The following is a 72,089-nucleotide window of genomic DNA, read 5'->3' as shown; positions in this document are numbered from 1 at the left end:
GTAGGATTCAAGCCCACAGGGAACAAACACTTTTCCACCACCCCCTTGACGCTGCAGCTGAACAGAACAGGCAGTGGAATGGTTTCTTTAGTCTTCCGAACACTTATCTTTGCTAAATCAACTTAAACCATGTGACCCCATTAACACAAAGAGCAAATGGAAGTGAGTGTTTCAGAAAGATGGAGAGATATATAACCTGTGGTAAATGTTTAACATGCCACACACAGAGATCCAGCCATATTTCATCGGCAGCTGTCTTTTTTTTTTTTTTTTTGGACTTCAAGTTTCCAGGGAGGAACCCACCCCTACACTCTCTGTGCCTTCATTCCAGCCCCTGACTCGGCAGGAGGTCCTGGAAAGCATCCATGTCATAAAGAGAGATGGTGACAAAGAGTAATGATTATAATAGCTACCATGATTGAATGCCTCCTCTGTGCACAGTTTAGACTCAATACTGTGTGTAGTTTATCCCAGTTAGTCATTAAAATAACTGTGAGCAGGTAATATTAACTCTATCTTGAAGACTGGGTGGTACAGAACTGCTGTAGGGATTCAGCAATGTCCTCAGGGTACCAGCCTCCTTCACGTTCCTGCTCTGTCCTCAGCGATAGGAATTACTCCCCCAATCTGTGTCTGTGTTCAAGCAGGAAGAAGCAGCAGAAGAGGCAGTACCAGCAAACTTACCTTGTATTGGCCAGAACTAGTGTTTCATTCAGGGATCATGTCGATTAGAGCCAACAGAGTCCACTTTAGCTGGTTTAAACACAAGGAGTTCCTTAAGATATACAGAGAGTTCTTAAATCATTGGGGAGGGCTGAAAAGACTTTAGTTGAACTCAGAATGCCACCGTAGAATTGAGTCATCAAGGGAGCTGCTGCCTCTTCCATAATCAGGCAGTTGCTGAATTAAGAGGCCGTCTTCTCCTACAGGAAACCAGTGCCACTGTCATCGGCTCCAAGGCATCTGCCACAACCTGGAAGCAAGTCAATCAAAAAACACCCCCCACAGCACTAGCTCCCAGACTAGGCCAGTTCTGCCGAGACCCAGGCCAGCAACAGAGATGCTCATAACCCTTCTCTGGCTCCCCACTGAACTCAGTTCCCAAACAAACGCTCGTGGTCCTCTCTCCTTGTGACTCAGTTCCAACTCAAGGATAAAGGATCAATAAAACTTAAATCATGTGTGGAGGCCCAGCTGCCGTGGCAGTTGAGGACTCTGCAAATTGACTATTTTGGTTTTCCAATCTCTGTAGCAGAGGCAAGCGAGAGAGAAAAGCGTTGGCACAGAGGTTGAGTGCACCAAGCCATTGTATTAGCCACAATTTTTCTGGAAAGTTGGAAAAGCTGGTGTATGGACAGTCATCCTTCCCTTTGTCCATCCTAGGCATCCCGGCCACACATATCATCTCATTTAATCCTCACCTCAACCTCTCAATGACATATTGCTATCCCCACTTTATTGATGAGGAAACTGAGGCTTATAAAGTTTAAATAATAATGTTCAATATCCTTTCATAACCTCAGTGGAATATAATCTGCAAAAAAGAATGACTGGATCACTATGTTATACCCCTGAAACTAATGCAATACTGTAAATCAACTAACTGAAATAAATAAAAAATTAAAAGGTAATAATGTTCTAGAAGGTAGCAGAATCAAGATTTGAACTAAAGTCCATGTTCCACTAGCCTCATGTGGTAAAATTAATATGTTTGCTTTGCTGAAACTAAACACCAACAATAATGGATTCTCTCTATTCTTAATTCCCTTGCTTCTAAATATGAATCACTGGCTTTCAAAGAACACTCGTAGGTGCTCTCCCATCTCGAAACCTTTGCTCCAGCAATTTTCTTAATTGCCTGTGTTGCTTGATCCCATGGACCACCTGAGAAGCTTGATGATGTATGTGTCAGGACTGTATGAGGTGAGAAAGGAGGAAACATCCATCAGCTCACATCCTCCATTGCCCAAAGAATCACCCCATGAGGCATTATTGCCCTTTTTCTCCCATATCCGACTACTCATATCCAGCCACCCTTTCAGGCCCAGATCAAGCACCTTTCCACAGATACTTCTCCAGTCTCCCTGCCAAAATGTAGTCCTTCGTTTTCCAAATTTCCTACATGTTTTCTTTGTACCTCCCTTCAAACATTTCCCACATTCAACATATATAGTCACGCCTTTCACTTCCTTGAAGACAAGAATGATGACATTTATCTCTATTGTCCTTTAAAGCTTCTGGCACAATGCAAGAGTGTAGAAAGGGTTCACCAGATGAATAATAAACAAATGAATAAATTTCCCTAGGGAGGTGCTCTCTGCTTTAATGTACTGGATAATCTGTATCTGGGTAATTTAAATCAATTGCTCTAGTTTTCTAATTTTTGTTTGTTTGTTTTGCGGTACGCGGGCCTCTCACTGCCGCGGCCTCTCCCGTTGCGGAGCACAGGCCCTGGACGCGCAGGCCCAGCGGCCATGGCTCACGGGCCCAGCCGCTCCGCGGCATGTGGGATCTTCCCGGACCGGGGCACGAACCCGCGTCCCCCGCATCGGCAGGCAGACTCCCAACCACTGCACCACCAGGGAAGCCCTCTAACGTTTTTAAGTAGAAAAACTTTTCTCCATCACCATCATTCACCTGATTTCTTCCATAGTGAGCCGTCATCAATTAATGTAATAGAATGTTTTTTACATATTTATTTGATTTTAACATTTTTATAAAAGGAACTAAAAAAGAGAGAACAAGACAACACCTTTGTTTTTTGTTGTTGTTGAAGTATAGTTGATTTACAATGTTGTATTAGTTTCTGGTGTAGAGCAAAGTGATTCAATTATACACACACACACACACACACACACACACATGTTCTTTTTCATATTCTTTTCCATTATATGTTATTACAAGATATTGGGTACAGCTCCCTGTGTTATACAGTAGGACCTTGTTCTTCATCTGTTTTACATATAGTAGTTTGTATCTGCTAATCACAAACTCCTAATTTATCCCTCCTCCTCCCCCTTCCCCTTTGGTAACCATAGTTGTATGATGCTATCTGGGGGGGGGGGGGTTGCGGGATCTTAGTTTCCCAACCAAGGATCGAACCCGCGCCCCTTGCATTGGAAGCGTGGAGTCTTAATCACTGGACCACCAGGGAAATCCCTGGTAACCATAAGTTTATTTTCTGTGTGCGTGAGTCTGTTTCTGTTTTGTAAATAAGTTCATTTGTATCATATTTTAGTGCTGGCTTTGGCAGCACATATACTAAAATTGTATCATATTTTAGATTCCACAGATAAGTGATATCATATGATCTTTGTCTTTCTCTGTCTGACTTACTTCACATAGTGTAATAAACTCTAGGACTACAACTTTGGAGTTGAAATGAGTTCACTTTCTCTCTGGAACAACCACAATAGGACAATTTTTATACTAGTTCAGGCATTTGCCATAAGTAACAATTCATTGGGCCAAAATGAGTGGAACAAATCATGATAGTGAAAGCATCAAGGAGTCTCCATGCTCTACACTTAATTCATTCAATTTCCTGCTAAAGTAGAATTTCTTGCATTACTGTTAGCCCTTCAGGTCAGCATAGAGCAGCAGTCTCCTTCATTTCTTCTGGAAACTTTCCACTTTGGAACCCCCAAAAGGGTAGCCAGCAGTCACCAAGGTGGGTTGTCTTCCACTGTGTGGTTCATGAAACCGGTAGGTGGGCAGCTTCCTTCTGGTTGCCATGGAAATGACCAGGGTCACTGGCCCTCTGAAAACGGAAAAGAACAGCAAGTGCAAGAACAGGCATTCCATCCGTCCTGCCTTGCAGATTATACCAGCTGTCAAGCCAGAGCGAAGCATCAGGCAGAGGTCTGGGAGTGGCGGAGCCAGCCTTGCAGTGGAGCTTGAGATGTAAGTAATTTCTCTGTTCTTTTTTGAAAAGCATGTCTAGCTTAACAGTTTTTAATAGCTTCACAATTTCTGCTGCATGGCAGGAAAGTTCTGTGATGGTTTGAAGAACCACCATCGGCACCACCTTCTTCTTGTAGCGTTTGCATTTCCTGAATATAACGCATACTTATAAGTCACTTTCACCGTGAAACACTCCTTTAAGATTCCAGGCATATGAATTGCTCTTTACTGAGATTCTGCCTTTAAAAGGAAATGTTTTCAGTACATTAAGCAAAGAATGAAATGGTCTTCTCAGTCCCTAAATAGATAAACTCACTTAGGTTAATATTATATAACAAATATCGCTGTGGAATCTGAGCTTCCTGTTTCTATTTTTAAATCTGGCTAAAAATAAAATAAAAGAAGAAAACAAAAAAATCTGGCTATATTTTCCTGGTCTTTAATGCTAAATAACAATTAAATGAAAGAGATTTGTGTCATATCTCTTTTCCCTACCGTGATCACCAGCAAAACTAGGAACTCTCAAAACATTGGCTTTTATTGTTTCTTCACTCTGATTTTATCTAATGGTATTATATTTACTGTTTATTTACACACTATTCATAAGAAAACATAGGAAGACAAGAAGAAACCAAATTTAGATGAGCATCAACATTTGGATTGGTTAACTTTTTAAAAAATTGGTCCTTGTATTCAAAAGTGAAACAAACACGATAAGTACTGTAGTAAAACAGTGATGGGGATATTTTAATCAAAACCAGTAATCCTTACACAGTTCTGCATATATTCATTGTTTAATAAATATGTTTTGGGGAAGTTTTTTAGCAATAAGTGTGTTGGTGTATACTGAGGAAAGGAAATGTTTCAAAAGAATTGTGCATAATATTTATAAAAACCTGTCCTTAAAAACTACCAAAAATATCAGACCTCATTTGCTTGAAATGTTTTTTAATGAAAAGGGTGATATTTCACAAGTTTTTTACTTTTATTTTTATACCAAACAATTCAATGTAATGCATTATTTAAACATAATGTTTGAAAGGAAAAAAAGATTTCTCATCATGTTGTTTGACAGAAATTGGGCATTTTCTGAAAATAACAGATTCAATACAGTATCTATGGAAATGAATACTTTTTAACAGTTGACATAGCACTCCCAATTTTCTTTTTTGCATCAATATTTTTATTGCTTGAACCTAGTATATGATCCACTTTTAAAATTCAGGGTCTATGGAATTCCCTGGCAGTCCAGTGGTTAGGACTTGGCACGCTCACTGTCAGGGCCCTGGGTTCTATCCTTGGTCAGGGAACTAAGATCTATAAGCCACGCAGCGCAGCCAAAAAAAAAAAGAAAAAAAGAGGGCTTCCCTGGTGGCGCAGTGGTTGAGAGTCCGCCTGCCGATGCAGGGGACACAGGTTCGTGCCCTGGTCTGGGAAGATCCCACATGCCCCGGAGCGGCTAGGCCCGTGAGCCATGGCCGCTGAGCCTGCAGAGTCACTCCGCGGCATGCGGGATCCTCCCAGACCAGGGCACGAACCCGTGTCCCCTGCATCGGCAGGCGGACTCTCAACCACTGCACCACCAGGGCAGCCCCAACCATTTCTTTTTTTAAAAAAAAAAGTGTTCTGATGCTTGTGCATAATAGAACTCGCTTCATTCCTTTTATTTCCCGTTCATCTAGTGTGAGGTTTCTATGCACACTTGAGGTTAGAGGCCACGGAGTCTAGTAATAGAATCCGAGGCACAGAACATCATGTGAGTAGGAACTTGACCCTGGGGTGGGAAATGAAACTGTAATATCCACCATGACTCCTTAGAGTATATTTGGCTGTCTGGGTTCAAATCTCAGTTGTTTCCTTCTGGCTCTGTGACTTTGGCCATGCTATTTAACCTCTCTGTGTCTTCATTTTCTGATAAGAAAATGGGGCCATAATATCTACCTTTACGATTATTGTAAGGATTAAATGAAATAAAACATGTAAAATACTTCATACAGTACCTGGTACAAAAGAAGCACTTATTAAATATTATTAATCTTTGAAAAATATGTGTAGTTCCTAATTTCAGTTATTTTTCAACACGCATGGAACTCCCACATTTCTTATTTGAAGGTACATTGCCTCTTATCGACGACCGTTTTCTATATTTAGCTAGTTTCGCCCTGGGAACACAGGGCTGAGGGGCAATAAAGGGGTGTGTAGTAAAATGTTAATACAATAACATCTGTTCTCTATCTAGTAGTCTGAACTCTCTTGGGAGTCAAGAGTTGTATATTTGACAAGTTAAGTCTGAGGTGTCTGTTAGCTATTCAGGTAGAGCTATTCAAGTGAGATGCTGGATACATGAGCATGAAGCTCAGGGAAGGGTGTGGGAGCGGTTAGTCATCAGCATATAGATAATAGTGAAATCCAGGGGTTAGCATGCAATCACCAAGGGAGTGGATATACACAGAGAAGAGAGCCAGGCGCCAAGCCAGGGGCATGCAAGCCAGGAGCATGTGATGTCAAGGAAGAACAGAAAGGTCTTTGCTCAGGAAGGAGGGAGCTGGCAACCATGTTGAATGCTGGTGAGAAGTCAAGCAAAATGAGAAGAGGACATTAACCATTGGTTTCGGCACATTTGGGGGGTGGGAGTCACTGGGAATCTGATAACAATCATTCCAGTGGAATGACCCTAAGAACAGCCAGCTTAGAGTGGCTTAAAAAATCTAACATAAAACAGGCACTGGGCTCTCTGTATAATTATAAATTTGCTTGCAAAAGATTGGTTTTAAATTTATTTTATGGTTAACTGATGTGGACCTATAAGAGGTCTGAGGTAGGCAAGCACTGTCATCCATGAATCCAGCCTACTAAAGATCCATGAAAGATGTGAAGACAGTTTAAGAGATGAGGGGGGGACTTCCCTGGTGGCACAGTGGTTAAGAATCCGCCTGCCAATGCAGGGGACATGGGTTCGAGCCCTGGTCCGGGAAGATCCCACATTCTGCGGAGCAACTAAGCCCATGCACCACAACTACTGAGCCTGCGCTCAAGAGCCCACGAGCCACAACTACTGAACCCACATGCCACAACTACTGAAGCCTGTGCCCCTAGAGCCCGTGCTCCGCAACAAGAGAAGCCGCTGTGATGAGAAGCCTGTGCACCTCAATGAAGAGTAGCCTCCACTCGCCGCAACTACAGAAGGCCCCTGCGCAGCAGCGAAGACCCAAAACAGCCAAAAATAAATAAAATAAAATAAAATAAATTTTTAAAAAAGAGAGAGAGATGAGGGTGGTTTCTTAGCAGATGAGAAATAGAAAACACTCCTGACGCAGGGGGCAACATAAGTAGCATGAGGGAGGCATCACACACACACAAAAGAAGACAATACACACACACACACACACACACACACATCCATGAGGACTTGTTCTAACAATATTCCCTGATGCCTTTCCATTCCAGTTTTGATCCATTTCCCATAAAATGATCACTTCTCATTTGCATTTCTGAACTGCCTGGGCTCCAAGGTCATTAGGAAGCCAGGATCTTCTCTGTGTCCAGGAGCTTTATGGGATTCCTTTGGAGTCATGCCTAGTCACCATTTCATGGGTATTCAGTTTAGCCCAAATTGTGTTGACCATATTATCCACTAGAGTTCTGCTCTTGTCACAGAAATAACCTTCAGTGAGTCATCGATGAGGTCAGGAGGCATTCTTTTCAAATAAAATTCTTATGTTAGAATAGTTTTAGACTTACAGAAAAATTGTGAAGATAGCACAGAGAGTTCCCATATACCCTGCACCCAGTCTCCCCTATTATTAACATCTTACATTACTGTATTATACATTTGTCGCAATTAATGAACCAATATTGATACATTATTATTATCTTAACTAATATCTATATTTTATTCAGATTTTCTTAGATACCTAATGTCCTTTTTCTGTTCCAGGATCCCATATTACCTTTAGTTGTAGGCACGTAAAAACCCTAAAAAATCTTCCAAGAAAGCAACAAGTTTCAAATTACCTTTGGTTCCAATATTTGTAACTAAAACCACTAAAGGAAAAATTTAACTCTTACTTGTCTAAAATCTAATGGTTGAATACAGACGAAAGGAAAAAGCTTATGGCTTACATCTCAAGGAAAGAGTTTAAGGCATTTTATGGGCTGTAATAATGTACAACTGTAAGTGGAAGACCTGAATCCCTTTTTATTGTTCTGGAAGCAGATAATTAAAATATTAAAGGTCTGCCAGCATTTTTTGGTTTCTCATCTCCTAGCAAAGGGATTACTCAGACTTATTTTCCTTGGCAACCTCACACTCATATAATACAGGCCCAGTAATTTGAGCAAAGCTCTCCCTGAATTAGTTTCACAAGACTGGATGCTTAAATGTTAGATTGTGGGGAAGTTTGCAGCAGGGGTTATTATAATCCCTCAATGGAGAGCAATTAAGGCAATGGCTTCTGATGCCCACAAATACGTGTGAGATCAATATACACTAACTCAGCTCATGCCTCTCTTAAGCCTGGGGAAGCCATGTGGAGTGAGGGAGAAGGACAGTGATCTGGGGTCCTGACTCGGGGTTCATGGTCCCTATCCTAGGTGAGTGTGTTCCACCCTTTGTCCCCATCAGATTCACAGAAAAGTTCCAAGGCAATGCAAACTTAGTCGATGCTCACTGGTGAAGTCACAAGAGGTTGGGGATGCCTCATGGGTCTTTCGCCAGATGTCATTCGATGACCTTCAAGGAGACTCACAGGCAAGGCATAAGATATTGAGCATAAATTGCCACCCTCTCACCAGTACATAAAATCTCCTTATACTTCCTCTGTCATGGCTGAGCTACATGCTGAAATTCCCGCTAAAGAAGAAGATGGATTTTGCTTGCTAATTTGATATGATACACTCCACAATTCCAGGCGGTAAAAGGTAAAAGAGGAAGTAAAGGATCAATAACATGCCTCTCTGACTTAGCTAATATAGGGATTTATTTGGATAGTATAAATATTTATGGAGTGCCTCTATGAGTCAGGCACTAAGGACTGGGGAACCCATGGTCAACGTGAAGACCAGGGGTCTCTCACATCAGAAATCTGACTGACACAGCGTACCAGGGGCAATTGTTCCAGCATCCAATAGACAAACTCATGGGCGAAATCAACATTCAATTAAGCTGAATGCTTTCAAAACATAAAACGTCTGCTTTTCAGTTAGTTCTTTTAAAAAATAGCTTTATATATATATATATATATATATAAAAAGCTATTTTTTAAAAGTATTTATTTTCTTGGCTGCATCAGGTCTGAGTTGTGGCACGCCGGATCTTTGTTGCGGTGCTCGGGTTTCTCTTTAGTTGTGGCACACGAACTCAGTAGCTGTGGCACGAGGGCTTAGGTGCCCTGCAGCATGCGGGATCTTAGTTCCCCAACCAGGGATCGAACCTGCGTCCCCTGCATTGGAAGGCGGATTCTTTACCACTGGACCACCAGGGAAGTCCCCAGTTAGTTCTTAATTATCTTAGTCTAGACGCTTTTGAGCACTTTAGTTCATTTCTATCATTAACCACGTTTAATCTGAAAGCAGTAATCCAATTGATACTTGAAGAGATCCTGGCTTCACCAACCAGTGGGCACAAATAAGGTTTAATTAATACTAATCGCTTGTATCTAGTTGGTTTGTGCTCCCATCTACCTGATACAGGTCCTTGCCTCCTTCCCACCCCCATGTCTACACAATAGAGTCTCCTCTAATCATCTCTTGGGGTCCCCAGGCATGCCTCACCTGTATTCACAAACGGTCCTTTCATGTGCCTCTGTCCCCAGCCACCATTAGATGTTGACTGCCCCTCACATGCCACTGTCATGGGGCTCCCTGTTAACTTGTTGCCCGGAGAGCAGTGTCTGGGGACATCCCAGTCTGTCCTCCAGGAGAGGCCAAGTGATGCTATCTGCCCCTCATCCCTCGCTGTGCCAGAGCTGGGCTGCCCTCAGTGCAGAAGTGGGGAGAATGACTCTGTGCCCTGCTCAGTGTCACACTTTCTCACCTGGGCAGGGGCCACTGTGCCCCGCATCTCCGAGTTCTTGAGAGCCGTCCATGCAGTATCTGCCGACAACTCCACTGGACTCAGCCCAAGGCTTTAATTAGTCTGGGTTAAGAGGAGGCAAGTCGGGCTTCCCTGGTGGCGCAGTGGTTGGGAGTCCGCCTGCCGATGCAGGGGACGCGGGTCCGTGCCCCGGTCTGGGAGGATCCCACATGCCGCAGAGCGGCTGGGCCCGTGAGCCATGGCTGCTGAGCCTGAGTGTCCGGAATCTGTGCTCTGCAACGGGAGAGGCCACAGCAGTGAGAAGCCCGCGTATCGCAAAAAAAGAAAAAAAAGAAGAAGAGACAAGTGCTGTCCCGTCCCTTCACTCATTCCTGCCCCAGACCCTCACACATCATCTTTATTCTTCCTTCTTTTTTCTCAACAATTCTACATATACAAATAATCACCTGAATACGGTCACCCTGTGAACTCATGAGACGTGTCCAGAGGCACCTGTTCAGACTGGGCTGGGTCCAGTACAGGGTGGCTACTCTATGACAGCTCTGAGCTTGGAACTACAGAAGAATGGAAAGGAGTTTAGGACATTGTTACTCTAAGAGCTTATGATCCAGTCTAGTGAGAGTAATAAGACACATGACACAACTAGTGAATACTGCAGGGCTGTGGGTAAAGAGGAGCTAGTGTGTTTGATCCAAAAGTTGTTTGATTGGGTGGTTTTGTTTCCCCATAATTTCTGTATTCCTTTCCTATCACCATTCTAACAAATTCCCACGAACTTAGTGGCTTAAAACAACGCAAATTTGTTCTTTCACATTTCTGGAGGTCAGAAGTCCGAAATCAGTCTGACTCGGCTAAATTCAAGGTATTGGCAGGGCTAATCCTTCTGGAGACTCCAAGGGAGAATCCATTTCTTGCCTCTTCCAGCTTCTAGAGGCTGCTGGCATTCCTTGGCTTATGGCCACATCATTCCAATCTCTGCTTCTGTTGTCACTTTTTCTTCTCTCTCTCTTCCTGTATCCCTCTTAGAAGGACCTTTGTGATTACGTTGGGCCTACCCAGATAATCCAGGATAATTTCCCCATCTCAAGATCTTTAACTTAATGACGTATGTAAAATCCTCCTTGCTTTGTAAGGTAATATTCATAGGTTCTAAGGATAAGGACATGGATATCTTTAGGGGCCATTATTCAGCCCACCACCATATCCAGCAAGCACAGTAGAAGGTCAGAAAGAAAGTGTTTTGATCATATCCCATACTCTTGCTGTCTCTGTAAACATTTTACACACATTTAAGTGAGTAGAAATGGGAATTGGACAGTTATTTCCATTTGCCAGACTTGCTCACTAATAATTTCAAGGCCTCGTATTCCTCAGAATTTACAGGAGGACATTTGTAAATTAGGTTCAAGAAAAAATGATACAGAAAGATCTTTTTGTTTTATGCTGAGCCTGTTCTCTGTTCAAATTTTCAGTGTTTTTTTTTTTTTTTTTTTTTTTTTTTTGCGGTACACGGGCCTCTCACCGCTGTGGCCTCTCCCGTTGCAGAGCACAGGCTCCAGACGCGCAGGCTCAGCAGCCATGGCTCACGGGCCCAGCTGCTCCGCGGCATGTGGGATCCTCCCGGACCGGGGCACGAACCTGTGTCCCCTGCATCAGGAGGCAGACTCTCAACCACTGCGCCACCAGGGAAGCCCTCTGTTCAAATTTTCAATGCAAGCAGTGCATTAAATTAACCATTACTTTAGATTTTTGGGAAGGTGGCTTTTGGGATGTTCTAATATCCCAAATATATATATATTCCTATTATCACTATAATTCTGACATTACAAAATGCCATAGTTTATGAAGAGTACTATAGTACTCTGTGTATTGCTTATGAGTAGTAGTAATAATACTTATGAACAGCACTAATAGACTATATATTATGACATGCACCTTGCTTTACTCTTATTATAACCTTGTGTGGTAGGTATTATCATTCCCATGCCATATTGAGAAAAATGACTCAGAAAAGCTCTTTGGCCCAAAAATATTCCGTGAGTTTAACAATCACAAAAATTCTTTAAATTGTGTCCCCTGAAGACCTGAATTGCGTGCTTGAAGCTAATTTGGCCTAAATTCCAACTTATGGAGACATGAACTTGTATTTCCTCTTTTTCTAGATGAGGAAATCTATCCGATGATAGCCAATAGTGTAGGTCTTACTGTATAAATCAAATGAGAAATTGATCCCATCAGAATAACAGCGAACCCCGCTTCCTGCCTCTCACGACGGACCATGTGAACTTTGATGAAGGGGAAGTGATTTTTGTCAACAGAGACTTAACAAGGCGGTGACTTCAGAATCGCTTGGAAGGGTGTGTGAAAATTCAGTGGCTCGTACCAGGGACGGGGAGTGTGCCGTTGTGGAATGTGAAGAAGAAAGAAAAGACAACACTTCTCCTAGTAAGAAAACATGGGGGAGAAACCCAAATTAGCTTTCAACATTATAAGCTTTGAAATATTAAGCAATCAGAACGTTATTCCTCTTTCCAACATCATCTTACGTAGTGCTTCTCTCTAAACTGCCTCCTGCAGTGCACTTGTGAAGCAGGGCCAAGGAAAAGGAAGATGCTAAAAATCTTTTTGTTTCAAAAAATCATTCTCAAGGTCCTCCACCTAAAGCCTTCATCCAGCATCTCTGCGAGCGTCTCACCCACAGAACACAGAGTAGCCAACGTTTCCTCCCTGGCCTCCATGGGAAGGGTGATGGCACAGCCACAGACGAGTGGGAACTGGGCCTGAGAACAGGTGGCCACAAAATTCTGGGTCCTAGAAAGGAGTCTCAGCCCACACTTCTCCTGTATTTCTATTTAACCCTCGCTATCCCTCTAACAAGGGGCAAGGTAGGGATAAGGCTTAAAGCGCAACCCCCTTGGGCAAGAATGTGTTTACTTAAGTCTGTACTAAGGCTTAACCAAGTGATATTAGACCCCTGTATGAGTGGGGTTTTAGCACCAGGCATCTGAAAAGGGTGGATGAGGGGATGACCAAGGAATGAAGAGGAAGGCACAGCAAGGGGGCAGCAGGGCAGGAGCCTCGAGCTCATTCCCACCTCCTCAATCCCACTCTCTTGTGCTCTCTACCCCCTCAAGGATTCCAGAAAGTGAAATAAATTTATCTGGAGAGCCTGGAGTTTGAAGGAGTCAGCAAATGGAGAGAGATAAACCTTCAAAGAAAATACAAAATAAAAGCGTTTTCTCACTTAGAACTCACTGTTTTCTGGTCTCTGCCCTTCTAATTCCATCTCCACCTGGCACCTCCATGAACTTCCTTAAGCACAGATCTACACGGGTCTCCCCTGCTTACAAACCTTCAGCACCTCACTTTTGCCTCTTGCAGGGGCCTCCAAAGGGGGTGTGTACATCCAAGGGAGTACACGAGCCAGTGGGGTAGGGCTGACCATACTCAAACTTCCATTTTTATTTTTCATCTGAAGTATTTAAAATTCTACTCTTCGTGTATAGTATAATTATGGTATTTCTAATACCTTTATAAATTAAAAATTTTATCTACTGGGGAGGGGTTTTATTGGTGGGGTGAAGATCAGAAGCGTTTGGAGATCAAACCGCTTAGCTTGGCTGGCACAGTCCCGGCCTCATGGCCCCAAGACATGCCAAGTACTCTAGTCTGAGATTTTTGCTCAAGCAACTCCTCTATTTATGCAGCGCCTCAGCTTTCCTCACCCCATCCCCTCTCTTCTTAGTCCACACAGCACCATCTCTGGGAGTCTTTCCCATTTCTCCCTGCCCAACAGTCGGTCTGTGTCTTTAATAAGCACTCACCATGCACATCACCTTATAGTTAGTTGCCCAGTTGTTTGTTCCCAGAGTACATGAGATGTTCCTTGAGCAACCCATTAGACTCCAGCAGTGAGCGAGGCCATCTTAACTGCTGTCCACGTCAGCAGGCAGTGTGTGCCCTTTTGACAAAATACACTCCAAGAGCATGGGTACACGTCTCACTTTGTGGGATACACCTAAGATTCCAAATTGTCTCCTTTTCAGGAATTCCTCTCATTTTCACCACCTCCAAATCTTCAAGGATTTTTGCAGGGACACACTCTGGAGATTACATTTGGGAGAGACATCCTCACTTAGCTCCACAAGTCCTGCTTCAAAGTGGGTTTCTTGGGATGTCCAGACGTTGGATTTCTTCTCCCTTTCTTCCCCGTGCTGCGTTCAGATTTATATTTCAGACTGTCTGCTTCTTGCTGGAGCATCTCATCAGTGTCTGCTTCTCTTCTCCAGTTTCTTCAATGGAGTCTTTCCCTTAATTGTCTTTGCACTTAAAAAAAAATCACTTCTAATCTCCAATTCAACTTACATCTGAATTAAAATCTGAAATCACTCAATTTTTGATTGCTGTAAGGATTTGGAGAGTGTCACTCTATTTTCCCACAATCGTATGTCTTGTCTTTTGTGTTAAGACTATTGAATTCAAAGCATCATTCTTCATGACATTTCAAATCTGTTTCAGGCAAATGGTCCAAATGCGATCCTCCCGCTGACACAATATCTCCTTACTAGTAATACCTTCTTATAAACAAAAGTAGTCCAGTTTGAAACATTCCTTTTGGAGCCAAGTATAAACATTATCTACATTTTGGGTGTAATCCTAGATTGAGAAGGAATCTGTGTGGAATTTGTTTTGAAGTAACTGATGTCTGTATCTGCTCAATTCAGGAGTCTTTGCTTTCATGCAGCTAGCTGCTAGTATTAATTGCTCTCAGAATTTCTCCAACTGAGATTTAAAAGTAATATTTCAAATGAGTCTGAATAGGAGCTCTGGTTTCTAAACATGTTCAGTGATTCAATGATCAAAGATTTAACGGCCGTACATTGTTTTCAGCATCTTGCCTGAAAAGCTTAGGTGGACTGACACCACCTGAGCTTCTTTTGTCACGGTTGCATAAAGCTGTTCATTGTATCTCACAACCTAGGTATGTCAGAAACTTCTAGTGCCCACCAATACCCACATTCTCCTCTCCTCTCCTGGCCAAGTGCTGGGCTTCATTTCCAAGCTGCTTGCAGCCACGTGGTACCATGTGGCTGAGTTCTGGCCCATGAAATGTGGGCAGAAGATACTGTGGAGGGGACTCCCCTGCCGGTCCAGTGGTTAAGACTCCCCGCTTCCCCTGCAGAGTGCGCGGGTTCGATCCCTGGTCAGGAAACTAAGATCCCGCATGCCGCGCAGTGCGGCCCCAAAAAAAGAGAAAACAAAATACTGTGGAGGACCTGAGAGCCCTAGAAGTTGGTCTAAAGAAAGAAAGAAAGAAAGAAAGAAAGAAAGAAAGAAAGAAAGAAAGAAAGAAAGAAAGAAAGCCTGAGTCGCTGAATGACTGTGGAGCAGAGCACACCCTCCCTGCCTCCACCCCCTTTTAATAGAATTAGGCTGCATGTAAGGGAGAAATGAACCTTTACCCTAGTTTCACTGTGCCTTTGTTCATTCGTGGGCAGACTGCAGCATGGCATAAGCAGAATGGCCACAAAGAAAACCCACGCCCCCTGCCCCTCCCCTTGCCTCTGGCCCTCCCTATGCTCCAACCTTAGGGGTGTGGAGGGGGCTTATATCAGGACACAGTCTGCAAATCTCAGTGACGGAGCCCACAAAAAGCCGGGATGCTGAGAAATGATCTGTCAGAGGAAGTCAGAGGATTCCAGCCCCACAGAACCCCTCAACTGCCCCTTCCCACTGCCACCCCTGCCAACCTCCTATCCTGTCAATCCCTCTATCCTACTTTTGATTTTAAAAATTCTGGTCACTCTATGTTAATTACGTAGGTAATTTTCCTTTTATGTTTCTCACTCAAGAAATAGTTCTCAAATCAGATATCATGAACTTAACCACTCCCAGGCAGTCCTAGGTACAGACTTAGTATCCCATACAAATTGTTATTATAATTATGATCACATTACTCTGTGATCATTGGTTCCAGTGTGTCTTTGACTGGGGTATAACCCCTTGATGAGGCTCTTACTAGCTTGATTTTCTAGCACAGTGCCTAGCACAAAGCAAGCGCTCAACAAATGTTTACCAAGTGACTGAAAAAAGCATAGTGTACCAAATGTCAGTGTACCAAGATACTTTTTTTTTTTTTTTTTTTTTTTTTTTTGTGGTATGCGGGCCTCTCACTGCTGTGGCCTCTCCCGTTGCGGAGCACAGGCTCCGGACATGCAGGCTCAGCGGCCATGGCTCACAGGCCCAGCCACTCCGCGGCATGTGGGATCCTCCCGGACTGGGACACGAACCCACGTCCCCTGCATCGGCAGGTGGACTCTCAACCACTGCGCCACCAGGGAAGCCCCCAAGACACTTTTAATTGCTTCTTATAGATATCCCAGTTCAGATTGGCTTGAGTAGGGAAAAAAAACTTGGCTCATATATTTTTAAAAAATCAAGGAAGAATGTCAGGTGTGGCTTGATCTGGGTGCTGAGAAAAAGATTGTTAGGAATGTCTCTCTACTTCTTGTCTCTGTTTTCCTCTGTGTTGGCTTCATTCTCAAGCTCACCCATTCTGGACACAAGGCAGTTACCAATAGATTCGTATTTCCCTTCTACAAGATGAGCACCCCCCAGAGAAAAAAGTGTCTTTCCCAACAGTGCCCCCCCTACCATGGGCAGGAGCAGGTCAAGGGGCAGGGGCAATGTGATGTATCTGTGCTTACTCTGCTTATGTCAGGCTGGAAGTTGCCCACAGATGAATAGATACATAGTGAAAGTAGGGTGTTCATAATCCACGTTCAACAAACCTGAAGAAAGAAATCCATGGTAAAGCTGAAGGAGGTCCTTAAAAAACTAAAAATAGAGCTACTGTATGATCCAGAAATCCCACTCCTAGGCATATATCTGGAGAAAACCATAATTCGAAAAGATACATGCACCCCAGTGTTCACTGCAGCACTATTCTCAATAGCCAAGACATGAGAGCAACCTAAATGTCCATCAACAGAGAAATGGATAAAGAAGGTGTGGTACATATATACAATGGAATATTACTCAGCCATAAAAAAGAACAAAATAATGCCATTTGCAGGAACATGGATGGACCTAGAGATTGTCATACTGAGTGAAGTAAGTCAGACAAATACAAATATCATATGATATCGCTTATATGTGGAATCTAAAAAAAAGGGTACAAATGAACTTATTTACAAAACAGAAGTAGAGTCACAGATATAGAAAACAAACTTACGGTTACCAGGGGATAAGGGTGGGGGGGGATAAATTGAAAGTTTGGGATTGACATATACACACGACTATATATAAAATAGATAACTAATAAGAACCTACTGTATAGCACAGGGAGCTCTACTCAATACTCTGTAATGGTCTATATGGGAAAAGAATCTAAAAAAAGAGTGGATATATGTATATATATAGCTGATGCAGTTTGCTGTATACCTGAAACTAACACAACATTGTAAATCAACTATACTCTAATAAAAATTAAAAAAAAAAAACTGTAGGAGAAAAATGTCCAACTAGCCTCTCTGTGGAAACCCCATCAACTGGTTACCAGGGATACTTGTCCCCCTCTGTAACCCTTCATGAGGCTTCAGGCATCTGGCCTCCCTGTTCTGGCCTTCAAGTTCCCTGATGTCCGGAAGGCAGCACCCTTGCTGCTGAGGCCCAGCCAGGGCCTTGACTGCTAGGAAGTTGCTCACAAATCCCTTTGGGGATCTCCAGCTCCACTGGAGAGCTCCAAGAAATCCATATCTTTTTCCCTTCTTACCCCTTATCTTCTTCCATGCACGCCTCTGAATGGTAACAGCACCTAAAAGAATGAGGGAGACGCTTTTGTCACCAGGTTCCAGCTGATGTATAGATGCCCATTCCTCCCTTTCCCTCTAAGGCTGGGCTCAGAGCAGGCCATTGATACTGATGACAGACAGCATTCCTAGTTCTGGGATGATGGGGTTACTGGGACATGAAGTCCTAGAAACCTCCTGTGGAATCTGGGACAGGTGATCATCTAAAATTATCTGTATTTAATAAATTATGCACTGTTCCTGACTAAGTGGGGTGTTTGCCACCACATTCTAACACTATTTAAAACTGTTAAGCCTCTCGTTCAGGGAGAATTCTACATGTTTCTCAAAGCCCTTTCTTTTACTACAAAATGAACTAATGAATAAATCCTTTAAGAAAACCCTGTGCCATGGACCTAGAGATTGTCATACTGAGTGAAGTAAGTCAGACACAGAAAGACAAATATCATATGATATTGCTTATATGTGGAATCTAAAAAAATGGTACAAATGTACCCATTTACAAAACAGAAATAGAGTTACGGATGTAGAAAACAAACTTACAGTTACCAAGGGGAAAGGTGGGGGAGGGATAAACTGGGAGATTGGGGTTGACATATACACACTACTATATGTAAAACAGATAACTAATAAGAACCTACTGCATAGCGCAGGGAACTCTACTCAGTACTCTGTAATGACCTATATGGGAATAGAATCTTAAAAAGAGTGGATATATGCATATGTATAACTGATTCACTTTGCTGTACACCTGATACTAACACAACATTGTAAATCAACTATACTCCAATAAAAATTAATTTAAAAAACCATTTGAAAAATCCATTTTTAGAAAGAATAAAAACACTACTTATACTTAAAAAAAAAAGAAGAAGAAAACCCTGTGCCAACTTCAAAATAAACACAACACTATCAAACGCCTTATCCAGTCTCCTGAATGGATTTTAGCCTAACTCTCTCCTGTGATCCTATATTTGTGTGTACATTCAGGAGAGCTTTCTCGGTTCAGCCTTCCTTGTCTTCCTCTTTTGCAGATGAGCCCTTGGGGCAGGGTCCGGCTCTTGCTCATTTTTTTTTTTTTTTTTTTTTTTTTTTTGCGGTACGTGGGCCTCTTACCGTTGTGGCCTCTCCCGTTGTGGAGCACAGGCTCCTGACGCGCAGCCTCAGCGGCCATGGCTCACGGGCCCAGCCGCTCCGCAGCATGTGGGATCTTCCTGGACCGGGGCACGAACCCGTGTCCCCCGCATCAGCAGGCGGACTCTCAACCACTGTGCCACCACGGGAGCCCTCTTGCTCATTTTAGTTTCTTCTGCTTGGCCTTACCTGACTCCTGCCTTTGCCTCCTTCCCCTTCCCTACTCTCACAGACTCTGGTCCTCACACGTAGGCCTGACCCACCTTGGGCTCTGGAAGCAGAATCAAGTCCTTTAGAACATAAGCTCACTGTCTTATTCTGGGCTGTATCCCCTGGGCTAGCAAAGTGCCTGCCACCTAGTAAACTCCCAATGGGCATTTGTTGAACGAATGGATGTATTATGATTGCCGTGAACCAATGTCTCACCGTCCATTCAAGTTTACTTGGCTGAGCTGATTTTTAATCTCCCAGCACTCACTCCACCAACCTGCTGATGGACTTGTGCTGCCTGCCTGTGTACCTGACCCCAGCATTTTTTTTTTTTTTTTTTTTGCGGTACGCGGGCCTCTCACTGTTGTGGCCTCTCCCGTTGCGGAGCACAGGCTCCGGACGCGCAGGCTCAGCGGCCATGGCTCACGGGCCCAGCCGCTCCGTGGCATGTGGGATCCTCCCAGACCGGGGCACGAACCCGTGTCCCCCGCATCAGCAGGCGGACTCTCTCAACCACTGCGCCACCAGGGAAGCCCCTGACCCGAGCATTTTTAGCTCTGCCCCCCACCCTAGGTTCCACATGGACTTACTCTGCCATCTTGTAGCCTTATCTTGCTCCCTGAGGGATGCAGGTCTGCCCAGCTTCTTTCCTGCTGTCACCATCCTCTCTGGACACATGTTTAACTCCCTGGAGTGACCGTCCATCAATCCTTCCTTACCACGCTTCCTGCAGGGGGCCATCACTAGCTCTGGACTCTCCTATTCAGAGGTCTTATCCCCAGTATCTTGCCATGCCCACCACCATATGTATAGATGCACTGAACTGTATTGTTTGGTCTGTCTGTTCAGTCATCAGCTAACTCAGGAGAAATTTCCTTAGTTTTGCAAAACTGAAATCTGGTGCCCGATTTCATAATGTGAGTCTTATTCCAATCACACCATAAAAGAAGACCACACATCTATTATATGCCAGGCACTGTAGGGCATTTTCCCCCAAACTGGACGTCAGGGTTGCTCTTTAAATTAAACATGCATTCCTACCTTATTTAGGTCATTTAACAGTGCTTATATAGTGCTTTCTTTTGGAGCCCTATAGTAAGTTATTTAATAAAGTCAATTTATAAAATTTGTTCTGGGAAAGGAGTAGATAAATCAGGATCACTGTGATTAACTGGTGTGTGATTAATCTTTTCATTGTCAAGTAACACAGTTAAAGTGGATTCTAATACTGGACTAGGAGACCAGGAAGAGTATGAATGGTCCTACAAACGGATTAATATGATCGAGGGGAGCATGTTTGTCTAGTTAGAAATTGAAGTTTACCATTAACTAAATGTTTCACCGGTATTCATGCTGTGTTCACAGGTAGCACGTGGGTAGCTGATTCCGACAAGGAACTGTTTGTCTCCTGAATTCCAGGAAGTCAGATATTGAGGGGGGGTGGGGGGTGGGGATATGTGCCTGTTTAGAGAGTAGACAGGTATTCAGTACTGGCAACGGGCAGTTTGGAGGATGTGCGCACTCAAATCACTCCAAATCCCTGCCCACAGACAGGCTGCGGTAGGTCTCCTGTCCGGCATCTGCTCTTGCTTACTTGTTGGCATGTTAGTCTCACTACCAATAGACATCATGGGGAGTTTTACAGCTCAGGTGAGCAGAGTTCATGGGATTGGCTGAGGCCTCCCAGGAGGTTCTGAGAAAAGAGCATTGCCTGCACTTGGGCTCCTAGCATTGCCTGTCTTTGCTAGAAACTGCAAGAGAGAAGGTTTAAGACGGGTTATTCAGGGGGCTCCTTTTCCGGAAGCTGCTCATTTCTAATGAGAGGCTGAGATCACAGAGCTGCACATTTTCTTTCAGGTGAGTTCCAATGAATCGGCTCATGAAGGGGAAGCTCGCTGGCCCAGCCTGAGACAAGAATGGCACCACCCTCTGGGTGCAGCTTCCTTGTGATAGGTGCACTGGGCGTCTTTGCACTTGACTGCTTCGCGACAGCTCAGAAGAACAGCACGCTAATTTTCACGAAGGAAAACACCATTCGGAAGTGCAGCTGCTCTGCAGACATCCGGGACTGTGACTACAGTTTGGCCAACCTGATGTGCAGCTGTAAAACTGTCCTGCCTTTTGCAGTCGAGCAAACCAGCTACAATGACCATCTGACCATCTGGTTCACAGACACATCTGCCCTGGGACCCCTGTTGAACTTCATGCTGGTCCGGGACCTGAAGCTTTCTCTGTGCAGTGCCAACATTCTCCCCACTGAGTACCTGGCTATTTGTGGTCTGAAGAGGCTTCGCATCAGCACCGAGGCCAAGCATCCCTCCCCAGAGCAGAGTTTGCTCATCCACGATGGTGGGGAGAGAGAATCCAGAGAAAAGCCCATGTTGTTACACCAAGGCTGGCAAACCTGTATGTATATCTCCTTCTTAGATATGGCACTTTTCAACAGGGAGTCATCCTTAAAATCATACAGTATTGCAGACTCTGCCAGCGTGGCCAGCAACTTCCCCTACTTTTCCTACTTTAAAACCTTCCCAATTCTAAGCAACAAAAGCTATGTTGTCACATTCATTTACTAACATTGTAGCTGTGTCCAATCTTTGGGACCTTTGGCACATTTCAACAAGGAATCTGTGAACAAGGTCATGGGTATTCCTATCCTCCACTTCACTTCACCCCCAGCCCCCATTCTGCCAGCCCTCTCTGCTCTGCTCATACCCATCCATGGTAAAACAAAATAAAAAGAGCCAAAAACCCTACTTGATTCAGTCCAGAAATGAGCCTTGAGGGCCAGCTAGAGGCTAGGTCCTTGCTACTTGGGGGCAGGTGGAGAAATGTCAGATCAGAAATGGAGAGACCAGTGTACCCCAGGAATTGCTTAGTGGAGCTCAGCAGAGGGGATGACCCCCAAGAAAGGCATCTTCCTTCAAAACATTGCCTTAAATTTTTTTTTTTGCTTCATTTTGTTAGATAGGTTGGAATTCCCCTAAGTAGAGAATGATAGACTTCAGCATTTTGAGACTGTGAGTGCCACAAAATGATTAGGTTCTCTTAGATTGGTATTTTCCAAATATCTTGTTAGGAATATTCACATTGAGAAAGGGGAGTCTTGTGAGTGTGTTTAGTGAGGGAGGTTTGAAGCTTGGAGGATAGGGTGGGACCTTAGGACCCAATGAGGGCACTAGGGTCCTGAGGAAGGGATACAGAAATCAAAATTGGAAGTCACAAAAGCCAAGTGCATTGGGTTTTTTCCTTAGAGCAAGGCCTAAACCTACGGAAAGTTTTCCTCTTCTAGTCCTTCATGTCCTTCTCTTGTCTCCTATCTTCAGTCCCGCTGTACCACTTCCCCCTTTTTCCTCTCATTGTCTTCATCCCCCTCCTCCTTCTCCTGCTCCAGAAGTCAGAACTTAGATTAATACCAGGAGAACTATGTTTGACTACACTAGGGTCTAGCCTGGGAATGTAACAGTCCCTTATAACATTACTCCCATGGGCAAATATGCCCAGATTACTAATAGATAATTAACGAAAGAACTTTTAGCACTCGGTCCATTTGGAAGTTTAAGACTGGAAAGCCAAGATACTTTGTATGATGGGGTTAACACAAAACGGTTTTATGTGCATTGATACAAGGAACTAACACAACATATTTCTTTTTGAAATTAAATTGACTTGGGGATTCCCTGGTGGTCCAGGTCAGGATGTCACAGTCTCACACCTGAGGGCCCGGGTTCAATCCCTGGTTGGGGAAGTAGGATCCTGCAAGCCATGTGGCACAGCCAAAAAATAAAAAATAAATACATTTAAAAATTAATTAAACTGACTCATCATTGTACGAAGAAAATCTTCTCTCCCAGAGACCCAACTTACCATTAAAGTGGAATATAAAGAATCTGTGGCAATTATGGTATAAATGTCTAAATTCAGAGTGCAAAGAATTTGAAACATTACTGAATTTCTGATATCATAATAAGAAATAGTTCTATTATGAAATGACAGGCTGTCTTGAAATTGATGACTTTATATCATTTTTCTCTTAACCTTAACACAGGGTGACTGAAATAACCTGAAATGTCTACATTTACTTAATTGGTGGGGGATTTGGCCATTCGAGCTAATTAGCATGCATCTATAATGTCAGTGTTTAAATTAGGCCAAAACTAAGACCAAAATATGAATTTTAATAGAAAAATGTAATGACCTCATTACTGACATTGTATTTGAGAAGTAAGATTAAAGTGATAGAAAAAGACAAAGAAGAAAAAAAGAGGGAGAAAGAATGGCAAGAAGGATACAAGTGAAAAGATTAATAATAAATATATTTACTGTCATTAGTTACTGAAAATGTAACAAATGGAATTTTAATAGATTTTTATTAATAAAGTATAAAATTAACTGATGTTAGACATTATGAGCATCTTAATGTGCATATCTCCCATTTGGTGGCTTTTAATAGTTTCAGAGCCCTTTCACATGTGTTTTAAGTGATGCTTATAAGAAATAATTGTGGGTCAATGGGACTTAAATCAATAGAGGAGGAAAGCTAATTAAGTTATAAATCAAGCCTGAGGTTGCCAGGTTTCTAGACTGAAATGCGGTTCAGGTTGTGCTGACAGAGGACAAATAAGCATATACATGGGGAAACAGGGCATTTGGTGCTCAGTCACAGGGTTGGGAGGACAATAGGGAGTGGTGGGGATTGTGGCAAGCTGAGCATGCACATCCACCTGAAGGGTCCACAGCGGTGCAAGCTGGCTGAGTGTCACTGCCATGGGAGAATACAGCAGGGCCAGATCTGATCCTTCAAGGGAATTAGGAACTCCAGGTGATTTGTAAACGTTGGCATATTATTCTGCTTTTTTGTTTGTTGCTTTAAGTACCACTGTGTGGGTCAAACTATATCAGTGGTCCCCATGGAGTCTGGGACTAGCCATTTGTCACCTCTGATCAGTGGTGTGCTAGTAAAAGTTTAACCGCCAGCTCTCCCCCCAAAAGTCTGTGTGTAGATATAAATGTGCATAAGTTTATTATAAATTTTATTGATAGAAAGGATGTGTAGCACAAAATTTACAAATGATAATAAAATGTGTAATGCTCTTCATTATAAACTCTGTATGCAATTAACTCTCAAAGAATGCTTTAGTTGTTTTTTGCCAAAATCTTGTATCCAAAGCCAACCTAGGGTGGCAATTGATGAGCAAGTATAATTCTGGCATAAGTGTTGGTTGATATTTTCATTTATGTTAGGAGTAAGGGGAAAGTTAAACAATAAAGACATATGTGGGAATGTCACTTGTTAGTCATTGATGTAAGCAACTTCTTTGCTGAATCAAATAATTGGTTTCAAATACTGGAGGAAATCTTCCTCAATTTAGGGGACTAGTCACAATGTAAGGGCTACAGACATGATACATTTTTAAGTTTAGTCTGCACTGTTAACATTTTTCCCAACACACTCAACAAAACAATAAATAAAACCCTGATATGTAGTGTTTTAAAAAACATTTTAAAGACATATTTCTTAGCTTTATCCACTGAGAGGGCCAAGAAGCAATGACACTCCTGTAGCAAAAAGCACACCGATACCTACATTTTGGTTCCTCAAAACCATTCCCCATTAAAACAAACAAAAAAACAACAACAAAGAAAATAGGACCCCGGGACTTCAACGCCCGGAGCCCGTGTTCGATCCCTGGTCAGAGAACTAGATCCCGCATGCTGCAACTAAGTCTACACGCTGCAACTAAAAGATCCCGCAGGCTGCAATTAAGACCTGGTACAGCCTATATAAATAAATAAATATTTTTTAAAAAGAAAATAGGGCCTTGAAGAAATAACTGATTCCACAGGGCTAGGGCAGCAAAAATTTAAGGGTGAGCCTGGAACATCTTAATGTGACAGAAAGTAAGAAAAGCTCAATCAATTGATGGGGACATATAAAAAAATGTAGAAGTCAGCTTAAAGAATTCCACTGGTCACAAAGGGACCATCTGAGCATCAGTATGATCAATTACCAGAGTGGATTTTAGCATACTGACTTGAAAAAAATTCCATGAGTTCATACTGTCAAAACAAAGGAAGGAAGGAAGGAAGGGAGGGAGGGAGGGAGGGAGGGAGGGAGGGGAGGGGAGGAGAGGGAGGGAGGGAGGCAGAAAAAGAAAGAAGTGGGAATGGGGAAGGGAAAGTACCACTTCACAGAAGAATGACAACTAATACATATAGAAGGAATAATAGAAATACAAAATTACCATTTTGCAAACACCACAATAATAATTAATTCTGAAAAGAATCATTAATGGATGCTAAAATGATTGGATGAAATATTGTCTAAAAGTATTATCATCCTGCAGATTAGTTATAAACCACAAATGGTCCCTTTATGATGGAGAAAGGTCCCTAAAAGAGTGACTGAACTTAATGGGACAAATTGGCATCATGGGCTGCCTGATGTGATACACTGAGAAGGACACATTACCTATGTAGTATTCTTGCCTAAAATGTTAAACCTGCATCTAATCCAAATCCAAATTGAGGGACATTCTGCAAAAACAACACATAAGCAAACCAAAAAAACTGGCCTGGACTTTGCAAAAATATCAGTGTCATGAAAGTTTTAAAAAAGGGATGAGCTGTTCTAGAATGAAGGAGACTAACTAGTCATGACAACTAAATAATGTGCAATCTTCACTGGATTCTGAATTGGGGAAAAACCAACAGCTATAAAAGACAGGAGAATGGGACCTCCCTGATGGTCCTGTGGTTAAGACTCCCGTGCTTCCACTGCATGGGGTGCGGGTTTGATTCCTGGTTGGGGACCTAAGATCCTGCATGCTGTGCGGCATGGACAAAAAAAAGGGACAGGAGAAGATAGATGTCTCATCTCAAGCAAAGAGAGTAAATTTCTCTTTCTCTGACTTTTGGTTATATTCAGGCCCTCAAATGATTGGATGATGCCCATCCACACTGGTGAGGGTGATCTTACCTCTACCAGACACCCACACAGACACACCCAGAAATAATGTTTTGTCAGCTGTCTGAGCATCACTTGGCCCAGTCAAGTTGACACATAAAATTAACTGGCACAAACAGGAAAAGGCAACTCCATAGAATAAGCATCCATTTTATCTAGTGAGAACAAACTGCTGTCCCCTTCATGATGGAAAGGGTCTAGTATAATGAAACTGGCTCGTCCTCCCAGGGAGTGATCCATATTGGGGGATCAAGATTGGTCTCTGCTGTTGACAGGTTGGATGCTAAACAGATCAGAAGTCCGCTTGAATCCATACAGAACCTTCATCCCTGACACCATGGCTACTTTGTTCATGAGCCCATTGGGTAAGCACAGGAATAGCTAGGGAAAGAGGTAGACTGGTATCTATAGAATGAGTCATCTCATCCACCTTATTATTGGGAGCACCCTTTTTGGTGGGGGCACTTTGGAGTATTCACATAGACACAAACGTCCTCTTACCTGTGCCTATTCTGAGTCTGTGCTTATAACTCTTCCCCACATCTCCTTGTCTTATTCCTTCCAAGTCCTGTAACATTCACCCCAGCCTTTCTTCCTCTGGGTTTTGTGAGAGAAGTAAATCATATCGAAAATGATTTGAACGACTATTCTCTCAATTCTCCCAAGATGGAACACACCTAGATGCATACAAGATAAATTAATTTATTATGTAAAATGGATACCTTAGAGCATTATAGCTAATTGTCTGTAGGAACCCCAGTTGAGAAGTGGTGATCCAGCCAAGCCATTAATTACTACTAATGAGTCAGAATAGATATGTAGTTCTACCCATGTTCTTTCCAGGCAAAGCAGACAACCAGATGAACTGCTTGGTGTTCTTCTGGGAAGGTTTCCCTTCACTACTTCCCTCCTGCCTACGCCCGATTGGGGCTATAATGCTACTGAGCCCACTTCAGATGATGCCAGCACGTCATGTGGAACCATATGTGTTCTAGACTTGAATTTTTTCTTCCTTAATCAATTGGTCATAGGTATGGCTCAAGGGACAGTTAGCAATGCATCAAGAGTAAGAGCAACAAAGCACAGAGAACAGGTAAGTACTCTTTCAACTTGCTTGTGTCTTCAAGATCGCTAGCATCCAGTCACATATATACGACTTCCACTCATTTATAGAGGGCTGTTTTGCATGCCCATCATTATATTTTTAGTAGATCAGATAACTTCAGTTTATTTGGGGCAGCTAAGATCATACGGTCCCTTGGTGTCCCATGGTTAAATATCCATTCTCTATTAGGGCTTACATCAAGCCAGGAGCAATTTCTCAAAAGGAGAATACTTATTTGTCATTTAATTGAATTCAACTTCAGCTTACTACCTGATCCATACTGGTCACAGGCCTAAGATTATTCTTACTATAAGAGTATTTAAAGCCATAGGACTTAATTTGGTCACCTAACAAGAGAGTGAAAAAGAGGGCCCAGGATCAAACAATAAATCGCCTGAATACTTAGGGATCACTTAGAGGAGAGCCAATAAAGGGTTGACAAAGTTAGTGAGGAAGGAAATAACATGAGCCTGGGGTGTTTTTGAAGGAATGGTGCTCTGGTAAGCGTTTAATAATCAGCTCTCAAGGAAAAAGAAGTCCAATTTGAGGCATTGGCTGGTTTCCATGGTGTAAATACTCCTACCATGGCCAATTTCAAGCTACAATGTGGCATCACTGAACTTGAAGTTGGGAGATGTGCAGAATCAGCTCTGTAAACTAGACGAGCCAGCCCCAGCACACCATAGAGAGGACAGTGTTTTCAGTAGGAGAGTGGGGTCAGTTCCCTTGAAGGCTGTTGATGGGTCAAATAAGGTAAACATAGGAGGGTCCTCTGGCTTTGCGAGAGGTAAGTCATTGGTGACCTCAATGATGGAAGTGTTAGTGAAGTTGTAAGGACAGAAGTCAGATTGGAGAGGTTTGAGGAACGAATGGGACATGAGAAAGGGCTGGAGTTAGTGAAGACAAGTGTATGGAGAAGTCTGGCTGTGAAGGAGACCAGAGAAACAGAGCAGAGGCTGGAAAGAGGGGTCCAAAGAAATTTTAGGATGGACTTACTAATATAGTGTGCATGCTGGTGGGAATGACACAGTACAAAGTGTTGATGAGGCAGAAGACAGGAAGGCCCAAAGAGTGAAGCCTTTAAGGGGATAGAATTCTGAGCACAAGTTGATGAATTCATCTTTGATAGGGAGAAGGCCACGTTTTTCATTTTCATGAGTGGAGGCAAGGAAGAGGAGTACAGGTGCAAGTTGGTTTGCAGATGTGGTTCCCTCTGATGGTTCTCTCTTTTCAGCAAAGAATTATGCAGTTATTAGTTGGGGATAGCATGAAGGGTTTGAGAAGAGGTACATAATACTCTCCTGGTATGGGAAAGCACACTGACCAAGGGAACATTAAAAATACTAGATAGGGGCTTCCCTGGTGGTGCAGTGGTTGAGAATCTGCCTGCTAATGCAGGGGACATGGGTTCGAGCCCTGGTCTGGGAGGATCCCACATGCCGCGGAGCAACTACTCCAGTGAGCCACAACTACTGAGCCTGCGTGTCTGGAGCCTGTGCTCCGCAACAAGAGAGGCCGTGATAGTGAGAGGCCCACGCACCACGATGAAGAGTGGCCCCCGCTTGCCCCAACTAGAGAAAGCCCTCGCACAGAAACGAAGACCCCACACAGCAAAAATTAATTAATTAATTAATAAACTCCTACCCCCAACATCTTCAAAAAAGAAAAAAAGTCAATTTACCTCTTAAAGTATTTCCTGCTTCTTCTTTGCTTATTGGTTTGCTAAGAGCTATCAGGCTCTTCTTAAGTCAGATGTGAAATTTGTATTTTGCTAGAATACACATTTTCTGTAGAATTTCAAATGTATTGTCACTGGGTTCCGTACCACATTTTCTCATGATTAATTTGGTTCTTCCTCGTGTCTGGTTATATGTAAAGTTGTGGGGATATGTATGTGTGTTCTGTATTCTTCCTTAATTAAGCTTGGGTTTTTCCTTGTAATTCCTATGTTTTGGGATTTATTTTATTATTTTCTAATTTATTAATTACTGTTTTATCTTTGACTATTCCTACTCCACACATTCTTTGAATTGTTTTGCTGGGTTTTTCTTTCCTTTGTCATTTCTGAGGCTGAATACTTTATTTCTGTTTTCACTTTGGTAATTATAAACTTAAAGTTATACATTATTCTCTGTGTACCCCTTTAGCTATGTACCATATATGTTTATATGGAAATAACATTTTTATTAATTTCTAGAGTTTTTAGATAATGTATATTTTATTTCCTTTTGGATTCAGAGATTTAGAAGATGGTTTATTAATTCCAAGTAGCTAAGGCTTTTTTTTTTTTAATTAGAAAGTGTCAGTCAACTTCTTGAATTTGGTTTATCATTTAACTTTTTCTCTGGTTGGAAAACATGCCCTATAAAAAAATCTCTATTTTGAAGAATTTGTCAGGTCTGGTTTTTTTGTTTTTTTGTTTTTGGTAGCCAGGTTAATGACTGATACTTATAAATGTCTCACAGATGACGTAGGTGATTAAATGGACTCTGTTTGGAGAGTACAAAGTTCTATCTATCTATATATTTGAGCTCACTGATTATATTATTAAAATCCCATATAGGGCTTCCCTGGTGGCGCAGTGGTTGAGAGTCCGCCTGCCGATGCAGGGGACACAGGTTTGTGCCCCGGTCTGGGAAGATCCCACATGTCGCGGAGAGGCTGGGCCCGTGAGCCATGGCCGCTGAGCCTGCGCGTCCGGAGCCTGTGCTCCGCAACGGGAGAGGCCACAACAGTGAGGGGCCTGCGTACCTCAAAAAAAAAAAAAAAAAAAAAATCCCATATAAACTTACACATTATTTGACTACTTCATCTGCCTGATTGAGACTGAGAAGCATATTCAAATAATGTATTACAAAGAAAAATAATGTATTTAGTGTCCATTTGAAGTCTGTAGTTAATTTAAGAGAAAATAAGAAAAATTAGCCACTCAGGGACAGATAAAGAGAAGGCCACAGTCTGGCTCAACTATGACTAGGGTTTTGCTGGGTGAGTACAACAAAGCAGGAGGGGGGGCTTCCCTGGTGGCGCAGTGGTTGGGGGTCCGCCTGCCGATGCAGGGGACACGGGTTCGTGCCCCGGTCTGGGAAGATCCCACATGCCGCAGAGCGGCTGGGCCCGTGAGCCATGGCGCTGAGCCTGCGCGTCCGGAGCCTGTGCTCCGCAGGGGGAGAGGCCACAACAGTGAGAGGCCCGCCTACCGCAAAAAAAAAAAAAAGAAAAAAAAAAAAAAAAAAAAAAAAAAAAAAAACAAAGCAGGAGGGGGAAAGGGAGTTGAAGTTGTTGCAGGGGAGTGACTATAATCTTGTCCCATGAAATCCAATCTGGATAAGGAGGGAAACGAAGGCAGGAGCGAGAGGATGGGCAGTGAAAAGTGATGGGTTCATTGGACTGGAAGTAGAGTAAGCAAACTAGAAGGATGGAAGTGAAGCTTTCACTGGGGAAGACTCCCAGTAACTCCCTAGTAACTTGGAGGAGGTCCAAGATGCAATGATTATGATAGGAGGATTAGAGTCAGGAGGTTAGAGAACTAACTCCAAGTAGATATTGCACTGGAATGTTGAAGCCACTAAGAATGAATGAGTGAATGTTCATAAAACAATTCTGGAAAGAAATTCACCGAAAATTAACTGTTAAGATTATAAGTGATTCTTATTTTCTTCTTTGTATTGTTCTACATTTTCTAAATTTCTAAAATGTAGTAATGCAGGTAGTACTCTTAAAATCAGACAAAGGTTGTTTTTTAAAGTCAACTTAGTTTTTTCAAAAATCCAAAGCTTGGGCTTCCCTGGTGGCACAGTGCTTAAGAATCCGCCTGCCAATGCAGGAGACACGGGTTCGAGCCCTAGTCCAGGAAGATCCCACATGCTGCGGAGCAACTAAGCTCGGGTGCCACAACTGCTGAGCCTGTGCTCTAGAGCCCGAGAGCCACAACTACTGAGCCCGCGTGCCTAGAGCCCATGCTCCGCAATAAGAGAAGTCACTGCAATGAGAAGCCCGTGCACCGCAACGAAGAGTAGCCCCCCACTTGCCACAACTAGCGAAAGCCCGCGCACGGCAACAAAGACCCAACGCAGCCAAAAGATAAATAAATAAATAAACATTAAAAATAAAATTCAAAGCTTGATTTGATGCTTCCCTCTGTAATCATACTATAATGTTACTATGTATTTATTGTATAGTTTTGCTGCCCTAGAGTAAAACTAAATAACACAGAAAAAAGAAACATTCTTTTGTCTTTATACCCAGAAGAGATACTTATAACTCCGTTGTCGTCTTTTTTTTTTTTGCGGTACGCGGGACTCACTGTTGTGGCCTCTCCCGTTGCGGAGCACGAGCTCCAGACGCGCAGGCTCAGCAGCCATGGCTCACGGGCACAGCCGCTCCGTGGCATGTGGGATCTTCCCGGACTGGGGCACGAACCCATGTCCCCTGCATCGGCAGGCGATCTCTCAACCACTGCGCCACCAGGCAAGCCCTGTTGTCTTTTTTTTTTTTTTTTTTTTTTAAATTTATTTATTTTTTGGCTGCACTGGGTCTTCGTTGCTGCGCACAGGCTTTCTCTAGTTGCAGCGAGCGGGGGCTACTCTTCGTTGCGGTGCACAGGCTTCTCATTGCGGTGGCTTCTTTTGTTGCAGAGCACGGGCTCTAGGTGCACGGGTTTCAGTAGTTGTGGCACACGGGCTCTAGAGCGCAGGCTCAGTAGTTGTGGCACATGGGCTTAGTTGCTCCGCGGCATGTGGGATCTTCCCGGACCAGGGCTCAAACCCGTGTCCCCTGCACTGGCAGGTGGATTCTTACCCACTGCGCCACCAGGGAAGCCCTGTCTTTTTTTTTAATTTATTTATTTTGGCTGCACCAGGTCTTAGTTGAGGAACACGGGATTTTCATTGTGGCATGCAGGATCTTCGTTTTTGTTTTTTGATTTTGTTTTTAGTTGCAGCATGTGGGCTTCTTAGCTGCAACATTGGACTCTTAGTTGTGGCATGCATGTGGGATCTAGTTCCCTGTCCAGGGATCAAATCCGGGCCCCCTGCATTGGGAGCGTGGAGTCTTACCCACTGGAGCATCAGGAAAGTCCCCAACTCTGTTGTCTTTAATAACGTATCTGCTTTTGACTTTTTCCCCAAGAAGGAAAGACAGTAATGTACAAATGATATTGAGCTAACAGAGATAAGTGAGTTCTCTCAGAAAGGATGCATCACTATTTTTGCTTTTGCATTGGTTGTATAGTTCTTAGAGGTATTCATAAAGTGTCCATTGTGAATGTAATATAAATATCATATAGGTACTATGATTATGAATTATATACTCTTTTACATTTTAACACTAGAAGATATAAAATACTAAACAGATAAAATGATTTCAGCTGCTCCTCATTTTGCATGAAATATTCAAAGAAAAGTTTTTTAAAAGAGACATCCTGGAGCTACTAATTGTAATCATCTTGAAGGAAAATGCTCTGCACAATCCCAGAAATCTTTCCATATTTACTAATGATGAAGATATTTAAACGGCCAGGGACTTCCCTGGTGGTCCAGTGGTAAAGAATCCGCCTTCCAATGCAGGGACGAGGGTTCGATCCCTGGTTGGGGAAATAAGATCCCACATGCTGCGGGGCAACTAAGCTCACGAGCCTCAACTAGAGCCCGGGTGCCGCAAACTGCAGAGCCCATGCGCTTTGGAACCCATGCACCACAACTAGAGAGAAGCCCGAGCACTACAACAAAGAGCCCACGCGCCTCAACGAAAGATCCCTCGTGCCTCAACGAAGATCCCGCGTGCCGCAACTAAGACCTGATTCAGCCAAAAATAAATTAAATAAATAATAAATAAAGCTTTTTAAATAAATAAATAATTAAATGGCCATTGGCACAAAGGAAAAAAATGAATCAAATTGAAATTTATGATTTTATATCTGTGGTTTTTGCCTTATAATACCCTATTGACTTCATAATATTAACTGCAATCGTAATAAATTTTCGGCTTTTTACATGTTTTATTATCTGTCTTCAGCACCTGACTAAGGATCCAGAAGGCGAAAGAACACACCTTTCTTGTTCATTATAACAACACATCTGCCTTGTTCATATTGATTCCTATTGCCTAGCATAGTGCCCAGACCATAGCAGATGCTCAATAAGTATTGTTGAATGAATGGATGATAATAGAATTACCCGGTCTAAGTAGAAGACGTATTTTTAAAATACTGAATAAGTTCAGTATTTCCATGCAAGGAAATAAAACATCGTTTACTTTTATGTTACTCTAAATTTGGATGAAGAGAAATTTCACCAACTTTCTTTTTGTTGAAAAACTGTCATTTCAGAAAATGTAAGGAATAGCCATTACAGCTGAATTGCCAATACATTTATAAAAGTTGAGTGGCTTTCCACTGGGGATACTAATATGGCAAAAAACAATTTTTTTTTAACTTTTAAAAGTCTGACTCTTTTAAATCTGGATCCCATCAATAATCATGGTTTGACTGAAAAGATAATCTTACTGAATTAGATACAATGGCTAAATGCAGTTTCAGACAAAGAATATAGAAATTTTCTAACATTTTTAAGAGGACCATTTACCTGCTCTGGATGGAGATACTTGTCTCTCTTTACTTACAATAACTATATACTTGCAAGGTAAAGAGCTTTCCTCACTTTAACCCACTGCTTAAATGTCAGTGAGCATACCTCTATGAATATCTTTTAAAAAGAAAAAAAGGAAGAAAGAAAAGCTCCTCTCTGAACAAAAGCTATAACTGAAGAGTTATTAAGTTGGATAAAATTACCATTACTACAAAATTAAAATAACTCTTGCTTATTTCGTTAGAACTCTTTGGTCCTAGTGTTCTTAGCTTTTCATTAATGGAAATAAACTTGAACTACTTTAAGCAAACACACACACAAACAAAACATCATCAACGACAAAACAAAACAAAAAGACATTTATTCTAAGGATTCTGGGGGTATCTAAGGGAACCCACAAACAGGAGTGCAGTCCTGCTTTAAGAAGAGTTGAGAGTAGGAACCGGGAAAGGCACGAGAATCCCATATGCTATTCTTTTTGTCCTCTTCTGCTTTCTAGCACATCTGCTTCATCCTTCTCTCCTACACAGACTAGCTTTCTCAGCTCCTGAATTGACATGGTAATTTATGGCTTTCCTACAGCTTCTGAGTTCACTGCAAGTCCAGCCACAAGCAGGGACTCATTGTCTCTGTTTCAAGTGCAAAATCTTGGGAGAACCTGATTGGCCTACCTTGGATCAGGTCCCCATCCTTTGCCTAGTCAGTACAATGTAACCAGTCTTCCAGCCTTCACTGGGTGGGGTGCCTTTCTCCCAAAGGAGGCAGCTTCCAAAGGCAGAGAGGGAGGTATCTATAACTACTTTAAGAACTAATCTACCCAGCAACTTATAACAAATGTCTTGTGATCTTGTTTTGAGAATAAAGAGATGTAAACTGTTGAAAATATTGATTTATATCAACATAGGGTAAAACATTTATCACTAATTAAATACACAGATAATGTCTAGTACCATTCAGTCAACAAATATTTATTGCCTACTGTGTGCCAGGCACTATGGTAGGTACTCTGAAGCTACCAGTGAACAAAACATAAAATCTCCTCCCCCATGAAGCTTACATTTTACTTTAAGTTAGTGCAGAGCTGTCTTCGCCAAGGCAAGGGCTAACATAATTTAATTAAATAATTAAATGATTTCTTCAGCTTTTTTTTTTTTTCCAGAACAGAATTATTGAGTTATAGTTTTAGGAAGAAAAGAAAAATTTGTAGATCACGGATTCATAGACTATTAGATTAGACTATTATTTAGACTATTTATTTGCCTGCCAAATAAAATTTTTAGATAAAATAAACGATTTGGGAGGACTCATAGCTTTCACTACTTTTTAGTTTGCCAAATAAGGGTATAAAAACAAACAAACATATACTATCATCATTATTTCATCATTATATATTTCAGCATTATATATTTCACCATTATATATACTATCATCATCATACCATATACTATCATCATTATTTCATATAAGGAAAGCGATTTCAGTATCTTAACATGGAAAGAGAAGGACAGTCTCTGAATAAAGGACCATTTTTTCCCCCCAAGAAAGGACATCTGGCTACTCTACATGAACAGACTGTTCTTACTCTTCTCATCTGGCAGCTGCCTAGGGAAAACTTCACAGGTTCATAGACGTGCATTTGGTAACTATCGTTCCAGACTACAGAGTTTGAGTTGGCAAACAAAACAAACAAAAGTGGTTTGCCTTTTTTGTCTGAATTTATGGGCCAGTTAATCCATGTAAAGTCACAATTTGGTGAAAAAAAAAAAACTAATCAGAATTATTGCTTGGAAAGATAACTTTAAAAAAGCACTGAACTAACTGATTGATTCAAACAAAATGATGGATGTAAGAGTTCTTAGGAAGCAGTCTTTGTCTTCCCAGATACTAAAAGCACTCCAACATTAAATAGTGATGACACACTTGGGACTTCCCTAGAGGTCCGGTGGTTAAGACTCCGAGCTTCCACCGCAGGGGGCTCGGGTTCAATCCCTGGTGCAGGAACTAAAATCCCACGTGCCATGCAGCATGGCCAAAAAAAAAAAAAATAGTGATGACATACTGTATTCAATAAACAAATTTGTCAGTTTAATACTCAAAGCACAGAGCATTTTATAAAATAATTAGTTTCAGATAATATACTGGATGACAGGCAATTAAAGCAGCTACTCAGGGCTTCCCTGGTGGCGCAGTGGTTGAGAGTCTGCCTGCTAATGCAGGGGATACGGGTTCGAGCCCTGGTCTGGTAAGATCCCACATGCCGCGGAGCAACTAGGCCCGTGAGCCACAACTACTGAGCCTGCAAGTCTGGAGCCTGTGCTCCGCAACAAGAGAGGCCGCAATAGTGAGAGGCCCGTGCACCACAATGAAGAGTGGCCCCCGCTTGCCACAACTAGAGAAAGCCCTCGCACAGAAATGAAGACCCAACACAGCAAAAATAAATTAATTAATAAACTCCTACCCCCAACATCTAAAAAAAAAAAAAAAAAAGCAGCTACTCAGTTTCAGGATTTAATTTCCACAGGGTCTATAACCTCTAGAAGGACCTTTGGCTTGCTTTGGCAGCAAGATAACTTCTAAGAGTTTAACTTTGCCCTTCAATTATCTGAATAGGTAGATTGTCAAAGTTATAAAAACATGTTTTCTTTTAATTTGTTAGCTTGCTTTAAAACGACCAGTGGTCTCCTCTCTACCCGTATTCAATCACCACTTGTACAGTGGAAGATCTTTTTGAGGTTTTTAGGCCAAAATATTAACATAGTCCTTAAGTCCTCCAGACCTTGTCTTTGTTACCTCTACCCTAATCAAGTTACTGCAAATCTGTCTCTTGGCTCTGGAGCTGGTGTCTAGAGGCTGACCAGGCACAATTTGAATCTTTTGTGATAGGAATTGGAGTTCAATTTCACCAATGAAACACTGTTGGAATCAGAACTTAAATCAATGCTGAATAGCCAGAATATAAGAACTTAGAGTAATTTGAGTAGAATGGAAGCTAGATGTTATTAACGTTCCCTATTAACTGGAAGAAAATGTTACAGAGGACGCTCTCAGCCTAGATCATCTTGCCAGTTTCCAAAAGTGAGTCATGGGTGGGCAGATCTCAAATCCAATCAAAGAAAACCAGAGGCAGATGTGTATGACATAGAAATTCTTGAGCTTGGGATCTTTTTCAACTTGGAACTTAAATCTCAAGTGAAATTTTGACAGGATGGTGTAGGCAAGTAGGCACTTTGGTAGGAGTACAGACTGGCACAGCTGCTCTAAAGAACAACTTAGAATTAGCCAAATTACAAACGCACATCTTTGGATCTAGCAATTCCACTACTAGTTCATCCTACTAGTGACCATTTTTCGAAGCTTTTCATTGCAGCATTGATTATTACAGCAAGACTGGAAATAACATTAATACCAATTTTTTAATGGGACTGGTTAAGTAGATTATGGTACAGTCTAACCATGGATCACTATGCAGGTGGGTATTAGAAGAGACAATGTTTTATGAACAGATATGAACTGATCTCCAATTTATGTTAGACTAAAAATGCACTGTTTGCACATTGTGTAAAAAGGGTAATTCATAAAATATACATCTTTGCTTTTATGTTCATAGAATATCTCTGGAGGATCATAAGAAACTTTTAACATTGCCGGCGCGACTGGAAGGCTTCTAGAGATGGGGGGGTTCGCTATATGAATGAATGCCCCTTGTTACCTTTTGAATTTTGAGACAAGAAAATTCGCATATATGCACATAGGTGAAGGAAAAGGGCCTACATTTGGTGGCACAATGAGAAAGCAGGTGAGTTCCACTTCAAAGTCAAATACCCGGTTCCGCCCTTGGCAGTTAAGATTGTTACTCTGTGACACAAGTCTGAAATGTGTCACAACCATCTCCAACCCTCAAGTCGATTTTTCCTTCCGTTTGTTTCTGAAATCAGCCAGGTTTCGGAACTGCTAGCAAGCCTGGATTCTTTCGAAAACACCAAAAACACTTTTGCTTTCGTTGTAACAGAGGGAAGGTGGCTAAAATATCAGGCCAAGGATCATTTTATCCTCAATGAGATTCAGTGTTTTTGAAAGTGCTCGGTAGCCATAAAGCTGTAGAAATACGAAGTATTACTCAGTAGAGTTAGTCATAATTATCATACCACACCTCAATTCAGTCTCGAGAGTTAACATCCCACCCTCCGGATTGCACTTTCCCTCGCCAAACCTGGCTTCCTCTTCTGGCTCCGCCCCTCCTCCCTCCCCTCCTCCTCCCCTCCTCCTCCCCTCCTCCTCCCCTCCTCCTCCCCTCCTCCTCCCCTCCTCCTCCCCTCCTCCTCCCCTCCTCCTCCCCTCCTCCTCCCCTCCTCCTCCCCTCCTCCTCCCCTCCTCCTCCCCTCCTCCTCCCCTCCTCCTCCTTCTCTAGTTGCCCCTCCCAGCGCTTGGCGGGAGGTTTCCTCGCGTGACTACGTAAGCGCAGAAGGCGCACTGCAGCTCCCTGGGCTGAGGGACAGCAGGGTTTACTCTGTCCTCTAATCTCTATGATCCTCTTTGTGACCCGTCGGATAGCACCGGAGTCTCAGAGTTCCATGCCGATAATCCTCCACGCCGACAGAGGACAGTGCAAAAAGCTGACGTTCTCGCGAGAGGCGCGGAGTTCTCTCCAAGTACTGAGAGCGGGAGCGCAAGCGCGCTCAGGGGTGCACTGTCGCTGGAGGGAAGGCGCGACTCGGCTGAACCTTAGGGGAGCGCGCGTGCGCCTTCGCGAGTTCTGCGCTGCAGTGGCCGCCGTGTGAGTGCCGGTGGGAGACAGACGTGCGGGCCGCGGGAATGTTCCGAAAGGCCCGGCGAGTGAACGTGCGTAAGCGGAATGACTCGGAGGAGGAGGAGCGAGAACGCGACGAGGAGCAGGAGCCGCCGCCGTTGCTGCCGCCGCCAGGCACCGGCGAAGAGCCGGGCCCCGGCGGCGGCGACAGGGCCCCCGGGGGGGAGTCGCTGCTGGGCCCGGGGCTGCCGCCGCCTTCCGCGCTGACCTCGGGCCCCGGGATTGAAGCCGGGGGCTGCTTCCCGGGAGGCGCGGAGCCCGGCAACGGGCTGAAGCCGCGCAAGAGGCCACGAGAGAACAAAGAGGTGCCCCGGGCCAGCCTGCTCAGCTTCCAGGATGAGGAAGAAGGTAACCTTCGCGCTTCGACCTCCCAGATCCCGACATCCCTACCCCGCGCGTCCACCTCGAGTCCCCGCATTCCCTGGGCTCCCAGCCTCAGCCCCCGGGAACGGAGCCCCTTCCCGCCCGACCCGCTGCACACTGTCCCCGCCTCCGGCCTTCTGCTCTGGCTGGGGACGTGTTCCCGCGCCGCCACCAGCCTTTTCTTAACTACCGCCTCCTCCTCATCGTCCTCCCGTGCATCTCCTATTCCTGGATCTCAGATCAGTCATTCTGAGTTTTTCCAGTGGAAATTCAGTGTTCCCTGTCCTGCCTCTTTTAACTGGCGGGTGTGTTTTAGGGAGAACTCGAGTCAGGTCCCCAGACTGCTCTTGGCACGTTCTCTGAGCCCTCTGTAGGTCACCGTGCTCACGCCTTTTGCCGTTCTCGTCCTGGTTAGGCATCCTTGACCAGGAAGGCCGGGTGTGTAAGGAGTACTCGGTCTGGGAACAGACGCCCGGAGTTGAAGCTCTGCTTCTGAGTCACCTGGGGCCAGTCCATTACGATCGCGGAGCCTCAATTTACCCATAAAAGTAAACAGGGGTACAGATGTGCGACCTTCCTCGCATTGACATTTGGACAATGAAGAGAGACAGTGTAATGGTATTTCAGGGCAGTTTATCCAGTCTGGTGTGAGGGGCCAAGCTGCAGTGGATTTAGATTTCTGATCGTAAATGAGCCTTAAATCTTAAACCATTTTACCTCCCGAATTGTTGAGTGTGTGTTTATATAACCCAATTAAGTCCATGTTATGAAGCATCTCGATGCGGGATGCTTTCTTGTTTCCAGTAATAGACAGTTTCTCTTTGGTTTTCCTGTTGTTTTTTATCTTAAGTTTGAGAGGAGTACGGCCACATTTTTGTTTTTAATGATACAGGGACAACTTGGCAAAGTGTTTGCGTTTGACTTTTAAAGTTTTCAAATCAAGGATGATGGATACGTCATCAAAACTTATTTTTGAAAAGTGATTAGCTCTCAGCTTAGTCTTGAAATAACAGTATGTCAGTTTGTGATGGATATAGAGTTACTCAGATTTGACAGCTCTGTAAACTAGCACCTTTTGATTTTGGATATTTTGTTTCGGATACCTTAATAATATGATAATCAGGTGCTTTTTCAACGACTTTTTTTTTTCCTCCTGAAATAGATGATTCAAGGAAGACAGTAGGACACAGGAAAATCTTTTGCAGTTACATGTGTTTTGCCTTTTAAAAAGTCTCAAATTGGCATTATTCCAGATTAAGTTATGAAGTTGACTCAGTTTTTGAGAACCTGGATTTGAAATAATTTCAAGTTACGTAATGATTTGGCGTGTATGAGTATATATTTGGAAGAATTTGAAAGTTAGAATGGAAAATAATGTCTGAAAATGGTTACTACAGACTTCATTTAATTTCTTTTTTTAAGAAAGTGAAGAAGTTTTCAAAGTGAAGAAATCAAGTTATAGCAAAAAGATAGTAAAATTGCTTAAGAAAGAATATAAAGAAGATCTTGAAAAATCGAAGATTAAGACAGAAATCAACTCATCAGCTGACAGTAAGTACCAAACGAATATGATTCTTTTGAAATGACAAAATGAAACTCTCACAGGGATTGAATGGATTTGGTATATTATATAGTGAACTTGTTCAGTTGACTTTGTCGTTGTCAAGGGTACAGATTGAGTAACGATACAGTTCTTTTGTTTAATTATAACACAATTGCATTGTAAATGCATTTTTAAAAAAGACAGAACCGTTGCCACTGGAATGTTTCTGCTGCAATGACTAAATTGTCTCCCAATTTTCCTACTAGTGTTCCAACTGCTGTTGAACAGAGAAGGGAGGTTTCCCTCTTAAACCTGAGATACAGGTTTATTCCTGTTTGAAGGAGTACTGTGCAAATTCCCGTACTTGTATTTTGTAGAGACAAGTTTTCGATTCCTTTGGTGTTATTTACACAGTTGGTTTCATTCTTAGGGAACTATTTTTTTTTCTTTTTTTTTTTTGCGGTACGCGGGCCTCTCACTGCTGCGGCCTCTCCAGTCGCGGAGCACAGGCTCAGGACACGCAGGCTCAGCAGCCACGGCCCACGGGCCCAGCCGCTCCGCGGCATGTGGGATCCCCCCGGAACCGGGGCACGAACCCGTGTCCCCTGCATCGGCAGGCGGACTCCCAACCACTGCGCCACCAGGGAAACCCTAATTGTTAGAGAACTTTTAGGAATGCCCTAAGTCTAATGTTGATAATACTCCCATTCAGCAGCCTTATCAGCTACACAGATGAAGACTTCTCAGTGTGTGGCCCCTGCCTGCGTTGTACAGACATCTCTCATGTCCTCTCGCAATCTAAGTTAAAATTTTTAAGCAGTTATTTATCCTTAGGAAAGTGGTTCCATTATAATATGCTAATATAAGTTATTCTCATTACAAGTGCTTTAGGGAAATATTTTTATTTTATGGAATTAAAGATAGAATTATTATTTCCCAGTTCTCCACTATAGGCTTAATGTGGAAAAGTATGTCCATATATCTCAAATTTGCAATCTTATTTTGGAGACAGCATCACTTAAATGTATAACTGGACCCAGTATTTGGCAAAGTGTCCGATGAAGGTTAACTACATTTTTTTTTAGAGCTGGGTGAAGGAATGCTTCATAGATAAAGTGGAATTTGAAGCCGGCTTTTTGATAATTTAAATACCAAAGGCTAAGGGAGGTATGGGGATATTAAAGATTAATGTGACCTAGGCTGTTTTGGAAAAGAGCAAGTATGCCTGATAGGCCAAAGTAGACGATTTGCGGAGGAAGCGGAGGTTTAGGGTGAAAGGTACGTTGCTGACAGATTGTGAAGGATGTTTACTATCTAGTAAGGGATTTAGGGTTGCTGTTTCAGTGGCCTGCAAGATGCCGACATGATGAATGCCTTTTGAAACCTGGTGTTAGCATGCAGCATGGATTGGCACAGGGAGAGATTGGAGGCCTAAAGCAGTTTAAATGCAGGGGCCAGCTTTGATCCGTTAGTAGTGGGTTTAAAAAGGTCTCAGTTGAGCAAGACTGAGGCTTTTCCTAACTCAGTGGAAAATTGTGGATGAGTTAAAAATGTTTGCTGTGGGTGTGGGGAAAGAAATAGTAAAAGATGATTTGAGAAGTATTGCAAGGTAGACCTAATGTATGAGTCAGCTATTGGATTTAAAAGAAATAGTCACATTTGAGCTTTTGTGCCAGGTGACTGAGAGAATAATTATGTATGATATACAGAAATAGGGAATGCAGGTGGGAGGAGGAGGATTTTTAGGGGAACTGATTATTTTGGACTCTAGGAAGCTGCTTCATTTTTTCCAGATCTCTTGAGAACCAACTGTGTACGATGAAATCGAACAAGGAAGTCAGGAAAAGTGAGAACTGAGAAAGGACCATTTACTGTTGGGTTAAGAAATTGAAGCAAGTACAAGGTTTTTGAAGCCACCTTCTGTGACCTCTTCTATCTTCTACTTTCATATAACGGATTTCTTACCCAATAACTCAATTAATGTCCTCCCCAAAGGTGGAGCCTCTGTGTTATATAGGTCGTTATCCCTGAAGTGATGGCGCTCTGTAGCTCTTCTCATTCATCAAATCACAATCCCAGGCTTTTCCTACCCCAGCCCTCCTTAGACAGGCAGAGGTGCATTAACTTGAAAACAAGGGTAGTATCAGTCTACTTTTGTGATATTCCTAAAATAATGAGTTTACCTTTAAACTTGAATTTGAGTGGAAATGGCCAGTGAAGAGTTGGAGATGTAGATTTAGATACGGTGCTCACTGAGGTGATAATTAAAACCAGAGTAAATGGAATTGATGAGGGAGTAGCATAAAGGAAAAATTCCTGAGGACCAAAGACTTCTACCTGTAATAAGCATACACATAGAGAAGAGGGTTTGCTGAAGAGATAAAAAAGAATCATAAAGTCCAAAGGAGAAAAGATAGGAACGTTTCAAGATGATGATTGTCAGTTGTGTGAAATAGTATCAGAAAGGTCAGGAAAAGTAAGGGCTGAGGAAGGGCTGTTGGCAGGGTTGCTGTGTTTTTTTCCGGAGGAGGGCATCTGGCAAAAGATACTAGTTTACTTGCCAAGCTCTGTGCCTGTTTGGAGGAAGGAACATCTTTTACTAAATTGCTCAGTGATACGGTATGAATTAGCTGTGGCTGCAGCCTTTGGGTTGGTTGGTGAGCTTGGAATGGGAGAAATCAAAGGCTGTTTGCCAGGGTTGAGGCATGCCAATTGGTGAGGAAGGGGTGGGTAGCAGGTCTGCACTGCTGCTTTGGGAAGTTTGGCAGAGCGAGAAGGAAAGGACACTAAGAAACCATTGGGATCAAGTAGAAGTTCTTTTGCTAAAGAGAAGCCTGTGTGTCTTTGTAGACAGAAGAGAGGAGAGGGAGAGCCTGACCCCCACCTCCTCCTTTCAGATTATGTTAAACTCTGACTCTGTCCAAATGAGTTCACTTCCATTTTCAAATTTGGAGCAATCACAATTTCAGTTTATATATTCTGAATAATATTATGACCAAGAATTTTATCGCATTAATTTTTCAGTGTAGTTTGTTGTTTAAAATCATGTAATCATCCAAATGATACATAGTTACACTACTATTAACTAGACTTCCATATATCAGTGTTTATTTCCCTGTGTTAAATGTATACTTATAAATAAAATAGCTGCAAACCTAAAAAAAAAAAAAAAAACATTCAAAGTAGAGAGAGGGGCTTCCCTGGTGGCACAGTGGTTGAGAGTCCGCCTGCCGATGCAGGGGACATGGGTTCGTGCCCCGGTCCGGGAAGATCCCACATGCTGCGGAGCGGCTGGGCCCGTGAGCCATGGCCACTGAGCCTGCGCGTCCGGAGCCTGTGCTCCGCAACGGGAGAGGCCACGGCAGGGAGAGGCACACGTACCGCAAAAAAGAAAAAAAAAAAAAAAAGTAGAATATTTGTGACAGCAAGTTTCTTAAAGTAGTAGTCAAAGAAATTGAGGCACAAGAGGAGCCTAGAAAAGGTTAGTTAGCATCTCTTTTTATAAAGTTGTCTGGAAGGATAATATATGACCAAGTAACTAAAATTCACCTGTCAGCCATGTTTTGGACTTGTATTTGCTCAATCACAAGCAAATACTTGTCAACTTATTGAAACACTGAATCTTTTGAAGTCTGCAGAAATCTTTATCTGGGCATATCTGATCTAGTAAAACTTCTTGTAGTTCTGTTTTGTCCATAAAAGCCATTGATGTAGTGTAGATTGAGAGCAGAAGGAAATGGGTGTTTCTTGACTACATCTATCTTTATACATCTGATTAAACTGAGTTTTAAAATCTCATAGCCTCAGAAGTCACTTCAGAGGGAGTCTGGGGCTAACGAGGTAGGATGGTAAATTTAAAAAACTAAAGAGCCTTAAAGCAGAATGACCTAAATCTTCTCAGTAAAGCTGGGGAGCGGGGGGAGTCATTATCCCCAGCACTCTTCTTTAGGGAAGTAGAATATGGTTTGAGAAGAATTAAGAACTTTTGAAGCAGTTTTGGGGAGGGAGGGGAACATGCTAGGGAAACAATAAGTTTATCTTTCATATTTAGAATGAACTTTTGTTTTACTCTTCCATTATATTCATGGTGCCTCTTGTGTGCATTGCCAGGTTCAGTGCTTCAAGGTGAAAAACACTGATTTTCTGAGTTTTGCCTGGGATGGAAGGTGTAATAGGACTATTTAGTTATAAGTCAAGTAAACCATTTGGTGTAAAGTAAACCACTGTAACAGTGGTGCCTCCTGGAACCCTGTGGCAGGAAACTAGTCTTGAAACTGGCCTCGGGAATGGCCTGAGAACTAGAGAGCTGTCTTCTCTGTCCACGTGGCCAAGTACGGCTACTCCACAACTCCCTTCCTAGTTTGCACGTGGTTTTTAGAGCCACCTAGTCTCTGACTTGTCTCTGTGTCCCAATTGCAGATTGCCAGAAAAATCAAGTTTAGTCACACATCCACTCTTAAACGTTCAGTCATGGCAGTGGGGTCAGGGGCTTACACAGTGTAAATGTGACTTTTGGGTCTCAGCCCTTCAGATGATGGGTGACAAATGGCTGTGAACTAAGACGATATCCCATAAAGTGTTCATTACGGAGAGGTTTATCTGGTCTGTAATCTTTGTTTTTGATAGAAAGCTGCCTCACATGGGCTTAGAGTTTAACGAAATACTGACATGTAAAGTGAAATAATGCTTCCAAGAGGTTTGAACAGTTACCTATGAGAGTTTAGAGGGAGAAACAGTTAGTTTTGATAAACTAGTAAAATTTTGATAAAATTAAAGGTAGCAATTGGGCCGGGCCTCACGCATCCCTGCGTCCCCTGTATTGTTGTTACCCAATTGTGTTGATTGTGATTATTCATTTTCACACATCAGTGGTTTGAGTTTTTTATAAACAATTAAAACAGTTCAAGCTTTAATGAATTGAGCCCATAATTGCATTAGAAGTGACTCCTTAATTTATGGATCTTGTTTTAGATATATTTTATTACTTTTTTCAAAAATGTAGGCGAACCTCCTTTGGACAAAACAGGTCATGTTAAGGACACCAGTCAAGAAGATGGAGTTATCATCAGTGAACACGGGGAAGATGAAATGGATATGGAAAGCGAGAAGGAGGAAGAAAAGCCAAAGGCTGCTGGAGCCTTTTCAAATGCTTTATCTTCTTTGAATGTTCTCCGTCCAGGTGTGTACTTGCAAATACTCCTTAGAACTGAAGTAAGCCCTCAAGAATGAGCTGTCTGTGAAGATGGTCGTTAAGGAAGGGGTTAGCTAAGTGGTGTTTCTTATGACATCCCTGTTTGAAGCCAGGTTGTTTCGTTTTGCAAATACAGAAAGTAAGAAAACTAGAAACTTCCCAACTTTCCAAATTCATTCTCAGACAGGCAGTTTTATTATCAAAGCAAATGTAGGGCTTCAAGTAAATGGTACTAAAGTCCTTTTTTTATGTATTTCAGATTAAGATTTTAACTTTTTTAAGAACTGCTACCAAAAGCAAAATTGCTGCTAGTTTTATGTTCACACTTTTTTTTTCTTTAACTTCTTTGTGGAAATAATTTGTAGAGCTATTCACTGGCTAATCAGCTTTTGAATAAATAAATGCTTAGTAGCCAAATTTAAATTATGAAGGGTAACCATTTAACTCATTATAAAATCTAAAAATACTCTGTGGGAATTCCCTAGCGCTTTCACTTCTGTGGGCTGGGGTTCAGTCCCTGGTCGGGGAACTAATATCCCACAGGCTGTGCAGGGTGGCCAAAAAATAATAATAGATTAAAAAAAATAAAAATGCTTACTCTGGGTTTGTAAAGTTGTGAAAAGTTATGTACATAGATCTAGTAGCATTCTAATTGGTACAGTCTTTATGGGAAGCAGTTGGACAATATGGATCAGTAGACTTCAAATGTTCTTAGTCTTTGACCCTGTAATTCCATAGCGAGAAATTTATCCAAGGAAATCATGTTTTTATTGCAACGTTATTTGCAATGAGCAACATTTAGAAAATGTCTAGCAGGAGAGGAATGGCTTAGTAAGTTACGGCGCATTTACATGATGGGATATTACATAGCTATTTAAATAACAATTTGAAGAGTAGCAAGGCATTAATTTTTACTGTAGGTGAAAATGTCAATTAATTTGATTATGTAGTAGATTATGCTTTATCGAGTGAATGTTGTAAACCACTAAAAATTATGTTTATGCAAAACAACATGGGAAAAAGCTTATGTTTTAATGTGAAGAAAAAATTAGATACAGAATTATATATTCAGTGTGCTTACAGGTCAACTGAAAACTATTTGCAAGAGAAATATACTATAAATCTAATAGTGTTTTTTAGGGTCTAAGATTGTAGATACCTTTTTTGTTTTTATTTGTTTTCTGGTTTAGTAATAAATGTGATTTTATTGCTTTCATTTACTTCTTAAAAATGAAAAAATATACCATTAAAATAAAACTGCTTTGGTGGATTTTCCCTTCCCCCCCTTCCTGCACATATTGCCATTATACATATTTTTTAGTTTCCCTAGTGACTTTTACTTTCATTTAAACTAAATTAAAAATAAATCAGTTGTTTTGCAAGCACAGTTTGGGAAGGGGGGCGGGGATGCCAGCAGATAACATTAGAACATCACTGTGACAAGGTTGTCTTGATGAGATTCACTTATCTTACATATTTTCAAGAAAACAAACTTTATTCCCTAATATTGCATAGTTTCTAATCCTCACCATTTGTTTCCAGGAGAAATTCCAGATGCAGCTTTTATACACGCTGCAAGGAAAAAGCGTCAGATGGCCCGGGAATTGGGAGATTTCACTCCTCATGATAGTGAGCCTGGCAAAGGCCGCCTTGTTAGAGAAGATGAGAATGATGCCAGTGATGATGAAGATGATGATGAGAAACGCCGTATAGTTTTTTCTGTGAAAGAAAAATCACAAAGACAGAAAATTGCGGAGGAAATAGGTAAGTTGATTTAATGGGACGGTAAGCCTGTTTCGTTGCTATTAAATATAATTTGATACTACAATCAAATAAAAAGTACCTATACTTATTGATGTTCAATGTTAGAGAACTTGCTTGGGTGTAAGTGTCTTGTTGGAATTTTTTCAAAAGTGTAGCATGATTCTGGCAGCTAGTGTTTACTGAGCACTGTGTGACCAGTATTGTGCTAAGCAACTAACATACATAAATATGTGTAATTGGCTCTTCATTCTTAGGAGGCATTAGATTTCCAGAGGTTAGGAAACCTATCTAAGGTTTTAGTCGTTACATTGATACTGCCTTTTGCTTAAGGTATGCTGTGTGTTAAGACAAGCAAAAGCAGAAGTATCAAATGCGGAAGGGATCATAATAGACATTTTAACTTTAGTAAGATTGAGTTAATGCCAATAGTTTTGCTTGATTTTTGTGAAACATCAGGGTAGCATCTCTTCCCTTGCTGTTGTTTTGGAATTATTTACTTTGCTGCTTATGGCTATAGGTATTGAGGGGAGTGATGATGATGCTTTAGTAACTGGAGAACAAGATGAAGAGCTCAGCCGATGGGAACAGGAGCAGATAAGAAAAGGAATTAATATCCCTCAGGTAAGAACCAAAGAATTAAACTTCAAAAATTAAAAAAAGAAATTTAAAAAAATTTTAGCTTATTTTGTTAAAGTAAAAACATATTGCACATTGAACTGATCCTTTGTCATTCATTCAAGTAACATAATGAGGAAAATTATATAAAGTTATGTACCCAGTAAGCTGTTAGAAGAAACTATATTATATTTTGCCTTTTACCATCCAAATGATGGAAGAATTTCTGGTTTCTTAGGTAAGTGTTTCTCTAAGTGGTCCTTCAGCCAGCAGCGTCAGCATCATATGGAAGCTTGTTAGAAAGGCAAATTCTCAGCCTCCTGAGTGAGACCTAGTGAATGAGAAACCCTGGGGGTGGGGCCCTGCCATCTGTTTAACGAGTCCTCTGGGTGATACTGTTGCTCCTAAAGTTTGGGAACCACTGTATAGATAAGGTGTTTCTTTCCGATAGAGCTTATTTTTTTCTGTCTTTAAAAATTATTTTGTAGAAGATGGATTTCTCAGTAATGCAAAAATCTTACTGTAGATGGAAAATATCTTCCTAAATAGTTATAACAATTTATTTTATAGAAGTAAGTAGTACAGTGGAAATATCACATAAAATTTTTTTTGTTGCTAGTGTTTTGACACAATTTAATGTCCCTAACTCTAAACTTCTTTGTTATTGTTTTCCCGAAAGTTACTAGAAATGAATCCAGTAATCCCATAGGAATTAGAAATGAATCCAGCCCTACTTTTATCTGATTTTGAGGAGCTCTGCAATTACTTATTTTAATTACATACTATTTGGAAAATGGGTATAATTTTTATTGTTAGTGGTTTTGTTTATTTGTTTAACACTAAAGGCATGGGATTTTTCTTTTCATAGTTTCAGCTACTAGTTTTAATATATATCCCATTTCTTTTCTAGGTTCAAGCAAGTCAGCCCACTGAAGTGAACATGTACTACCAGAACACTTACCAGACAATGCCTTACGGTTCATCCTATGGCATTCCTTATAGTTACACAGCCTACGGATCATCCGATGCCAAATCTCAAAAAACAGATAATACAGTCCCTTTCAAAACTCCCAGTAATGAGATGACTCCCGTTACTATTGATTTGGTAAAGAAACAGCTTAAAGACAGGTAGGGCAGATCAACTTCTTAAAGACCTGTCCTCTAGCTTTCCGTTCCCTCAGGCAACATGTAGTCTGGGGTAGCAGATGCAGAATATCGGCAAAGAAGATTCGCTGGCCTATCTTCAAAAGCTAAACAGAAGATGACTTCATACTTTGTTCTGCTACCTTCTTGGATTACTTCTGTGGAAGCCTCGAAAAGTTTTTAAAAATACCACTCCATGATCTTGTTGAAGACAGTTCTGAATTTGCACCTCTTGGACTCTGAAAAAGTGTAGTCAAGATATGGGGGGAAAAACAAAGCAGTGAGATTTTGCTTAGCCCACCAAATAACTTTATATGAAGTCTGTAAACTGCCGTTTTTTGAGGAAAAAAGCAGAACAGATGAAAAGATCCACTCCAAGCATTTTTATATTCTAATAGTGGAACTAAATGCATTATTATAAATATTGCAAGAGTCCTGACAGGATAGACTTTCAGATGTAAATGTGTTATATTTATCCTTTTCTGTTCTTAAGGTTGGACTCCATGAAAGAACTGCACAAAACAAATCGACAGCAGCATGAGAAACATCTGCAAAGCCGAGTGGACTCCACCAGGACTATTGAGAGATTAGAAGGGTCTTCTGGGGGTATTGGTGAACGGTATAAATTTTTGCAAGAAATGCGAGGGTATGTCCAAGACTTGCTTGAGTGTTTCAGTGAAAAGGTAAGAATGCAAAAATATTAATCTCTTTGAATAAGGCAAAATTAAGGAGGTCTAGATTTCTATATTTCTCAGAAAATATCCACTGAATTCAACTTTAGAAGTGATGAAAAGTCATGCTTCATTTTCTCCACTTCATTAACAACCTTCTATCTTGGGGTAACCTAGTGCCTTGTAGAAAACAAAAAAAGATAATTCAAAGCATATTTAAATAAGACTTTGGCAAATCCCACCTTAATTTAATGGTAGATTATTGGCCTGTCCTGAATTATTAAAATATAAGGGACTCATGAAATTTTCTTTTTTATGGTTCAGATCTAAACTTATCTTTAAAATGTTTCTACAAGTAATTCCAAATATGCATAAAGTTGCAATATTTTATTAGCTTTTTTTTACCCTAGATAAAGTTGATTGCCATTGCTGCTAATAGTTTTCATCTAAATAAGCCTGTGCTTTATCCATTTCAGAAACCATTCATTGGCCATAATTTCTTTTAAGGTCTCATTTCTTCCAAGTTCATTCTTTTTAGTATGACAGTCAGTTGGCACAATTATTTGCATCCTGTTGTACCATTTGTTTGCATTTTTTGTTAGCTGCACGCAGAATCCTTTTCTCAAACAGCCTTTTAATTGATTTTTCTTTAAGATAAATGTTATTGTTTAATGCATTGGTTTATAGGCATTTGTGGACTTTACAGCCTTTTCTTTTAAAAAAAGTAAAATCATGGTGCTTTTGAATATCCTGTCTCTATAAACTTGCAAGTGATACAGGATTAGAAGGCACATTTTCTGTTATTCTTGGCCATATGAATTAGCATAGAATCGGTAAGCATACAGTATTTTAACTGTTTATTATCTCCGTTGATTACTTCAGTATGTTAAGGCCAAAGGCTGGCTAAAGAACAGTGCCAAACTGTGTCTTCCAAATGGATCTTAATGGTTCCAGCCAGTCTGGTCAGATCCACCAAGTCTTCTCTGAAGGATTCATGTTCTTGTTCTTATCACCTGATTTCTGGAGAAGCAGCTACATTCTAAGCTATGATATCCCTTGTGGCAGATCTGTAGCTTAGGGTGACAAGTACAAGGGTGAGAAAGAAACATAGGTTTGACTGAAGAGGGGCTGGAGTCAAGAGGAGAAGTGGACATAAAAGTCGGAGCTGGCAGTTGTGTCCTTCCTACTAATAAAGCCCTTAATGAGCCCAGGGGACATGGTGCTGGGAGGTCTGTTAACCTTTTGTGACTAGAGAAAGGATCTCTGTCTTAAACCATACTTTGTAAGTGAGATCTGTCCCTGTGGATCTTTTTCTTGAAGTATCTGGGTCTTTGCTTTGGAACTTACTTGAGTAAACTTACACGCTTGTAATTGCAAACTGAACTCTTAAAAAATATTGACAGTATAAAAAATACTGACAGATCAACTAGATTGTACCATTCTTGAGTTAAAGAGACTAGTAGAATATCTAGTTCATATACTTTTCAATTGATAACTGTTTTAAAAACACTTAGTAGTGTACTTTATCTCTCCTTGATTACCCTGTTCCTAGGGAAGTATCCCTCAGACTGTGCTAATACATTTTTACAGAGTCACTTAGATAAATGTTTATGGAGCAGATCTTAAACTGTATCTATTATATAGTGACTACAGTTTAATTAAAAGAGAAGTAGATAATTCCCTTTTAAAGATGAGTATTTCATTTTGACATTTTCATATGCATTTGATTTTATTGAGTCTGCTGCTGAGTTAATAATGTCATAAGTTGTCATTTTGGAAATACTGAGGAATAATTGGATAGATTTGAATATTCATTCCAGTTATACTATAAAAATACTGTTTCAGGGTAAGACCATCAAAATATAAACATTCTTTTGTTTTTTTCTCTTTTGTTATAAAAATTTAAGTGGTTTTGAACTTAGATTTTTAATTATTTTGCAGATTATTTTAACTTTACATTGTTTTGTTTTCCTGCAGTCATCTTCCTTCTGTGTTCTTTGTCTTAAATTTGGCCTTGAAATAATGATAGTCAGTAACAATTTCCAGTTTGGAGAGGGTAAAGAAATTGTCATGGTGCACTCTTGTGCACTCTTGAGATAAATCAGTATTGTTAAGAAACATGAATGAGAGCTGAAAATGTGTTTTAGGGCCTTTATTCTCAGTAGAATTTTCTCTGGGCTTTGTTAAAAAGCATTTTAATTACCTAAACAGGAAAATCACGTTATCGGAATTTTAACTATAAATTGAATAATTAAGGTTCTGTCTGATGCAACCTCAGGCGTGTAGCTCTTATAGTAGAGGAACATTAATAATCTCCAGGACTAAAGGAATGCATAGGTACATTTGTCTTTAGTCCTGCACAGTTTGAAAAAGTGAGGGGGTAGGTAAGTGTAAGTCACAATAACATGACAGTAATTGCTTTAAAAATCGATTCTAGTTAATTTTAGAGTCTGTGGGCTCAGCTCATATCACCAAGATAATCAGGGCAGATTTGGGGACATTGTTGCCCATGGTGTGGCATATTAAAAAATAAAATAACTCCATCAGTTTGACCTTTCTGTGAACATTTGCTGCTTTTGCAATGGGATCATGCAAGTGTATAAAATTGCTTTTATTACAGACATCTTTGTATTCCACCTGCCTTTTTTCATTTTCCATTTACAGTCTGTTCAGTTCAGGACGCTGCTATAACACTTGGTGCCAGTGTTCCCAAACTCTAATGTGTTTTTTCATTTGCACTAACCATCAGGAAACTAGAATTTCTGGTTTCCTCAGGTATGTGTAGTGGTTGTTAGCGTTTGTGAAAGTTTCATAGCATTTGGTTATAGCATAGGTATTTATAAAGAGAACGTTTTCTGGTTTTTCCTTTTAAGTTAGGTCTCATTCCATAAGCTTTTTGTATTCCATATGAACCAAGTGAATGGTTAGCTGCGGCTATTAACCTGGAAAAATTTGTTGACTTTGTAAACTGACAATTTATGCAAAGAATTTTATTATTTTACTTACAAATATGGAAAAATTTAAACATTTGATAGGAAGAGAAGAACTTTCTGAGTTTTAGATAGATTGATTTTAGACAGGTTAGTGATAGCCAGAAATTTTATTCACCGTATTAATGTAAATGAATGCAGTTCACGTTTTAAATGTGTAATAAAGCCACAAAGATGCCATTGCATCTTTGGTATTATACAGCAATAATGGTTTATTTTAAACTACAAAAATTGGCAAAGGAGATGATGCTGCTAGAAAGTTAAAAATGGACTTTTAAAAAGGACTTTCAAGTACTTTATTCTAAAAGAAGCACTAAAATTTCTGACAGTTCTTTACTCGCTCTCTTTACTAATGTTCAAGTGTTTAACCTAACCAAACTTTTGCTCCAATAACTAGGCACTGGACATTATAGCTCCATATACGGAATAAAAGAAGAAGTGCTGTTTCCCAGAAATCATAAAACTGAATTACTATTTGTGTTTCATTGGGAATTCATGATTATTCTGTCCAGAGGGTACTTTTTCAGAAATCCGGAAATAATATGGAACCCTCAAATGTATAAGCAGCTGAGGAGTTTGGTGTTACGGAGTGTGTTGTATTTTTACAGGTGCCACTGATTAATGAACTTGAATCAGCAATACATCAGCTGTACAAACAGCGAGCTTCCCGCCTTGTCCAAAGACGACAAGATGATATTAAAGATGAATCTTCGGAGTTTTCAAGCCATTCAAGTCAGTCCATCTTGAAGGTTTTTATTATTCATTAAACAACCTTGTTTACTTAGTGCATCCTAATTGAAAATTAGACATCTCAGAGCATTTTTTCTTTTTAAAGAAACAAATGTCCTTGCTCTCGTGTCAGGTAGATCTAAAATTAACATGTGCTTGGATTGTGTTTAAGAAAGTATAGCTTTGCAAAGGAACTCAAATCATGTACTAATATTCTGTTGATCTTATTCTTCTGCGGGCATTCTTTCATTCTTTGTAGTAAAGACATCGTCAGTATTTTATCTTAAAACCAGTACCTATTTGGCCCTAATTGATTTTCCCCCCATTTTAACACCAATACAAATGCTGTTGTTGATCACAACAAAGGTTTTGAGTTAGGGGCTGGGAAATTTTGTATGGGAGAGTGGGGGCTTTATTACATAACACATGATACAACTCCAAGCTTAGGGGAGTTTTGAGCTTCACCCCTTAGGTAAAGCAAAAGTTTTTGTGTTTTTTTGTATTTTCTAGTTTGCCTCACGTAGTGGGTTTCTTGTAGTAAGTCAGTTGGTGCCTACACTTCTTGACGTTTTAGTGTAAAAATTTGGAAATTGAATTTATATTCCTTTCATTATGATGTGTGTTATGGCAAACCAAAATTAATTGGAAGCCTTTTATTAAATAGTTGAGCTGAAATTCTTTAACCAGATCTTTTAAACATTTTAAGTCTGCTTTTTCATTGCCCTCTATATTCTTGGGTGCTGTAATAGGAATTTTCCTACGTTGGATTTCTCATGGCTTCTTTTGTCATCTCTTCGGTCCCTATGTCAGCAGTTCTTAAGTGGAAGTGTACATCAGAATTACCCATGATACTAATTTAAAATGCGGATTTCTTGGTCCTGTCCCCAGAGATTCTTGCCAGGTCTTGGATGGTGTCCAGTAATCTGCATATTAAACAACCACCCAGGTGTTCCAAGTGCAAAGGGCCCTGTTATTCTTTCTGAAAACAATGCTTTGTCATATAGTGTGTCCTCTAAATTAGAGAGACATTGAATCCCTGAGAAAGCATTCTCCTGTGTGCTGGATGGGTTTTGGAGCATCGTAAAGAGGTGGTAACATGGCCGTCAGATGAGTCAGACTCAGATGTAAGCCACATGAATGGCTTTGACCTTCTGTTTTTGCCGTACACGTTTAAATTGGATTAGTGCCATTTGGGGCACCTAAATAACTAAGGCATCCCGCCCAAATCACTTCTGATCCAGACAGAACCAGATTTCTGGGGCACATTACAGGTAATCATTGTACCTCTGACGGGAAGTAATTTCCTTTTAAGTTAAATGGTTGGGTGAGCCATGCATTTCATCAAATACTTTTTCCTGCCTATAATCTGTTCTTTATAATTTGGAGGTATTTACTTATATGGAATTTGAAGTAAGGGTTGAATGCTGGATGTTAATTAGATTGATAGCTGGAAAGAAGTGAAAGGTAGTGAGAAAGTGAAAAGTATTGTCCTAGAGGGAGTATTCATTAATTGCCAAACATTTGAGAAAAATTGCATGGGGTACTGAAGTATCAATTCTTCCTCTGATCTTTTTTTAAGGAAACAAAAATAGAGCCAGAAATTCATTTGTTTAGATTTGTACACACTTACCACAGTTACTGCATGTAATTCTTACCGAAATGAAGGAGGCTATCTCTTGGGCCATCTACTCTCTCATATCTCCCTCAATATGTATTTTACAACATCTGTAAATATAATAACGTTTTACGTATTTATTATAGTAGAGGATTTTCTTTGAAATATTTCTTTCATGAAGGGTAGCTCTTAAAGAGGCAGGAATCATTTCTCTAGTTTGGGACTTCTTAGCCAATTCATCTGTGGTGTGTCGTGGAGTTCCAGTTGAGGCAGTGCTGAGGCATCTTGTTTATTATACTGATCTTTTTTTGTAATTTGAACTCTGGAACATACTTCCTAATATCCAGGCTATTTTGGAATATGAATGAAAAATTCAGTAAAAGAGTCAACTTTTAAAAGTAGTAGGATCTAGGATAGGTAGGATACACTGAAGTGGATACCAGCTCATTTTTGGTTTTATTTTTCCTGTTGTTGCTATCAGTGACACATCTTTGATAGCAGGGAAACAACTATGGAAAAGCCTTAAATTGATGTGTTTCATTTTGCACGTGACCTCCCCCTCCCCCGCCACCACCCTTTGGGTTTTGTGCTTCTCATTACTATCCCCTGTAATACAGAATATCTCCATAGCGTAGAACTTCAATGTAGACATGAGGAAGCATCACAGACAGATGTTTCCCCCACTCTTCCTTCTACCCTAGGCAAGAGATTCGAAGATTCTTCTCTGGAGAAAGAGAGTGGGTCCAGAGAAAAGACCATGAGACACTATAACGTCTGGGGGCCCCAACAGAAAGTTGACGTGTACCCAGGGATCTGATGGAGATGCCTCTGTTAGACAGCTCCCACCTACATCCACGAAATTTCCAATCTCCTTCTTACGTAGGAGGTAGTTAATGATCATGGTGAGCAACACAAGCAGTAGAACCAAAGGGACTGAGGAAACAAAGACAATGCAGGTGACAGGAGAAAACTTAAAACATAATTGCTGTCCTCGGAGATGTTGGAAGGGATCCTACACATAGCACAAGTAGAGGATGCTATAGAAAAGGAATGTTCTAAGAAGAATAGCCGTATCTCAGAAACTAAAAATGTGGTAACTGAAATATAAATTTAAATAGGAAGGTTGAAAGCTAAAGCTAGTAAATTGCCCTAGAAATTAAAAAAAGAGAGATGGAAAATAGGGGGAAAAAGAAATAAGGGAATTGTGCTTTGAAAGTAGGGTTTGAGAAAGCACAACTTGGTCCTATCAGATATGATTTTCAGTCTATATGTTGATTCTGCCCTTGTTCTTAAAATAGTAATAGAGAATAAATTTCTACAAAGAAAAATTAGAATGAAATAGAATAAATGATTAAATTCCTGCAACAAGCTGCTTTTTCATCCTTCCTACTTGTGTCTCTGCTGTCATATCATTCAACATGCGATGCCTAAGTTCGTCCTTAAGAAAGTAATGTATTATTTTTCCCTTTACACAAGTAATTTAGATTTTTAATTTATTTGATCATCATGATAGCATAAACTAGTTCTGTTACTTAGACATAAGAACAGGGCTTAAGCGCATTTGCATTTGTGTAGTGTTGTTGAACTCTCCATTTATTTTTCTCTTCCTTTTTGTGGGAACACAGATTAATATTGAGATTTGCTCTAAACTAGACAACTATCCAGTTTATCAGTTACTACAGAATCCTGCTGTTGAGATTAGAAAGCAGTCTATCATTATGGCTTATTCTGTGCAAACTCTTTCCTCAAGATTGTTGAAGGAAGGCTTTTAACTTTAACCATTGTTGTTTTACAGATAAAGCTCTGATGGCACCAAATCTTGATTCCTTTGGACGAGATCGGGCACTGTATCAGGAGCATGCAAAACGTCGGATTGCAGAACGGGAGGCGAGAAGGTAATTCTACAGATGCTTGCTGTTGGTTTGTTTGTGAAGGGAGGAGTCTCTTTTATCTGGTTTGGGAACTTGATATTTGTTATTTAGGACTCGTCGTAGACAAGCCAGAGAGCAAACCGGTAAGATGGCAGATCACCTTGAAGGCCTTTCCAGTGATGATGAAGAAACGTCTACAGATATTACAAATTTCAATCTGGAAAAAGGTTAGACATTTATTTGGAAATGAGATTCATTGTCAGTGTGCTTTCTCCTTGGCTGTGGGTTCTACCATGAAATAATTTGAAGTTTTGTGGCCTCTGCTTTAGAACTAGACACTTTGGTTTAATTGTAAAAACATGCACCCATTTTTATCGATGAGTTCTCAAAATTAGTGGTAACACTTTGTTGTGGGATTCATCTAGTACTTGCATCATAAATGATACTGCTCTTTGAATCACAGAATTTTAAAAGTGACAAGAAAATGTTTCAGATCCCAGGGGCAGCCCTAATGCAGCCTGTCTGGTCTGGAAAGGTAAAGGTTGGCAGTAGGGCATTCAGCCCTAAAGGGAATTCCTGATTTGGGGAGCCCCGAATAATTCAATCGAGAGGAATAGTTAGTTCTGTTACATGAAGACATTTCCAGAAGGATCCCCAAGTAAAAGTCTTTATTTCCCACCACTGGCTGTGATTATTTGGAATTATATTGACTGCGAGCCCTTTGGAACTTAGTGGGATAAGCTTATTTCTTTCTCCCACTCTTTTTACGGTGAACATTTCCAAACATACGGAAAATTGGAAAGAATAGCACAGTGATCACCCATATACACCTGTCACCCATCACCCATATACACCTGTCACCTATCACCCATATACACCTGTCACCCAAATTCAGCAATTCTTACCATCATTTAGCCAAGTTTGCTTTGGATACGTGTGTGTTTTGCTGAAACATTTGAAATTAACTTACGGACATCATGGCACTTCCCTCTAAAAACTTTAACATCTTTAATGTCTTCTTTAAAAAAAAAAAAGATGCTTTTCTACCTAACTACCACACGATTGTCACACCTGCAAAAATTACCTAGAAGTTTTAGTATCATGTCTGCATTCAGTTTTCCTCCGTAACAGCCCCCTGCCACCCCGCCCAGAATTCTTAGGACCGTTTCTGTTACTCTGTATTTTCTAAACCTGGATCCACACAAGGTTCCTGCATCGCACTTGGTTGTTACATCTTTTTATGTAGAAGTAGTGAATATCATGATACCTTATACACATACACACACCCCTATTCTTTATTTGTTTAAGGCATTAACTTTCTGAAGAGACCAGGCCACTTATCTTGTAAAACGTCCTACATTGTAAATTTGTCTGTTTCCTCATGGTTTTAACTTGTTTTCCAGTCACTATATTTCTTGTAAACTGGAAGTTGTCTTGATTAGATTCAGGTTAAAGCTTTTTTGGCAAGAATACTTCACACAAGATGCTGGTACCAGCACGATACCAGATGGCAAATGTTAGGCTGCCCACTATTAGTGGTGTTAAGATGGATCTTGAGAAGTAGGTTGTCATGACTTGGTCTCTTCATTATAAAGAGTCTGCTGTTCCAAGTCGTGTGGAGCATTAAGTAACCTTTTACTTAAAGATCCTAGCATCCGTTGCTGATTCTTGCCTATGTCCGTTATTGCAATCACCAACAGACTTTGAAAGAAGAGATATGATTGGTCACTGATAATGATACTACACATCTGTCATTTACGTGGTGATTTGTGGGCTGAAGAGCTAGATAACAGGGTTTGTACTTTATGCAATTACTCACAGTTACTATTCCATGGTGCTTGAAATTTGAACTGAGTTTTTGGGGACAGGTGTTATTTAGACTGTGGTGACAGATTATAGTACATATCGGAACTATGCAAAACGGAGACTACCTGCACTGTGGTTTGCATGATAGACGTTTGGAACCTAAACTTATATCTGGTTCTTTTAAGTTGCAGTTAACAATTATTCCTTTGCTAATGAGCCTATCTTATTGATACTCAAGCTACAAAGAAAACACTGAAAATATTTGAACTGTGTTTTTTCTACTGCATACTAAGTTTTGATTCTCTGTGGGGTTTTTTTTGTTGTTTTTAGATCGCATTTCAAAAGAGTCCAGCAAGGTTTTTGAAGATGTCCTTGAAAGTTTCTGTTCAATCGATTGTATTAAATCCCAGTTTGAAGCATGGCGTTCAAAATACTACACATCCTACAAGGATGCTTACATCGGCCTTTGCTTGCCAAAGTTGTTCAATCCCCTCATAAGGCTGCAGCTTCTCACTTGGACTCCTCTTGAGGTGAGTGGCTTCTGTCACTGTTGAAAAGCAATATACTGGACTTCCCTGGTGGCGCAGTGGTTAAGAATCCACCTGCCAATGTGGGGGACATGGGTTCGAGCCCGGGTCCGGGAAGATCCCACATGCCTCGGAGCTACTAAGCCCATGCGCCACAACTGCTGAGCCTGAGCTCTAGAGCCCGCAAGCCACAACTACTGAAGCCCGCACACCTAGAGCCCATGCTTCGCTACAAGAGAAGCCACCACAATGAGAAACCCACGCACCACAATGAAGAGTAGCCCGCACTTGCTGCAACTAGAGAAAGCCTGCGCACAGCAAGACCCAATGCAGCCATAAATTTAATTAATTAATTTAAAAAAAAACAAAAACACTTTCTTCTAAAAGAAAAAAAAAGCAATATACCATGATGCCTTGGGCAATTTTAATCTCAAAGCTAGAGATGTAAGCCTCAGCAAAGTGTTTTTCAGGGGAGATAGGTCACCCACAGGGCTATAATTGACACATTATCACTGGGTATAATCTTACGATCTTTCCTTTTATGTTCTGTTCCTCCTCAAGAGAACTGTCTCTTGCTTTTCGATTTTTATACAGTGTCTTTCTCAGTCAACTAAAATTACATGTAGTGATGCTGAGGTATGAACATGAATGAATAAGAACTTGGTTCTTTGATTCCAGAAAAACAGAACATCATGGGAAAGCTCAATGAGGAAGATGTGAAATGGGACCCTGAACTAAGTCAGTGGTGATGGAAATCAGGAGGATGAGATAAACTGATCGATTTAAGAGGTGGAATCAATAGGACCTCTTTGCCTGTTACATAAGAGAGGAAACTCAAATTGTCTGTAGACATGTAGTGGTCATGTTTAAGATACGGTTTTTGAAGTTACCAACCTATGGATGGAGCCGTGGGCATGAATGAGATGGGCTGGGTTGAATATGTGAACTATAACGAAAAGAAGGCTGAGGTTGAAGCCCTGAAAACAAGAGGAAAAAAATCTAAGCTCTGGGAACCATTCAGCTCCCAGCTCCTGATGGCTCTTTGCCAGACCTTGTGGGGTCCCACCCTGTGTATGTGTTTCTTAGTGTCCAGCAGAGGCTCGGGGACACTTGCGTGCATCTGGGAGCTCTCCTTCTGTGTAGCTCCGAAGCTCTGCCCGACAGCTTCTAGCGTTGCAGCCTTCCTGAACTTAGATTGTCTCCTAACTCAGCAGGACTGCTCTGCTTGCAGTTGCCTACCCTGATCTCCTCTTCCGACCAGGAGCTCACCTCATTTGATTCCCTTCTTTCAGGGGTCATAGTCCTATACTGCCTGTGGTCCATTGTCTGAAAATAGATGTTTCATATATTTGTCCGGTTTTTAGGTGATGACTGAAGGCTAAATCCAGTTCCTGTTACTCCTTTCATGGCTAGAAGCAGAAACAGCCACTATTTTAAATGTTTGGGTAACCTTTTAAATATTTTCTAGGCAAAATGTCGTGACTTCGAGAATATGCTGTGGTTTGAATCTTTGCTGTTTTACGGTTGTGAAGAGCGAGAGCAAGAAAAAGACGATGTAGATGTTGCACTGTTACCTACCATTGTGGAAAAGGTGATTCTCCCTAAACTAACAGGTAGAGATTATTGAATTGAACATTCAAACACATTGGGTTTTTCAAATCTATTTTTAGGAGTTTTTAGTCAGAGCCTATTTTCTCATAGAAAGTACATTATTAATAATAAAGTTACCACCAGACCCAGAGATGGCTAAAGGGTACCTATCTTTTAACTTGGGACTTAAAGACCACCTTGGGGAGGGCCTGGAGTTGGGGGCAGTAATTGATCCACAGGTAAATTTCAGGCTCTTAAGGACTGCCTGAAGAAAAACTGAATACGTAGTTTCAGGGGGGGTATGCATTTCTCTGGGGGGCAGTTTCATTACTTTCATCAATTTCTCACAAAAAAAATAGGAATCATTGACATAGGGACCTATTTAAAATATTGATATTAAAAATATAGCTCGAGTTCAGTTAGAAATTCTTGATGCTGGCACAACATCTCCTAGGATATAGAAATCCTGCTTGCCCTCTCCACATGTGCCTAATCTTCAACATTCCCACGGTTAAGAGGACAAAGAAGACGGAAGCTTACACTCTAGAGGAAGAAAAAAATCGTGATTGGCATTTCTAAGTTGGGGACTGCTTGACATCAGATTTAAGTCAGCAGCAATTTATTTCTGTATCTCAGTACACTCTGCTTTTTTTTTTTCTTAATAGTGATAGCTGAAAATATGTGGGACCCCTTTTCTACAACACAGACTTCAAGAATGGTTGGAATTACTCTAAAATTAGTAAATGGATATCCTTCAGTAGTGAATGCAGAAAACAAAAATACACAGGTAATTTAATTATTATCTATGAAAGGTTTTTTAAATTTTTAAAAATTTATTATTTTATCTTCTCTTTCCCTTTGAAAATGAGCAAGAGTTGAGAGAATGAGTGGTTATATTCTGAGCCAATGAGAAAATCTGATTCTCCCACTTGAGGCGTCTGTCCTTTATAGCCTGAAATATACAAAATTTGAGATAGTAATTTTTAGTTTCAAAGTATCGATTGGGAAGGATGATGTAATTAGTCTAGATAGCCTCTCATTTGTATTGTTTTCACCCTCCTCACCACCCCACCCCCATTCTCAATCGGACTAATCAGACATCCCTCGAAGACCTGTATTTTTTGGGGGAAAAGAAAAACTACTGGAATGGGTAACAATTGATCATTTAAATGCTGAAACATTTAAACAGCATGTAAAATAACTAGGTATTGTTTTATAAAGTTTCAAAACTTCAGATTGCTGCTGCCGGCACTGAACATTCTTAGGAGCTATTTAGATATGAGAAAGTACTCCTTACCATTGTTTTATTTTCACTGACCTCATTTTGAGAGGAACCAGATTATAGGTCTGATCTTAAATCTTTATATAGTAGATTAAGAGGTTGGAAGATTTCTGAGTGGCTCTATTGCTTGGTAATTGATGAGGGCTGAATGAAGAGTAAGTAGTAAATATTAAAGACCTTAGGACCTTCAGTGGGGAAAGTTAAAAAATTTGAGATGCTGTTCACTCAAAATTGAATACTCTGTATGATTTGGAATATTGCTTATTTTTATTTACTAAAATACAACTTTTATCATAACCCTTATTAAAATGCATGATCTATTTTTAACTCTCAAGGTGTACCTAAAAGCGCTTCTATTGAGAATGAGGAGAACTTTAGATGATGATGTATTCATGCCCTTGTATCCCAAAAAGTAAGTACCTCCTAAGAACATTAAAGATGATAATATTCCCCATTATTTTTCAGAGAAGACTTCTTAAACTCCAGAACACTAAGCATAGCTTGAAATACAAGCTTTACCTACATAGTGTAAACCTGTAGCCCAAAGAGAGTGGCTCAGTGGGGAAATTGCTCCCTTAAGCAGCATAACGCAAATAGTCCTCCCTTAGCATCTCACAATAAATTGCCGTTACCTTTTTTTTTTTTTTTTGCGGTACGCGGGCCCCTCACTGCTGTGGCCTCTCCTGTTGCGGAGCACAGGCTCCAGACGCGCAGGCCCAGCGGCCATGGCTCACGGACCCAGCCGCTCCGCGGCATGTGGGATCTTCCCGGACCGGGGCACAAACCCGTGTCCCCTGCATCGGCAGGCGGACTCTCAACCACTGCGCCACCAGGGAAGCCCGCCATTACCTTTTAAAATTATCTTCTGGAATACAGTTGTTTGAAATTTTGAAAAATTAGTTAACTTTTTATGTTCACCTCTTTTACTTACAGAAATCTTCTAGGAATCAGGTGGCATTTAACACACAACTTTGATCATGATGTGTTTCTCTTTTTTTCTTAGTGTCTTGGAAAATAAAAATTCTGGGCCTTACTTGTTTTTTCAACGACAGTTTTGGTCTTCAGTTAAGGTATGTGTCTGTAGGCTATCTAAAAGACTTCAGATTTTGTTTGACTTCATACAAACTGATTTTATTCCAAAAGTTTGTTCAGGTTTGATGTTTGCAGAGGTGAAAATGTATTCTGAGTTCCAGTAAGGTCCAAACTAGCCAACAAAATGCCTTACTAAACCATAGCAAATAGAGTACCAGATACTCTTCTAAGTTGGGGAAATATAGCACTGAATTAAGATAGAAGTAGAGCCTTCATGGCGTTTATAACCAAGCTCAATTGACAGTAGCAAATAAGTAATCTCAGGTGTGATGAATTTTGAAAAAAATTCAGAGTTGTATGGGAGCATATGACAAGGGGCACAGATACCTCGATGGATGAGTCACAGAAGATTCCCCTCCACCCTGAGGAAGTGATATTTAGGTTATTAGTTGGCCCTGAGGTAAGGGAGAGCAGGGTATACTAGAACTGAGGAAAGGCCAGGATGGCTAGAGTTAGGGAAGAGATGAGCAGTTCGGATGATATGGGAGCTCTAATTTACACGTAGACATGTACTCACTCCCTAAATCAAGATGTATAATGCTTCCATCATCTCCCCCAAATTCCCCATGCCCCTTTGTAGTCAAGCCCACCCCTACAGCCTGGCCACCCCTTTTTATTGTCCTGTAGTTTTCTTTGTAAGAACGTCTTAGGAATGGAATTATATACTAACTAGCCTTTTGAGTCTGGCTTCATTCACTCAACAGAATGCACTCGTGATTTATCAGTGTTGTCTTGTGTTCACTCCTTTTTATTGCCAAGTAGTCTTCGATCGTATGGTGGATATACCACAGGTTTTTTTGTTTTGATTTTTATCCATTCCCCAATTGAGGGACACTGGATTGTTTCCAGTTTGGAGTAATTATGAATAAACCTGTTTGCACACAGGTTTTTCTGGGTATATACGTTTTCATCACTTGGGTAAATACCTAGGCAAAGCTGTTTTCTAAACCAACAATATATTCGCGTTCTAGTTATTCTTTCTCACCACTCACCGCACTTGGTATCTTCAGGGTTTTTTTTTTTTTTTAAGTCATTCTCCTAGGTGTATAGTTGTGTCTTGTTATTGTTTTAATTTGCACTTTCCTAACAACTGATGATGTTGAGCATGTTTCCTTTTTCTTCCTCTTTTTTTTAATAAATTTATTTATTTTATTTATTTATTTTTGGCTGCGTTGGGTCTTTGCTGCTGCTTGTAGCTAGCGGGGGCTACTCTTCGTTGCAGCGTGCGGGCTTCTTATTGCAGTGGCTTCTCTCGTTGCAGAGCATGGGCTCTAGGCATGCGAGCTTCAGTAGTTGTGGCGCACGGGCTTAGTTGCTCCGCAGCATGTGGGATCTTCCCGGACCAGGGCTTGAACCTGTGTCCCCTGCATTGACAGGCAGATTCTTAACCACTGCACCACCAGGGAAGCCCAAGCATGTTTTCATGTGCTTACTTGCCATTTGTATATGTTCTTCGATGAAGTATCTGTTCAAATGTGTTGCCCATTTTTAAAAATTGGGTTTTCTTATTATTGAGCTTTGAGTTTTGTATTCTTGATACATGTACATTATCAGTTACGTGATCTGCAAAGAGTTTCCCCCCCCCAGTCTGTGTCTTAACAGTCTTTCAGAGTGCAGAAGTTCTTCATTTTGAAGAAGTCCAACTTATTATTTTTTCCTGTTATGAGTTGTGCTTTAGGTGTCACATCTAAGAACTCTTTGCCTAATACAAGGCCACAGAGTTTTTTTCCTATCCTTTCTCCTAGACATTTCATAGTTTTAGGTTTTACATTTAAGTCTGTGATCCATTTTGAGTTAATTTTTATATAGGGCATGAGGCCTTGAAGTTCCTTTGTCCCAGCACAGTTTGTTGAAAAGACTATCCTTTTTAAAATTAAATTGCTTTTGTACCTTTGCTGAGAATCATTTGCTCTTATATGGGTTGTGGAAGGGTTTTTAGTAGGGAAGTGACATGAAAATATTGCCCTTTTTAACATATTCTGGCTTCTGTGTGGGGATAATGAAATGAAGTAGGTGAAGATAGTAATAATGAAAATGGAAATTAGTACTTACTACATATTTACTGTGTGCCAAGCACTGTAGCACACATTATCTCATTGAATCCTCACAGCAGCCCAATGAGCTTGACTCTGCTGATGGGACCGTGAGGCACAGAATAACCTGCCCAGGCTCATCCCTTTGTTAAGTGGTAGAGATGGGAGTCCAACTCAGGCCAGTCAAACTCTTGAGCAGCTCTTCTCAGCTGGGTTTCTGTGGAAGAATTAATACCTGATGCCCTAAGGCCTCCACTGCGTATGCAGCTAGAATGGTACTAGCTTGTACCCTCCTTGGGGAAAATTATGTAAGGAGTCACTCAGATCGTTTTCTGTAGGTTTTAGTTCTCTCACGGAGCCCTGCTGGAGAAGAACTAGACCAGCGCTGTTGCTTGTAGTCAGTTGAATAACTGCAGGGCCCACAAAGAGATGACGGGCAGCTTCGATCAGGGGCGTGGCAGCAAGGCCTGAGAGGAAGGTCCAGGATGGGGAGAGGTGGGGTTCGACAGCTTGAGGGAGGGGTCGAGAATGATACAGCTCACGTAGGCTCTGGCTTGATTGATTTGTTGGATAGTGTTGCCATTTCCTAAGATGAGAAATACTGGGAACTTAGACTTTGATGGTGGAATGGGCGGGGGCTTCCATTTTATATGTATTGAGCTTAAGTAGTTCCAATATCCAGGTTCATGAAGTCTGGTAAACATGCCATGTGGTAGTCAAAAAGAGAATTTCCATCTTTTTGCAGGGTGATAGGACTGGTTTAGGCATGATTTTCAAGGGAGGACATTTATCTAAGCAACATCATTTGCCCACCCAGTACTTTCTGTTACGATGGAAAATGTTCTGTATCTGCATTGTCCACTATAGTAACCACTAGCTCCGTGTGACTATTTAAATTTTAGTTAACCTCAGTCATCATCAGAAATATTCAGACCCTTCCAAACTGCTTATTAGTGCTTTGGCAAGACATGGTCCAGGGTATTTCATAAGGTGTTTTATTGTGTAAGTAATTTACTTTGTACTTAATTTAATTGCTTTACATTGCCTCGCAATTTTTTTTCCTTCTCAGAAAACCAAACTTTTAGTAACAGAGATCAGATTTGTGGTTGCCACAGGTGGGGAGTTGTAGGGAGATTGGATAAAGGGGATCAAAAGGTACAAACATCCAGTTGTAAGAAGTTCTGGGGATGTAATGTACAACATGATGACTGTAATTAACAATAGTGTATTGTATATTTGAAAGTTGCTAAGAGAATAGAAAAAAGATTTGTAACTGTGTGAGAGGAAGGATGTTAACTTATGGTGATTATTTCACAATATACATTTAAATCATTATGTTGTATGCCTTAAACTTACGCAGTGTTCCATGTCAATTATATCAATAAAACTGGGGAAAAAATAATTTTCTTCTTCTTTCTAGCTCTTAGGGAACTTTCTTCAATGGTATGGCATTTTTTCAAACAAAACTCTTCAGGAATTATCAATAGATGGTTTATTAAATAGATACATTCTCATGGCTTTTCAGAATTCAGAATATGGCGATGACAGCATCAAAAAAGCCCAAAATGTGAGTTAAATGACACATATTGTAGTTTTTAAAGCATACGAGTTAAGATGGATTAAGTTTTCTTTGTTCGAAGAGATTTGAGAATTTCATGAAAACCCCTTTGATTATCGAAGTTGGTGTAATGTTGACAATCTCCCCTTAGCATTTTTTATATAAAAAGTTGTACTGTTATATATGTGTATATTTGTCCTTCTATCCATCTATCTATATCAATATTTTTATAGGTATTAATAAAAGTTTTAATTTGGGGATAATTTTTTAACAGTTGAATGAATGCTATTTTAAGTGTTACTAAAGAAATGGTCTCATGGTCTCTTATCTCATTTAAGAAATAATTTTAGTTAATTTATTTTTTTTTACTTCATATACGTGAGTTAATACAGTTTTGATAAGTTTTTAAACTATTTTTTAAACAATCATATGATTAAAGAAAATGTGCAAGTACAGTACGGTTTTTCGACCTAACCACATCAGACTAATTCTCTGACATGATACTCCCTCACCCTCAAATAGTTTTGTGTCTGTTTCCTATAAACATGGATTTTCCTGTACATGATTACAGTATGACCATCAACATCAGGAAATTAACATTTATATACTACTGTCACCTAATCCTTAGGCCCCTTTTCACGTTTTATCAGCTATCTCAATAATATCCAAAGGAACTGGCAAAAGAAATTCCCAGATCATCCTTTGCATTTAATTGTCATGTCTCTTTAGTCTCCTTTAATCTGGAAGACTGATTCATTCCTTGACCTTTATACCTGGACACTTCTGAAGATGATAAGCCAGTTATTTTGTAGAATGTCCCTCAATTTGGGTTTGTCTGTTATTCTCTCATGAATAGGTTCAGATTTTGCATCTTTGTCAGGAATTGTCCTAGACTTCATTAGTGTGAGTCCCTTCAAGTTGACCTCTGTGACCTTGTGGCATGTCCTCTAATTTGGGGGGAGCACTTTCTTGCTTTCTGGCACACGATGTTCCAGGTTTATCTTGTACCTGCTTGGCCCAGCTCTGGAATCAGTTGTTTCTCCAAGCATCCCTGGGTTCTTTGGTGGGGAGCTATCTCTACCCACTGGCTGCTTTCTCCCGGGTGGGAAACAGCCTCCCCTTGCTCAGGTTTTGGTACCCCATGCCAGGTTGCCACCATGCCCTGTTCACGTCCTGCTTGGGCTCTTGCCCTAGGCTGCCCCTCCGGTGTGATGCTCTCTTCACTCCATTCTGAGCCAGCACGGCTCCTGCTGCCAGCAAGGATGCCTACTTACTGAACTGTTTGGCACGGGGAGAGGCTGCAGTTTGGTACTTAACGCTATACATGTTCTTACATCAAAAGCTGCTGATCAAAGGACAGTTCATTTCATTTAGGGCTTTCTGGAAGACTGGAAAATGAAGCAATTGGTTATCAATTTTATGTCCCTAATTTACTTAAATATTGGAGAAATTATTTATCTTTTGCTTTGAGTGTCTGTATATTGAAGTTTAAAATTAGGGTATATCTAGGTGTATTTGTATAGTTATGTAGAAAATCAGGTTTAAAAGAATATCCCTTCTAAGTAATTAGTTATATGTTGCTCAATAGCAAGTCTTCTAGTTAAATACATTATATGCATTATCTAGACTCAGCTTTTAGATGCTTTAATTTATTTTTGTTTTAACTGTTTACATCTTTCTTCTTCATAGGTGATCAGTTGTTTCCCCAAGCAGTGGTTTATGAATCTGAAAGGAGAAAGAACTATTTCTCAGTTAGAAAACTTCTGTCGATACCTTGTACACCTAGCAGATACAATTTACAGAAACAGTATCGGGTGCTCTGATGTGGAAAAAAGAAATGCAAGGTAATTATTTGTAATTATTGAATGAAACAGTGATCTAGAGTCTTTAGTTGTTAGGTTTAGTATTATTAAAATGTTTTCAGTAGAGACATGTTTATATTTTACTTTAATTTTTATTTTATTTTGATTCTTTTCTTCTTTTTTTTTAAATTAATTAATTTATTTATTTTTGGCTGCTCTGGGTCTTTGTTGTTGCACGCGGCCTTTCTCTAGTTGCAGAGAGCGGCAGCTACTCTTCTTTGCGGCGTGCAGGCTTCTCATTGTGGTGGCTTCCCTTGTTGCAGAGCACAGGCTCGAGGCACATGGGCTTCGGTAGCTGTGGCTCGCAGGCTCTAGAGCGCAGGCTCAGTAGTTGCGGTGCACGCACAGGCTTAGTTGCTCCGCGGCATGTGGGATCTTCCCGGACCAGGGCTTGAACCCATGTCCCCTGTCTTGGCAGGCAGACTCTTAATCACTGTGCCACCAGGGAAGCCCTATATTTTACTTTAAATTGTAAACATTGACTTAGTATTGATAAACCTACCAAAAATGCACATTATTTTTTCATTTTTGCAACTTTTACCTAATCTTTTTTCAATATGTTATTTATGAAGATATTAAGGGAAGGTTTCTGGTAAGTGAATCATTGCTTTTTCTGTCTCCTCCCTTGAATAATTGGGGAAATCTCAGGCTCTTAGAATGTCATGGATCTTGGTCTTTGGAGGTTCATTTTACAGATTATAAACCCTAGAAAAGATAGCCACTGAAACCCAAAGTATATTGAAGGTTATATCTCAATTTTGAGATGTTTGTACTCTATGTTGAGTTTTTCTATATCCATATCATGGACTAAGTCATCACTCATGATTTATGGGGAGCAGCTTATACATATTTTTTATCAAGGTTTCAAGGAAGGAATGAACAAACCATTACCCCTTTTTCAGTACATTGTCTTGGGTGTTCATGGAATTTAGGGGTAGATCTCTAGCATAAAAAGTAAGTAATAGTAATAATAACAACTAGTACCATTTGGAGGAATTTTTATTTTTGTTTTGTTTTTCGTTTTTTGTTTTTCATTTTTTGTTTTTTTGGCCACGCTGCATGGCTTGTGGGATCTTAGTTCCCAGACCAGGGATTGAACCCAGGCCCACCGCAGTGAAAGTGCCGAGTCCTAACCACTGGACCACCAGGGAATTCCCAAAGACGAATTTTATTTTTTTAAGTTTCATATATTCTTCCTAATGTCAGAGTTTCATTTTCATTTTGATTACACCATTAGTCATACCGCCTAACAAAATCTCTTTCTTATCCCCTGTTCCCCTCCCAGGAAAAAGAACCTTATTTTCTTGAGAGAAAATTTGCTATCTTTTATAATAAAATTAAAAGCAAAGTAGATAGTAAATACTTCAGTGGTTAAAAAAAATCTTTGCCAGGTGATTTGGGGGTTTTTTTTGGCCACACTGTGTGGCTTGTGGGGTTTTAGTTCCCCAACCAGTGATCGAACCCAGGTCCTTGGCAGTGAGAGCTCGGAGTGCTAACCTCTGGACCACCAGGGAACTCCCTGGTTTATGTTTTTATTTCATCCTTAACGTGTCATTTTGCTGTTGGTTATTATTTATTAGGTCTAATATTTCTTCTCAATGTGTTGTTTTTTACTAGATAAATCCTATTCACTTCACTTCTTTTAAACTTTGATTTATATATGTAACTGTTTTTGTTTGGGAGTAAGTGTCAACAAACAGTATTTACTTTTCTATGGAAAGGAATTTCAGCAGCTGTTTAAGCACCTGCTGTGTGCAGTGCACATAAGGTAGGTTCCACTTTATGAGTGTGAGTCACAAAATCTTAAAAATTATAATCCTCCCCTAAAAGGTGCTTACTACAATTTTGTAGAGAAGAGACAGCTAATAATGTCACATTGTGTGTTGTTTCTCACAAGTGGTTCAAACTATTGTAAATGTTAAAAGTAGTTTCTGGCAGCATCACCTGGGAGCTTTGTTAGAAATGCAAATTCTCAGGTCCCGCTCCAGACCTACTGAACAGAATTCTGAAGGTGGGGCCTGGTGATCTGTGTTTTAGCACTTTTCTAGGTAATCCTGATGTATGCTAAAATTTGAGGATTACTGAGAATGACTTCTAGCTGGGTGATAAAAGAAGCCAGGTTATACTTTATTAGTGAATTTTGGAGGAGTGGAAATTACTCTGGATCTTGATGCGTTGGTCATGAATACCCACGAATATAGTTTGTGTTCCAGGTGTACTCTAGGAGAGCTAGGACTCTGGTTTGGGAAGGAATGGAAGGCAGGGCTCTGAAGTAGTTAAGTTAGACAATAGAGTGCTTTCTCTCCTTTCTCGGTATTAATGAAAATCATGGATCTGAATGAGATTTTGGGGTGTTTTTATTTTTGAAAATGGGTCCTCTGTTTCTGGGCATTTAAACATAGGCAGGTTTTTTTTTTAATATGGACAATTTTTTTTTCCACATGCTGTAACCTGCTGATCTGTGTTTCCTTTTTTCTCCTTTAGGGAAAACATAAAACAGATAGTAAAACTCCTTGCAAGTGTTCGAGCTCTGGATCACGCTATGTCTGTTGCAAGTGACCACAATGTGAAAGAATTTAAGTCTTTGATCGAAGGAAAATAGATCTATGAGACTGAAAAGACGCCTATTTGTTCTAATACCATTCCCAATGTAAAAAATTTGTATATATGTAAAGTTTCTTAAACTGTAAAATATTGACTCTTGTTTTAATACAAAGAACATTATTAATATTCAATACTGTGTCCTTAAATGCGATTTCTTCGGAATGAAAGGAATTCAGATTATTTCTAGGAAGTCTGTGAATGGTTTCCTTACTGCCTGTCATACTTTGTTTACAGAAGTATTTTATATGGTCATTTAAATTAACCCTCTCAGCTAATTGTTCTCTGTAAACAATGTGTGCAGTGTAAATTGTATAATTATGCATATATATATATATATTTATACCACCATGGAGTTACTTTCACACTGGAAATTTGTGGTGTTTTTCTACAGAGTAAGCCTTTTAACAGCAGAAAATTATTCAATAGCAGATTGTCTTAGGGAAATTACTACACTGTTGCAACAAAAGGGCTGGCAAGTGACTAAGTATTCGTCACCTTTTGGTTAGCAGTTGCTATCACTGTAGCTGTGCTGCCTTAAAATTGAGAGTTGAGTGTGGACTTAGTCATTGGTGAATGGTGAACTTTTCTTCCTTGAATTAGCATTACAGTCAACTGTACGTTTAACGTGAGCTCTAAATAAATATATGCAACATAGGTTTTTGAAAAGAACGTAGGAGTTTCA

General features: G+C 40.7%; 2 protein-coding genes across 2 annotated transcripts; both read left to right on the top strand.

Moving 5' to 3' along the window:
- Nucleotides 1-21,005: 21,005 nt before the first annotated feature.
- On the top strand, nucleotides 21,006-21,668 carry EPCIP (exosomal polycystin 1 interacting protein; the record flags this gene model as incomplete). The annotated part of the gene is made up of 1 exon (XM_079705418.1): nucleotides 21,006-21,668. The coding sequence occupies exon 1, from the start codon at nucleotides 21,009-21,011 to the stop codon at nucleotides 21,666-21,668; it is 660 nt and encodes a 219-aa protein (XP_079561544.1). The 5' UTR covers nucleotides 21,006-21,008.
- Nucleotides 21,669-38,563: 16,895 nt separating this feature from the next.
- On the top strand, nucleotides 38,564-71,538 carry PAXBP1 (PAX3 and PAX7 binding protein 1; the record flags this gene model as incomplete). Its single annotated transcript, XM_079705153.1, has 18 exons — nucleotides 38,564-38,906; nucleotides 40,344-40,472; nucleotides 45,467-45,643; nucleotides 47,198-47,419; nucleotides 47,937-48,040; nucleotides 48,945-49,162; nucleotides 49,671-49,860; nucleotides 53,447-53,570; nucleotides 56,978-57,077; nucleotides 57,165-57,280; nucleotides 59,190-59,389; nucleotides 60,855-60,999; nucleotides 61,642-61,763; nucleotides 62,594-62,670; nucleotides 63,262-63,328; nucleotides 66,804-66,950; nucleotides 68,631-68,785; nucleotides 71,288-71,538. The coding sequence occupies 18 exons, from the start codon at nucleotides 38,564-38,566 to the stop codon at nucleotides 71,403-71,405; spliced, it is 2,754 nt and encodes a 917-aa protein (XP_079561279.1). The 3' UTR covers nucleotides 71,406-71,538.
- Between the last annotated feature and the right edge of the window lie 551 nt (nucleotides 71,539-72,089).

The sequence above is a fragment of the Hyperoodon ampullatus genome, assembly GCF_949752795.1.
Source record: "Hyperoodon ampullatus genome assembly, chromosome: 5".
NCBI lineage: Eukaryota > Metazoa > Chordata > Mammalia > Artiodactyla > Ziphiidae > Hyperoodon > Hyperoodon ampullatus.
The sequence above is the reverse complement of the archived record's forward strand: the minus strand, read 5'-3'. Positions and strand labels throughout refer to the sequence as shown.